Source organism: Primulina tabacum, chromosome 16 (genome assembly GCF_025594145.1).
Source record: "Primulina tabacum isolate GXHZ01 chromosome 16, ASM2559414v2, whole genome shotgun sequence".
NCBI lineage: Eukaryota > Viridiplantae > Streptophyta > Magnoliopsida > Lamiales > Gesneriaceae > Primulina > Primulina tabacum.
In genome coordinates, this window is record NC_134565.1 from 32309569 (window position 1) to 32367949 (window position 58381).

At 33.3% G+C, this 58381-nt stretch overlaps 3 protein-coding genes and 2 long non-coding RNA genes across 7 annotated transcripts; 3 read left to right on the forward strand and 2 right to left on the reverse strand.

Annotated features, from left to right (window-relative positions):
* Window positions 1-1900: 1900 nt before the first annotated feature.
* Window positions 1901-6317, reverse strand: LOC142529250 (protein CHLOROPLAST IMPORT APPARATUS 2-like). Of its 2 annotated transcripts, XM_075634723.1 has the most exons (3): window positions 4489-6313; window positions 2876-3031; window positions 1901-2612 (listed from the first exon to the last, which is right to left on the reverse strand). In XM_075634723.1, exons 1-3 carry the CDS (start codon window positions 5491-5493, stop codon window positions 2553-2555), a joined length of 1221 nt encoding a protein of 406 aa, XP_075490838.1. In that variant the 5' UTR covers window positions 5494-6313; the 3' UTR covers window positions 1901-2552. The 2 variants fall into 2 exon arrangements, 1 of the variants encoding a protein (XP_075490838.1); XR_012815863.1 differs by lacking the exon at window positions 1901-2612 and having other exon boundaries at window positions 2900-3031; window positions 4418-6317.
* Window positions 6318-16036: 9719 nt separating this feature from the next.
* LOC142530205 (uncharacterized) lies at window positions 16037-17263 on the reverse strand. The gene is made up of 3 exons (XR_012816062.1): window positions 16952-17263; window positions 16345-16414; window positions 16037-16216 (listed from the first exon to the last, which is right to left on the reverse strand). It is a non-coding gene; the product is annotated as an uncharacterized LOC142530205 (long non-coding RNA).
* Window positions 17264-32398: 15135 nt separating this feature from the next.
* Window positions 32399-36548, forward strand: LOC142529102 (protein SMAX1-LIKE 4-like). Its single transcript, XM_075634495.1, has 3 exons — window positions 32399-33900; window positions 34628-34847; window positions 34935-36548. Exons 1-3 carry the CDS (start codon window positions 32621-32623, stop codon window positions 36462-36464), a joined length of 3030 nt encoding a protein of 1009 aa, XP_075490610.1. The 5' UTR covers window positions 32399-32620; the 3' UTR covers window positions 36465-36548.
* Window positions 36549-39665: 3117 nt separating this feature from the next.
* On the forward strand, window positions 39666-41762 carry LOC142529251 (uncharacterized). Of its 2 annotated transcripts, XR_012815865.1 has the most exons (5): window positions 39666-40180; window positions 40274-40377; window positions 40515-40538; window positions 40738-40785; window positions 41498-41762. It is a non-coding gene; the product is annotated as an uncharacterized LOC142529251 (long non-coding RNA). The 2 variants fall into 2 exon arrangements; XR_012815864.1 differs by having other exon boundaries at window positions 39666-40377.
* Window positions 41763-48038: 6276 nt separating this feature from the next.
* On the forward strand, window positions 48039-48533 carry LOC142530226 (uncharacterized). The gene has a single exon (XM_075636030.1). It carries the CDS (start codon window positions 48132-48134, stop codon window positions 48333-48335), a length of 204 nt encoding a protein of 67 aa, XP_075492145.1. The 5' UTR covers window positions 48039-48131; the 3' UTR covers window positions 48336-48533.
* The last annotated feature ends 9848 nt before the right edge of the window (window positions 48534-58381 follow it).

Below are 58381 nucleotides of genomic sequence, written 5' to 3' on the forward strand. Positions count from 1 at the left end.
GTCATAGGTGCCGAATCTGAAACTGTAACAGAATTCGTTTTTCTAGATTTCTGGTTGTGGGTGTTTATCTGTGTCAAGATGATTGAATTTCTTGTTGACATCTTCTGATGAAAAATGGGTTTTTGAGTTAGGATTCCAACCATGTATGATAAATATATTTTGGTTAAGTTTTGATCTTAAAACTTAGCATATGTACAAGCTGAAATTTGGAAATATTGTTTGAATTAATGTTGTAAGCCGCATCAACATCCAGACGCAAGTGATCAACTGGTGGTACCGTCCAAAACTTTGGTGATTGTTGATGTGTAAGCAAATTGGCAGATGATATCACTGAAGCTCTTGCTGTATGATATGCACATAGCAAGCTATCACACCAATCAACATTAACCACCCTTGTCCTAGCGTCAGAACTATGAATAATACGATTTCTTTCCATCCAAATAGCATAAGTTCGTATGGTAAAGAATTCAAAGTCCTCTCGATTGAACTTATCCCTCATACAAAGAGCAATATCAAAAACATCCAACTTACATACTCATTTTAGCAGATGACAAAACTTAGTTCCCTTCCAGCAGTGTCTGATAGCCTGGCACGAGAATAAAGCTTGGCTCGTTGACTCACTCGAAGCTCCACAAAGTGCGCATACTTCAATTGTAGGAACATGGTGATCCTGCAGGTTCCTTGTAGTAGGGATAATATGATGTAAGGCACGCCACCATAATATGCGGACTTTCGGTGGGATTGAAAGAGACCACAAAAACTTCCACCAATTCTTTAATCGAATTTCCGAACAAGTAGCAGCAGGAGGGTCATAGAGCCCAATAGCCAATTTATAGCCATCCCTTACAGAGAATTGGTCTATTGGATCGAAAAACCAGTACCTAACATCTCCTGCCAAGCCATTAAGAGGGATTGATAAGATTTCTGCCACAACATGAGGAGAGAACTGTTCCTTCACCACTTGTTCGTTCCATTTCCCTTGTCTGAGAAGAGTACTCACCGTAGGGAAGATAAGATTGGTTTGTGTGGTGTTTTTCTGTAGACCTACCCGGAATCCATTTATCTGCAAATGTAGCGATCTTCTGGCCATTTCCCACACGCCAATGCAGCCCCTTCTCTAACAAAGGTCGGCTCCACAATAATGATCTCCATATATAAGATGGATTACTTCCGAGATGGGCATCCATGATATCTCGATGGCGGAAATATCTTGCTTTAAGGACTTTAGCAACCAACGAATGGGGGTTAGCAATAATACGCCAAATTTGTTTAGCCAACAGAGCCTTGTTAAAAGTCTCGAGGTGGCGAAAACCCATTCTACCCAAGCACTTTGGCCGGCAAAGCATCTTCCAAGATTTCCAGTGCATTCTCCTCGAGGCTTCATCCCCACCCCACCAAAAATTAGAGCATTCCCGTTCTATATCTTTGCAAATTGATGTTGGGATACGGAAGCAAGACATAGCATAGATTGGGATAGATTGGATCACCGATTTTATCAACGTTTCTTTCCCTCCAATGGAGAACATTTTCCTTTTCCATCCCTGCATACGTTTAGTCACCCTCTCCACAAGATATCGAAACTGAAGTCTCTTCTTACGGGCTGAAAATACTGGTAAGCCCAGATATACCTCCTGATTCTGCACCACCGGAATAGCAAGCATAGTTTTAATAGAATCCACTACACCGTCACTAGTGTTCGAGCTAAAGGATAGCGATGACTTTTCAAAGTTAATTAATTGACCCGACGCTTTCTTATAGAAACAAACATTGTTGAAGACCAGCACAGTTTTCCATGGTTGCTTGAAAAAATAATAGACTATCATCAGCAAAGAATAAATGAGTAATCGAAGGGCACGTAGGGGCAATACGCACCCCTTTGATCAACTTTCGGGCTTCAATATACTCTGGGTAATAGTTAAATAATTTTCACACCCAGAGTACTCAAGTATATCAATAAAATGAAAAAAGAACAGCATCGAGGTACGGTTCTACCCAAGAGCTAAGCATCCGTGATCGAGCGGCATTAGTATCGACTCATCCATTGATCTTTGGTTTCACTTAATTCACGTATTTTAGCTAACATAAGTGTGTGTCAATCTCACAAAGACTTCTACTCAGACCAAAAAAATCATAACTTTAAATGACCATATTGCGTCGACCGCAGTAAAAAAGCCTTCAGATAACTTAACACCTGCCTGTTGTAGAGCAAGCTTCATAAACATAACATCATCAGGCTGCTTCCTCCAATGAAGACGCCATCTGTATTTGCTAAAGAAACAAGAAAGACACAAGTAGAGACATCATAAGCTTACACTCCAGAGTTTGAATCTTGTTTTCAAATTGACCTTTTCATAGGCATTTCCACACACACACACACACAAAAACACCCCTATTAATACGTGTCTTTGTTTACATATGATATTTTTCGGATGCTCTCCTGTTTCTCAGCTTGTTTACAACTCTTCGTAATCTGTGACTTCAAATCTAGAGTAACTACAGAATGAAAATGAACCTAAAATAAATCAAATTTCGACTACAAAACAAATTTAGAATCACCATTTTATCATCCCTTCTCGTTGTCCTGGTGAATTCGGCGTCCTAACAAATCGTCCCTGCTCCATTATTATAAACAAACACTAATTAGTATATAGATAATCCTTTTTATGATAAATTTCTAAGTAATCTTTGCTTAGAGTGTGCAAACGAATTGAGTAGCTCGATCAATACTAGACTCGGTCTTTATTTTCGCCGATTATCAATCACGCTTGAGTACAATAGTTTGAAATTGGTTTTTTTAGTAATCGAATTTGAGCTTTAAATTTTAATAATACTTTTGTATCATATTTAAATACCCGAAGTTTCATCAAACAAATACCTTAATTCTGGGCCGTTTATCTGCGTTGACTTTTCTGACCTGGTACGTAATTTTCTTAGAGAAAAAGCGGGACCGCCGCTTTTCTTTGTAGCGTAGTACACTCGCATCTCTGATTCCTACGTTCTCGGAGAACAAGTCTATCTGTGCCAACCTCACCTGCACCCAACTAATCGCCATTTATTTAATGATAAAAACTTGTGTGAAACATTCTCACGGATCGTATTTTATGAGACAGATAAAAATAAAGATTCGTGAGATCGTCTTACAACATACCTACTCTTAGTTTAATAATAGTAATAGGAATTCAAGGAAAGTTTGAAATTCAAGATTAATGAAATAATACGTAAATATATGTCCAGACAAAAAATATAGGCATTTTCATGAATAATAACATATTTAAGACTTTAAAACCGGCTTATTTTTTGATTATCTAATATTCGTTATGGAATAATATAATATTCCACCAGTGCTACGGTATAATTCCAGTATCTTAATCTAATGGTGTTATGTGTCCAAAAATGACAGATCATCTCAAGTTCGACCTACCAATGTTGACATGTAATCTAAAAGAAAAGAACTTTCATAGTTTTTTTTTAAGAAAAAAATAACTTACTAATCTATGTACCTATAAAAGTGTAGATAAAAGACATTGTTTTTCAATTGTGCAATGACAAAATTAACCTTCTATACACATTTCAAGAATAGAACGTGAACTCATATATTAATTTTATCAAATAACTCATCTTTATAATACATTTAAATGTTTTATCCTTTTAATTTTCTCTCTACATTTTTTTTTCCAATGATTTTATTGTAATTTTGTAATTATATTTTTAGTGCAATTTCTAATTAAATAATAAATTATAGTATCACAAAAAGATATATGAAAAATTTATAACTAAGAATGTGCATTTCTTCACGTATGTTGATTTATTTATTATTTTAAAACTTATTTAACAAGAAATTAATAGTCATCAATGTTAGTCTACAAAAGATCGATATATAATTTTTATCCATGACATAGAATTATAAAAATAAAAAGTAAAAAAATTCTTTAGGAGGTTAAATTAAATATTATGAATTATATTTTACTATCAATAATATTATTTCATTTGTTTTAATATTGTTTTTATGAGTTAGTCACAGTGATTTTAAATTGATAATTATTTGTCTTTAGTGTGCTTCGCTTATGTAGATTATGATTTATACATTGATAAAATCCATAATTTGGTTGATTTTTAGGTTATTATGATTTATACGTGGTGTTTGAATATATAAATTTTTTTAAAAATTTGTTTTAGTTCATTTTGTTATATTTATTATGTTCGTTACAATTTATTATATAACATAAAATCAACTGCTTGAATTTTAATTTGGGAAACAATTTTGAAAGTAAGTTATATAAGTTCTTATAAATCGTCTAATGTGATAAGAAATTAAGCCCAAATAAATAACAAAATGATTCAAATTATTTTTTAGAAAATAAATTTTTTTAATTTTTATAATATAATTCATATTACGTGCAACGCACGTGCATCATACTAGTATTAACTAAAATAACAGAAGCCAAATTCAACTAACTTTGAAGCAAAAGGCTAAATGAACTTGCGTACTTGGACATTGTTTCCGGCAGTATTGGAGACCGGGGAATCGCCGGAAAATGGCGTATCCTTATCGGACCAAGCGTCCAATATGTTGTCGTAGTTCAGTTTCAAGAATAGCCGTGCATTTGGCTGAGGAATGGACTCCCCCTGAGCTGTTTCACAAATGGAATTTTCTTGGTTTGGTAAAATATTTGAGGGTGCGTTCTCCTTGGATGATTCTAGATTCTTGATTTCCACCTTTTTCTTCTTTTCTACCCGATTTTTTGCCATCTTGATATCAATAACACTAGGAAATCTCCAGCAATCATCCTCTTCATCAACATTTCTCGTTGCTCTCGATTCCCTTCTCACCCCAAATCCATAATCAAATCCTAGACCGAGTGGACAACCATAGCAAAATGTCTTGATTGGCATAGTTTTATCATGACTTGCATTGGTAGCTGATTCCTTTTTCATGTTGAAGTTTTCCATTATACTATCAATCCCTTCTTCGATATCCTCATCCAAAATTGCTACTGCATCAAAATCTTGGTGAGAATCGTCATAGATTTCGAGATAACTCCTCTCAGAATCACTCTCTCCCGGGCTTTGGCATGACTTTTCAGCACTTTTAGGCCGAGTAAGGAACCGAGGTTTTTCAAAAATTGGCAACAAGAATCCGGAGCTATCAATAACTTGGAAAGGCCGTATAAGAAGCTCCGATGGCTCTAACAAGAAATTATTCTTTATCTCAAACGATGACTTTGTGAGTTTGCAAGGATTTTTTAGGTGTTTGCATGGGAAAATCTTTGGATGAGCTGTGGAAAGAATGGATGCTGCTTCATTATAAGTTTGGTTAGGCCTTTTCCTTGGGGTTCTTGGCTTTCTTGTTGAGATTGAAAGCGCGGAGTTGGTGGATTCTGAGTGACTTGAAGATGGAGAAGATGAATTTGAAATCCAAGAAGTGGTGGGGGATTTTATTATTTCAAGGTCTAATCTGTAGGCTCTGCCACCTCCACTTAAACAAGAAGACATTTCTTTTGAACTAAGACAAAGATGAAACAAAAAGCAGAACAAAGTAGTGAATAATTCGATGAAATTTCAATCCAAGAACCAGAATTTTTGTGATTTATGGATTGAGGCCTGCTAAAACAAGGATTTCAGATACGGGATTTTCAAATTTTGGTCAGAAATTTTGAGCCTATTAGAATTGATATAATAAATCCTTGTGAGGGGTAAATTCCAAGAACCAACCCTGGAGTACTTTTATTCAGTATATGAAGCATGAAACCAGAAAGGGAAAATTTTTTTTTGACAAAAAGAAGAAGTGGAAAAGGCCAAAAACTTTAGCAATATATTATGCTATGAGAAACAATCAAGAACCCTTCAAAAACCCAGAACGGAGGGTAAAAAAATAAGTAAAAATAATCGCCGTTCAGTCACCAGAAAGCTCAAAAAAGCACTTTTGAAATCATCGAAACATCAAAGATAGCGTCATTCTCGTGTAAAAATCGTCCAAACAAACATCCCACAAAAGATATGATATCTCTCAGCACAACTCAGTGACAAGAATTCAAGAATCAAGTACATTCAATATATATTGGAAATACCAACGACTCAAAAACATCCCAGATCTGAAAGTTATAGTCTAAATATATATATCTAACATAAAAAGAGAAAGAATGGAGAGTCACGGGAGAGAAGGAATGAAGGGCTAGGATACGCAGCCGATTACTGATACACACACTACACACACTGTTTGAGTCTTTTTCTCACTAGATTTCCTCGCTCTAAAAATGGGATGGACGGTGGAGATGGAAATTAGAACAGAGGAGAAAGGACACCTCTTGGGTTGTAATGTAATGCATGGGGACAGATTTCCTCTCTTTCTACCTGTCTTTACACAATCGCAACATTGATGGATTTGGTCATTTTTTTATGTTACATTTAAGTATTTTTTATTTATAATATGGTCAAATGTTAATCTTCGAATCATTTACATATATATCAATTTCTATAAAAATGTGATGATCTATATAGTCTAATAATATTAGAATAAGAAGATAAACACTCCTGATATAACGACTTGTTAGATGATGCTCAAATGAGCAACATAATACATGTGTTGAGTGATGAATCATGTCGATATATTCATACATCTAGATTGAATAAATGGTCACGATTTATTCACTCAACACGTGACAAAACTCGATATAACATATATTAACCCTGAATTTGTTGATAAAATTTGTACCTTTCTATCTTAAGCATGCTGCCCCGTTGTTGTTGTTGTTGTTGTTGTTATTATTATTATTATTATTATTAAAAGTGTTTCTTATCTGCTGACATGTCACGAGATAGTTGGTCGGGGAGATTCTGGTTCTGACACGGGCTGCTTCTATTGGTGGCTAAATTTTCTCTTCGTTTTGGATGTAATAAGACGAGGAAAGTTTTGGTGTGTTATGGGCATTATGTGTGACCTTCGGCGACCCATACGTTATGCTATTTGAGTTCAATGAAATGGTAATAAAATTAGCACCGAGAAGAAAAGCCATGTTTTATTCGACTACTGGTTCAAATTTCATTTCAATTTATTTAGTTGGACTTTATTACAGATTTTTATTCGCAGAAGATCAAATTATATGACCAAAGTTTATGAAAACATCTGCTCTAAAATACATTTATAACATAGTCTCTGTGTCACAAATAGATATACTTGTTTGTTTTTTTCACAAAAGTTAAAAAATTATCAAAACAAAACTTTTTTCAGAATTTAGTTAGTAGATATATATACTACTAAATATAGAAATTAGAGTATATTTTTGTGACAATTGAAAAAAACGAAACGTATACGATTAAAACATGTGGAGTAATTTAGTTACATAAGCTTGTGGGCTATTATCGATTCTGACTTGAGGGAATCCATTGATCGACTCGATTTATCTGTACGTAAATTCAGGTTAAAATAATCTGTTTATGATATCATTTGATTCGGTTGATAAGACGATGAGGGATTATTTATTGAACAATAGATCAATTGATTTTAACTAAAATTTAACTAATTAATGTAAATATTAACAACAACAAAAACATGAGAATTGACCATCCTAAAAAAGGTGAAACACTTTTTCTCCTGCTAATATAGCTGGAAAAACATTATATAAGTTTCAAAAACAGTCTTTCCAACAACCAAACTTTAAATAATATATAGAATGTATGCGCGATCACTAGTTCTTCTTTAATCACAATCATATCTATCGAACCAAACGGTTTCATATCAATATTTACTTCCTCAGCGAATAAATTTTATATTTGTGAGATGGGTCAACCTCATCCATACCAAGAACGGATCAATTCATCTCACAAATATAATAAACCAATGAGACCGTATCCTTAGATATTGCTTTTGGCTCATTCCGGTACAGTGAATCTAAACCAAAGATTTGGGACCATTTCATATTTAACCTATTACGGTATTGATGGGCATGATGATAAGGACCATATTCGGGATTTTAATCGTTAGGGCATCTTAGTTTGAATTTCAAGATATTTACTGCTCGACCCCTCCAAGATATTTAATTATTATAATATACACAAGTTTTTCTGTGTATAATAATTTTTAGTATTAATAATTTGTGCAAAAATTTTAGATATTATATTATTATTAATAAATTTAAAGAATATTTTTTTTAAAAAAATTAAAATTAATTATTTTAAGCAGGACGATTTTTTTTAATATTTTTAAATTATGTTTTATGATATTTTTTTATTTTTTAGATTAGGAAAGACAATCGTTTTGAGAATATATCGTAACACCAAAATTTACTTGCGTCTTATACTTATGGTACCATTTGGTTTGAGGACGATATAAGTTAAAATGTATAATTAGTAAGATAATAAAACATAAGGATAAATTATATGGTTAATTTTATAATGTTTTGTAAATATTTAGGGCAAAAGCTTGTGTGAGACGGTCTCACGGATCGTATTTTGTGAGACGGATCTTTATTCGGGTCATCCATGAAAAAGTATTACTTTTTATGCTATGAGTATTAATTTTTATTGTGAATATCGGTAGGATTGACCCGTCTCACAGATAAAGATTCGTGAGACCAGTCTCACAAGAGACCTATTCAATACCTAAATACCCTTTCATGGTTTAATTACTATATATTCTAAAACTTATTGGAAAAATTATTAAATATTTATTAAATAACTTTTAATTTTAATGTGTTAAATAAACATGTTTTAAAAAATTATATTAATCATTTGTTAGGATTGAGAAAGAGTTTAGAGGGGTGAATAAACTCTTTAAAAAAAAAATTTTCGATCATTTTTAGACGGTTTAAAATTTTTCTTGAACGGTTAGAAATATGAACTACTTGAAAAGTGTGAAAAATAGTTAACAATTTCTAATGATAGCTTCAACTGGTTGGCTGGCTTATTAACAAGAAACACTTAGAAATGTAGGTGCTCGCGAAAAGTAAAGACAAAGATTTTATGGATGTTCGGAGATAAAACTCCTACATCACCCTTTCTTCCTCTTTAGGAAGGATCTTACAAAAAAACTTTGGTTTTACAAACTTATTGCAACAATTCACTCCAATGAGAACTTATCACACTGTCTGTTTTGGAACTCTTGTTGATCACTTTACATTTCTGGATTTTAAAAACCCTTGATTCAGCAGACAACACAATCGATCAAATAACCAAAAGGTTACTAATAAAAGATGTTGGGTGCAATAATTGTCCCTACTTGGTAGAGCAATCGAACCGTGGTGCTTAAGCTGTTATGGGGTTTAAAAAGATTTGAGTTGCAACATTACAACTAGCTATAGATTTTGGTAAAGCGGCAAACACTCGGTCCTACAATTGGTATCAGAGCCAAGGTCACGGGTTCGATTCCCATTGATTGCAATGAATGCAATTATTGGGAGGGAGATTGTTGGGTGCAATAATTGTCCCTGCTTGGTAGAGCGATCGAACCGTGGTGCTTAAGCTGTTGTGCGATTTAAAAAGATTTGAGTTGCATCATTACTACTAGCTATAGCTTTTGGTAAAGCGGCAAGCACTCGGTCCTACAAAAGAAAACTGTATTTTTTTAAGTAGCACGAAATTGACCCTTGAATGATCAGATATCTTTATGCTGAGTGCGTGCTTGATGAGCGATGAAGTATATGAACTTTAAGTGCGTTCAAATATTTGAGTATGCAAGCTTTAGTAGTGTGTTAATCGCGTGGTTGAAAAGCTTAAAATGATCGAACAATATTCTGCATTCTTCAACTCTTCTTTTATAAGCTATCATCCCAACGGTCGAAAAAGATATATAACGGAAACATGTATCGCTGGAATGATGTTTCACTATCAGCCGCAACTATATTAAATGTTCTTCAGCAAACATTTAATGTTCTATTTACTTGTGTAGGGTTGAATCTCATTCCTTGAAGAGTTGATGCGGAGCATTCTTTGTTAGTAACAGTTAGCTCACTCAGAATTTATAGGATGTTTAAACACTCTTTTTATTCTGGGATAGTGGCATAAATACAGATCTTTATCGGGACTAGTGCATAACGTGGTTGACTTGTAGCGATGCAAAACTTTTGAATGTCCTGAATCAATCAGAGAATGTCTTTCATTAAGTGAGCAATGAATGTCTTTTAAATGAAGCGTTTGAAAACTTTGAACAGCCGGTTGAAAGTCTTCTAACTGTTGAAACTTCTTCAAGCTATAGGTGGTTGAGCTTCAAGCCGTTTTGAAGTATTCCTGTTAATATAAAATAAATTGCGATTTTTTCTTAAACAGTAAGGTGTTGTTTTGATTTTGTCAATCACCAAAATTTTGGGATAATAATAATTTCTTAACACCATTACATAAAAATAAAATAAAACTTATAAATAATATTGTTGTCATTGAATTTAATTAATAAAAACACAAATTTATGAAAATAAAATAAAATTAGTTTCATAATACTAACTTTATACTATTTTGTGGAGTTATCACGCCCAAGAGGAGGTAGGACTTTTAGTGGAGGAACAGTACTTTTAACCTATTTCTAAACAATTCCTAGGTTTAGTGTCCTTTTGTTATCATTGTACCAAACATGAGATGATAGGAGACTTAATTGGTCTATGATCGATTAGAGATTATTTATATCAACGGCTATAAATTAATCGAGGTGTAAAAAGAAAATGCATCGGGGTGGGATTGTTTATGAAGAATTTGGCATTTCCACTGACATATCCAGTCTCCATGTCTGGTGATTCTGGTAAAGATGTTTTATTAATAAGAAAAAGGTTGTAGATCTAATTGTTATAATTGATTCAAATTTACGATGTACACATATCAGCCGACTTGAAAAAAAATTTAGAAATTTATAGCAGTGAGATCTACTCGGAGTAATGCTCGGTAACAAAAGCTCAACCAGATCATATATATTCCTCGTGTTTTACGTGGATTCATAGTATTTTTTAGAGAAATGATATTGGAATGTAATTCTGAAAAATTAATTGGGGTGAGTTTCACACCATATATAGCATAGAGTCTGTTCTCTCTGAATTAGGGATGACAACTTTCCCCACGAATTTGGAGCCCTGCAGGGAAAACGCGAAACAGGGATGGAGGATCCCCAATTTTTTCGGGTTCGGGTTCGGGTTTAGGATTTTTTTAAATCCCCGATATAGTTCGGGGAGAGTATATGATTATTATCCTCATCCCCGAACTCGCCTCGAAAATAATATCAATAATAAAATAATAGTATTATTAGTATTAATAATATAATAATAATGTTATTTTTAAAAATATTTATAATATATTATTATTATTATTAATGATATTAATATTAATATTATCATTAATAATAATAGATAATAATAAGTTTTAATTTGAGAAAATTTCTGAATCCCGTCATCGTCTACCATATTAATATTTTTGAAACGGGGATGGAAGTTGATCCCGAAGTTTCGGGTTTGGGGATTCACCGAACCCGAAAAAAGGTGGATCGGGGCGAGTATGGGGGTGAGAATGGAATTCGGGGACGAAGATGGAGATGACAAACATGTCCCCGTCCCATCTCATTGTCATCCCTACTCCAAGTGTGTTACCAATTGTCTTTTAGACAAATTGAAGTTTCATTCAGATGGCATTTATTTTATTTTGTTTTTCTTTCTCTTCCCTTTTTCAAAAAAAAAATGGTTTTATTATTATTTTTTCGCTTAAAATCCAAAATTGCAAACTTTACAAGTCAAATATAAACTACGATTTCAAAGACGAATTACAACCTCTTATTATTCTCTTCGTCTTGGCTAATCAATTGTCACATAGACATAGCAATGGTCATTTTATTGGGTAAAATATATCTGGAAACCATATGGCACAAGGGCAATGTCTATTGTCAGGAAATACTTTTGTTTTCCAGAAGAAAATATTATTTATATTTCTATCCATATTCATAAACTCCTTTTTAATTATTGTTTCCAATATAAAATTATTTTTCCCCTATCATTTATTACACAATACAAAAAATTACTCCTAGCTAAATACACAATGAGTCCTTTGACAGTACAATATTCGTACTATTTATTCCATTATATTTTGAGTAGGTCTCTTGTGAGACAGTCTCACGAAGTTTTATATGTGAGACGGGTCAACCTTACTTATTTTCACAATAAAAAGTAATATTTTTTTCATGGATGACCCAAATAAGAGATCCGTCTCACAAAATACGACTCGTGAAACCGTCTCAAACAATGTTTTGTCTTATATTTTATGATGAAATTATGATCAGTTGTGTATTATTATTTTTATTTCAGAGGTGATCGTTGGGCTATTTTTAATAATAAAATACATTGACTATAATTTGGTCGTAAAATGTAATTATAATAGATATCATGAACAAAATGGACCGCAAGTAGCAATTCAATCTTGTCGAAAAATAACTTACCAAAATCTCTCTAATATGTCGTGGGCTTTTTGTTGGCTGAATAGGATACCAACCCATTGTTTTTTTCTTTCAGGCCTCATGCGATTCGGGTGTATCGGGCTGACCCGACAACAAAATTAGCGGTCTGCCCAAACAATAATAATAACTGCTCCTAAATAAAGGTCAACTCGATCGGTTCCATGTGTGTTTATTTATTAATTAAGATTATATATATAATTTGATTTGATCATCATTAGGTGTATGAATTCCATCATGTTTTACCTGAATCTGCTATAAAAAATGCAAAAACTTGTGTGAAACGATCTCACGATCGTATTTTGTGAGACATATCTCTTATTTGGGTCATTCATTAAAAAATATTAATTTTTATGCTAAAAATATTACTTTATATCGTGAATATCGGTAGGATTGACCCATCTCACAGATAAAGATTCGTGAAACTGTCTCACAAAAGACATACTCCATAAAAAATAATGATATGTAATGAAAAGGTTTTGCATCCTATATTAGATCATAATACTAATTTAACTGAGGATATATCTTGTAAGACAATTTCACATATCTTTATTCGTGAGATACATCAATCATATCTATATTTACAATAAAAAATAATATTTTTCATTGATAACCTAATTAGAGTACTGATCTCACAAAATTTATCTGTGAGACCGTCTTATATGAGTTTATTTTTAATTAATTTGTTTCTGAATTGTGTATTTATTGTTAAAAAATATCCCGACCAATTTTCTAAAGTATTTATTTATAAAATTAGGGCAAAATATAGGATTCATAATCAAAAAACACGGGACCATTATCTATGATTTTATATAACTCGTAAGTCCTGGATAATTAATATATACACGGAAGCCAATAAAAATTCTTCATCCCTACCAAGAATAATTAACATATTATTAAATATAATAAGCTAAAACCTAATCCTACATGAATATACATATATATAATCCGCGCCTAAATCTCCAGCAATGATGATACTTTAAGCATCGTGATTATAGATTATCAGCTTTCAAATTAACGTTTAGATAAAACTACACATTCAAATATCACGACTCCCGTGCAAATAATGTTGTCTACTAATAATGTCCACTTCTATTTATGTGACACTAATATATTAATCAGACGTACAATTTTAATATATTTTTTATCACATCTGATAGATGAATATCATCTTATTTATGAATACGAAAAAAAATATTCTAAATGAACAACGTATCAAAATTATTCGGATCACTGGGATCTCGTCGGGGTTATTGGATTAGCAACAAAGAGCTTGAAAAGGCGAGCCAAGTGAAAAATGGATGTCAGCATGCATGTAGGCACGCGTTATTCTTCAATCTTACATAGTATATTTAGACTGTATGAGGTATGCTTTTGTTATATTATTTCGTCAGAATTTCTCAGAGTCCAAGAGATTTTTTGGTAATTGGATTCTTTTACCTTTTGGCATTTTCCCACATTTCCATTGTTTTCTATTTTTATTTTGAAAAAGTAATAATTGTCCTTTTCTTCCTTTTCTATGATGTGTTATTTGTCCGATATGTATATATATAATATTTTATTTACTTTTAATTTTTAATATTTAGGTAGTTTAGTTCTATTTTGGAATTTCTCCAATGCAGCATCAAATGGAACGCTATTTTGAAGCCAGCTGTAGAAACTCTGTCTTCTTTTTTAGTTTGTTTATTTTATTTTTAAATAACAGTAGATTTCTTGTGAGACAATCTCACGAATCTTTATCTGTGAGACATGTCAATCATACCGATATTCACAATAAAAAGAAATACTCGTAGTATAAAAAAGTAATATTTTTTCATGGATGATCCAAATAAGATATATGTCTCATAATATACGACTCGCGAGATCGTCTCACACAAGTTTTTGCATTTAAATAATTGTTAATATATGATAAAATATAGTAGTGATTAATCACAAAACTAGATAAATATATTCAGTTATAATGTATATAAGTATTTAGATGATAATAACTAATGGATTAAACGATGATATTTATTAAACCTTTTTTTGTGAAATTATTTAATAAAAAAATATTTAATCAACAAGAAAATATTAAAAATTAAATAACGGGAAATTAATTTTAATAATCAATAAATTAAACTTTATATATTATACAAATGTTTAATTATGTTTCAATTGTATTCATAGACTTACAGAGGTAAATATTATAAAAAATAGAATGAACATAAAAAATACAATAATAAAGAATATTATCATAATATATATTCTATTCGAAGGAAAATTCGAAATAGATTAGTTGAATAAGTATTTTATTTTTAGTGCATAAATTACAATATTCTGATGTCAGAGTTACATTGTTTTTAGTATGACTTTCCTGCATTAGTATGTTTTAGATGCTAGATCTTTCTGATTCCCAATAATTACATTTGAAAAAAACGTAGTTACGAAATGTTTTACACGAAAATTTAAGTATTTAAATTTTTTTTTAAAAAAAATTTAATCATTTAAAGGAAATGGAAAACAAATTTTAGTGATTATGCTTTTAAATAATATCACTAGTAGAAAAATTGCTTTTTACTTCGCGTATTCAATGAAGTAATAAGGTAGTTAATTGCCGAAGTATATGGACGTGAAGTAATAGATGTATCTTTTACTTCGCATAATAACCGAAGTTGTATGTTTGAAAATACTGAAGTCTTTGGCCGATTTTCGAAGGAAAACCGGTCCAGAATTGGACCGGTAGCGAAGTAAGAAATGTGTTTTACACTTCCATACAGACGAATCAAAATTAGCTTAACTCAATCAATTCAACAACAAGACACAAGCAAAAGAAGATTTTCACAAAATGGGAAATGCCTGATTAATCAAAAATGCACCGAGGAGAAACTCGATCAAAATAATTATTAACAGAGTAGTAATCAGGTACCGTAACAAAAGAACCCTAGCTTTTGTGCTAAAATAAACAGATACAGCAAATACTAACTAAATCCCGCAATTTATGCGGTCGAGAATGAGCTAACAAATCCAAAACCCAAAACCAACAAAAAGGCAAAAAACTCACATTTTAAGGTGAATCTTCAAAATTAAAACACATGGATACCTCAAACTATACAAGTATTTTCTATGTAGGGTTTCATTTTTCCAATCCCACATTCAGGAATTAAGTTTCTAACAAAATGTAAGCTTTTAAAATTTTATCACAAACAAAGAATGTGATAAGAAAATTAGTCTCAACCATCAATTGACATTTTTTGTGCATATATGCTACTACAAATGCTTTTGAGAATTTATTCAGCATCAAAATTTCAGAATTGTAGGATTACACCCTCCCCCACCTCGAGTATTCGCTGGTAGATTAAGATTCATATTTTCAGTGAAAAGTTAAGTCTTCTTCAGTAAAAGAAGCTGATGTCGAAATTATAGTACTCAGTAAAACTTAAGTATCTATTTGCACAAACATGAAAATTTGAACAGAAGTTAAAAGGTGAGGAACCAGAAAGACAAATTCATTCTCACTTGCATCTTATTTTCATCTTTAGACTCCACAGTTATCTCAGCATTTTTTCACGTCGTTGTTGGAAGGATCTGTAATTGTTGCCTCTAATCCTGCAGAAAATCTGTAATTGTTGTTCTTTGGGTCCTTGTGTAATCTGATGATTTTGAGTTGTTTCTTGCTTGCTTATTTGATCTGGCCCGAGAAGATAGAGGTCAATTTGATGTGGAAGCACCAACTGCGATGGACTTCTTTGCATTGTCTCTATGAAATCGAGTAGTCATTGTCTCGACAACAGGGAAGTCACCATCATCTTTTTCAGCTTCTATCAGCTGAAAATCTAGTGTCAATTTCAAGATTGGAGTGAGGAAAGTGCAACTTAATTGGAGGTAACAAACTCGGTGACGCTGAAAGAAAGGGAAACACCACTGAGATAAACGGAGATGATTCCTGAGTGTACCTTCTCAAGTCGAACTTTGTCAGTAGAGCATGGCATACGCGAGTGATGAGTTCGCGTCACAGCGACAAATCTGAGCGACAAAAGAACAAGTTCATTTAAAATTCAGAACAATACCGTCAATAATTTGCAGAATAGCCACACTATAAGATCAATCAACTTATGGGTAATTGTATTATTATGCATATCCCTACCACGGATCGTTTTCATAACAAATATAGAATTTCTACTAGGTTAATGCAGCGAAGTGTCAAATTACAAGACTAAATTGAAATAAGTGCACTCCATGGATGCAGCTAAACGATTACCAACATTGTGAGTTTATAATCACCCACTGATCACTACGACTTCATCCAACTGAAACAAACTTAGAGAATAGATAATAATCTACCTGATGAAGAAATAAACAATCACTTGCTCTGCATAAGCCTGCACCACATTGTGGAACATTTTTTTTTGCCCACAATTCATACGAGATAAAATAATCTTTGGTGGCAAATGCTCAGAAGTTATTGATGAGATTCGATTTCTTCCTCTTTGATTGAGCTCAACGTTAAATGGAGTGATAACTTTTTACACCCATGAAAAAACATGAAGTTTAATATTTTACCTCTTCTTGCCAGATTCACTGCACAAACTTCCCAATCGGTATATTGAAGCTAGTCTTCGAACCTGTACAACTCAAAATCATCAGATAACACAAGGACCCAAAGAACAATAAAACAAGAAAATCTGTAATTGTTGCCTCATATATCTCACACCTGACTTTGTGGACCTGCAGAAAATTAGTGACCTTAAACTTGATAGTGCAGAATCAGTAAAGCATAGGTACATCCTCTTGGTGTTGGTGGTTCGAAGCGAACGGCGGTGGTGTTGGTGGTTCGAAACGAACGGCGGTGAGTGGAACGGCGTGGTGTTAGGGTTAATTTTGAAGGAAAATGTGGATCGATCTAATGAGCTCGTCTCTGAAGGATATGTGAAATAATCGATATTAATCAGCGACGGTTTCTAAAAAACCGTCGCTAATAGCGACGGTTTTTGAAAATTCGTCGCTAATAGCGACTGTTTTTTAACAAACCGTCGCTAATTAAATCGGCGACGGTTTTCCGACGGTTTTTGTTAAAAACCGTCGCTGATGAAATCGACGATTAAACACCGTCGCTAAATGTTCCGTATAGTTTAGTTCCCTTTGTTAATCTGCGCGGTTTATCTTATTACTTCAGCATGAACTTATTTTTCTAATTTTTTACTTCATCAACATTGATATACCGAAGTAAAATATAATAAAAAAATATAGTGAAGCCCGTGTTTTTAAACATCCGAAGTAAAATATATTATTTTACTTCGCTTGTGTTATTACTGAAGTTATTGATAATGTATTACTTCGTAATTTATTATTGGCGAAGTAAAGCCTGCCGAAGTAAAATTCGATTTTTCTACTAGTGTGTACTGAAATTCAATTCATTGAGATTTGCGCTTGGATTGGTAAATTTGGAATCAATAGATTTTAATTATAATTTTATTGTTTAGAATGAAAATAGATCAAATCTTAAATCAACACCTTACTTATTTACACATTAGTATACAAAGCAGAATGAATTTTAAATAAACTCATGATTAGGTGAACTTGAAATCAATCTCAATTGACACGAATTAGTATATAAACAGGTAATGAGTGAATTTGAAGTTTATGATCTTAATTATCTAAACAACAGAAATACTATTTGAATATGTATCAAATAGATGGATTTGAAATCCATCAATTCAAACACAACCCGAATGTCATATTTTTGTATTTGAGTAATAAGGAAGAATAAACTCTGAAATCAATAATAATGTAACAACAATATTTTTTTTCTTATATTGTTAGATACTTAGATTGTGCTTTTGGTTGGCTGAGCGTGTAAATGAATAATAAGAAAAAATAAACAATTAAATGGTTTTTCTTTTCTTTTCTTTTCTTTTTTTATCGAGCAAGCATAAAATTATGAATCGGATTGATCAGTTGTATTTTTATTTGAATTCCAATTTTTTAGACTAATCGAGTCGAATCAGATTCGAGCTCTATTCTTTTTATTTGATTTTAATTATTTAGTTTTATTAAGTAGAGTACTCTCAAGCGCAAGAATGTACTGGGATTATATGTATATATATATTTTTTAGTATGTACAAACTGAAAAATACCCCCCAAAAAAAAGGTAAAATGGATAAAAACTTTTGACTGCAATAGTTGTTCTGTACACATTTTAAGGGACTTTTCACTCTTATTGGAATGAGCCTTCCAAAGCTTTTTGCCTGCATCAAAGTTACTGACTCTCCATTCTCAATGGTATAAGTCACTATATATATTGGGTTCTTTAATCCATTTTTTTAAAATAAAATATTATTGTCTACAAAAAAATTAAATGTTTTTTAATTGAGTTTGATGTAAATGAAATTAATTAGTGAACCACGTAAGTAAAGAATACAATTAAAACAAATTATACATATAAATATAGATCATATTTTTAGCTGTGGAAATTAGTTTTTCCTAGACCGTTTATGCATCCATATGTTCGAGTGTGTGGGGGGGGGGGGGGGGGGGGGGGGGGGGGGTTAATATATATTGCGAGTAAATGTTGTATTATATTTGATAAATATGAACATGTCAGATTGCTTGTTTTTTTGTTCCTCAATTTGCTTGTAGTACACGTTTTTTTTGTACCGTCCAGATGAGAAAATAGTAAATTCATTCCTCTAAGTTGGTTTTTTTTCGTCTTCTAATTTGTCAAAGTTGTGTTTCAGTCCCGTAATTAATGTTTTGCTTGTTTTTTTGTCATATATCACCCGAGCGTTTACGTGACGTAAAAAAATTTATGTATGAAACTAGAAAATGTTGACGTGACATCGAAAAATTGATTATATATTTGAATCCATCTCAGTGCTAAAAGATAAACTTATGGGACTAAAACATAACTTTGATAAGTTGAAGGACCAGAAAAGTGAACATGATAAAAAAGTTATTTATTTTTCAGATTAGTCCATTTACAAAAAATGAAAGTTGGAGCTCAAATTTATTAATTTATTTTTTAAAAAATAAATGGATAGACACACATACATTTTTTTTTTTTGAAAACTAAATCAATGTATGTTTAAAAAAATAAAAGATTTTGTTTTAAAAAATAACAAGAACACAAATTCAAAAAAGTTACGTACGAAATTTCAAGAATTTTCATATTACAACTATTATTATTATTATTATTATTATTTACTAATCATATTATTAGCAATAATAAAATATAAAATAAGTTGATGAATACAAATATACATTTTTTTCGAAAACTAAACCAATAAATATTTTTAAAACCCAAAAATAAATTTTTTAAAATGATAAATTAATTAATATTTTACAAATAAATTTTTTTTATAAAAAATTGGTTGACTAACTCACCATTTAAAATGATCTAGTTTTCAAATTATTGAACTTGAGTTTCAACTCTCATTTTTTAAATGTACGTAGCTTTCCTATTTTATTAATAAGATGCGTGTCCAACTTCAATTAAACATAAATTTCTGCTATTCTAAAAAAATTAATTTCTAAAAAACCCTTAAATTTCTGCTATTCTAACAAGTAACATGCATGTCTGAGCGCATAGAATGGATTCTTAAAATAGTGTACTACTTTTTCAGTAGTATACAATTTTGTATGTTATGAGGTCCAATTAGATTGTTCGATCGAGCAAATCGACCAACGACAGAACTGTGAATGTTTTTGTCCATATTATTTTTGCTTTTTTGTGCAATTATTATTATTATTATTTTGTATTCATCACAGAATATTCAGGAATTACGACACACGTCTATTCCAATCCCAACATATCGATTATATTCAGACACATTATTACACACGGAATACAGGGTACGTACGTATCATTTTAATTCATTTTGCTAGTTTTTGTACGAATAGTTTATTTATTTAAAGTATAGTATTTTAAAAATATTTGAAATAGAAAAAAATTCATAAAAGTAATTAAGGAACTGCATGCGGATGGTACCGGAGTAATTAGTTAAGGAATGAATTTTTTTTAAAAAAATAAACTTTTTTCCATATATTCTTGAAAAATGTGAGCAATATTAGATTGGGCTTTGATTACTATATAGTTTTTGGGAAAAAAATAAAATAAAATAATGTTTGATAAAGAGTTTAAAATCTGATACAATGTAATGAAGTCTTATGTATGTCTAATGGTTTGACCAAAAAATCTTGACTGAATAGTGTATATGTTGGAATTTAGAACTTTTAACTGTCAAAATTTTCAGCTTCGAAGACCGACACAAATAAGACCAATTCACTACCTTTCACAACATTTAACAGTTAAGCCATTCACTAGCAACCAACTTGGTCAAGTTTGATTTTAGTTCAAATCTATAGCTCTCCATAGACCGGTCAAACGACGATGCTGGACTCACGTTTGGCTCTGATCGAGCTTGATCATATTTATCGAGAGTATATCATTTTTATTCATGTTATTAGTCAATTTACAATCTTAATCCACTAATTCATAATCATGTTCGTCGTCGCATCAATCTTTTCTGGTGTCACATTATGATTTCTTTTGTGTCATATCAACACATTGATAAAAAAAATTATTAAAATCGAAAAAAAATATAAATTAATTGACTAAGATCGATCGTATATATGTTGACCAATTACATTACAGCAAACAAGAAGTATACAAGTTAAATTACAAAACTATAATATATTTATCCTATAGCTGAATTTCATTATTCATATGTCCCTATTATAAAATTCAATTTATACATTTAGTAATTTTTTCCTATTTTTTTACTAATATACAACTATTTAGAATAATTTATTTGTAAAATATTTTTTAAATGAAAATAAAATGGTAAACTATTTTATGAAATTTTTATTATTCCAAATAATTTTTTATTTTATCTGAAAATACACATATATATCGAAGGACATGCAAGGACATGCATGTCCACTATTTTATTTGGTCATGTATATGTATCTATATGTCCTCTCCAATAAATTTAAAAAGCTCAATCTTCGAGATTCGAATTTGTAATTCCCACAGTGTATGGGGTCCAAAAGATGGGAATTAAATTCAAAAGGCTGTATTGTGTGGTTGTAGAGAGTGATCGAAAAAGAGAGAATGAAATGAAAAGATCGGGGGAGAATGATTTCATGTATATTTTATTGGGATCCGAGCCCTCCAAAAAAATAAAGATAGCAGGGGGCAGGCAATGATGATGGGAGGTCATCGATTTGCATGCAAAATGTATACAATGTGAATCGGAGAAATAAAACAAAGGATAGATTGTAAATAACTCTCTAAACCTAAAACTCATTTTATGTTTAAATTTTTGTTTTTTAAAAGTTTGTATGAACTTCTTAATTATTTAAAATTTTCAAAAATATTCTTGTGTTTTTGGTGTGTGTCATTTTATATTTATCGAATTTGTTCATTAAAGACGTAGATTCACAAGATTTATGTCATAGATACCAAATTATTATTTTTTATTAGATCATCATGCTTCCGTAAAATAAATTAAATATTTTACCTCTTTAACCAGAATGTCATCGGGTTATACAGACTGCTCCTCACAGCCTTACCACACAGTCGCAACAGATGATTCATAACATAGATTCAGTTAACAGCACTTAGCACAACTTTGTATCGTTTTCCGCCTCATGATGTATAGTAAAGTAGTCTAATTTTGAAAATAATACATGAGAGGGTAATAAACTTTAGGTTCTTTTATTCAAACATATGATACATTATCACATAATAACCTCCTTTAGAGGAGAGAAACTTGTTTAACTAGCAGGAATGACAACAAACATAAACTGAAAATACTACAAAATTTATTTTGAAAGAAAAACGAAGAGGTTGAATGGTATCTTCATATTTATTATGTCCAGATATATATGTATATGTATGTCTTGGTGGATTTGAAATCCAAACTTCAAACTTGTGAATTGCTTTTCTAGTTGTGGCCGAAAACATTTTTTAGTTGGTGTACCATTAGTTAGCGGTCGATCATATTGTGGTAGTTGAATGGTTAATCATCCACTAATAGAATGGTTAGATCACAAGTCTTTTTTATTTTTATCGAAAAAACTTTTGCTTTTTTATATGGTCCCCAAAGAAAAATGTGACTTGTGTGGACCTTTCCCACTTGGATCTGTCTTTACATTATGTTTTTGTCAGATTGAGGCCGAAAAACTAACTCGGATTTTGGCTCTTTCTGGTTTGGACATTCTAGGCAGATTTCATCTGACCATCTTCCCACACATACTATATTGTAAAATTTCCAGCGATTTTCTTTAGTCCCTTGCAGTTTACTGTTTCACAATATATTTAATTTTTTTTTCAAATATTTATTCTGCAAAGCTAGTAGTTTTTCATATAATAATATTTAACATAAAATATCCATTTACATAATTTTAATAAAACTTAAATAAAAACTTGATTTTATCCATCTCTATAAGATAGACCTATAATCTCATGCTCCTCTTGTGTAGATGATGTCTACATTAGATGATACTTTCTGTTTCTTATGTCGAGATTTCCTAAAAAAATTTCTTCTTGCTCTGCCGAAAATCTTTGATATCTCTATAGGCTATGGTTTTCCCTCGTTGTCTAGCTAAAGAAACTAGACAAGTCTTCAAGTGTTTCATGTCAAAACTTTTCGTTTTCAGTCAGATTTTGATTATATTCCACCATATTATTCATGGCTCAAGATTCCTTCTTCTTCTTTATATACGCTGTAGTTTAATGGAATATCTTCAAAGTTGTATACTTGATCTAAATCTTGGTAGTAAATTTATTCAATATCCAGAGTTGGTTCGAAACGTTCTATTATTTTTCTATCATTTTCTGAACAGTTTCTCAAATATGACATCTTGCTCTACATGTCCAATAATTATAATTTTTAAAATTTTCACTAGTTCAGGTTTGAGTTCTTCTAAAAGTTTTTCTTTGTTTGCGTACATCTCGTGCTTTGAAATGAGTTCGATGCTTAAGATGTCATCCTGCTTTTCAATGGTCCACTTTTTTGCCAAGATTAGTAAGATCTAAATTTTTGTCTATGCCATATTTTTCTTGGTTTTCAATAACAACTTCCACTTCTTCCCTTTCAGGTATAAGGATGAGATCTAAAGCTCTTCATTTTCTATCTTTGCGCCTTACTTCCAATGATTGTTGGAAGATTATTTTCTTTACAGTACAAAAGTGTACGCTTATTAATACTCTTTAATCGTTTGCAATCCTTTTGAAATGTTGTCACGTGACACCATTTTTTCCAATTTTCTTTTGAGAAAAGAAATCATTCGTGTCAAAATATCTGGATCGTCATGGACATTATTCCCTATTTAGCATTTCTCTCTAGGGAGAACATTTTGGCGAATAAAAGTTGCATTGCTATATTTTCTTCGACCCCTAAATTTAATATATATTTACTGAATAACATAATATATTCATCCATCAAACTTATATAATGTAATTCAAACTATATATAGCTTGAGTGTATTTCTTTTTCTTCTTCGTAGTCTACCCCTATAAATTGTTTTTTAAATAGGGTAGCCATTCTCCCAGATATCTTGCTAAGAGATTCTCCGACTAGGATTGAATATTTTTTTATGTCGAAGTAATGTTTCAAGATATTTCAACAGATCCCATCAGAGTCATTTCTAGAAGTTTAATGAATCATTATTTGTCAAGATCGAGTGTTCCTGCTGTGATTCTCATAGCTGACGTTCAGTCATCTATGATATCTTCTTTGTTTTTGAAATCCAGTACATCAAGGTTAAGATAACCACATAATGATGTATTGGTTCTAAAATAGACTTCTCATAGGGTGTTTGGTTCAAGAGAAATTGATTTCTCCTTGACCTTATACCACTCATATTTATATTATGAGATCTTACAATTTCCCTTGGTGGTTGGTAGTAAGATACCAAGTTATTGAGGGAGGTCCACTTCATGTCGTATTCTTCTTCGGATTTAAATTCGCGAAAGACTCTGCAAGATCTTGAAGATCTTTTAGACTAATCTTTTCTATAGTTGTCATCAACTTAATTTATTTTTTGAGACAATTTTAATTAGATTGATAACCTTTTTCTTCGCCGGTTAAATGTTTTGACATTACACATGCCTTCCATCTTTGTTGTAATAAGAGTTCAATATCAAATAATGATGGTAACCTTCATTTCGAGATCTTTTTACTAGAACTTTGTTGTTATATAATTTGGATTCTTATTTGAATATCATTTAATGTTCCAAGAAATTTTTATTTTTTTTTCCGAAGATTTCCTCAATTTTATGCGGTTCATAGTATAGCTCTGTATCGTCTTTTAGATTTATCTAAGATCTCCAGAGAGTTTAGAGGAATCCGGGACTATTTCTAAGAGGCTATTATTTTGAATCATAAGTTTACTTTGGATTCTGATGTGTTCCTATTTGATTCTTATGTCTAACCTTGGTTAGCTCGTTTTGTAAATACTCCAAAATATTGAAATAAGTTATGTAAATATTTAATATCGAACATATGTTCGGATCCATAATTTTTGAGAAAATATCCTCCTAAAATATTTAATTATACAATTATAATAATAATGTATATTTGAAAATAATTTCACCTCAGTTCTGATATCATTTTTGACCCATAAAACAAATAATAATTGTAAAGGTATTATTGACACGATTTGAGAGTTTAAACAAATTTTTTAAGATATAACAACTTGTGTTTTGATTTGAAAATTTATCTCCAATTTATCATAATATAAATTAAACAATATAGAATAAAGTAATAAAAGAACACACTTTATTTCCTTTTTTTCCCCTAATTATCTCTCACTTTGTTTGCTTTACGTGTCACCCCCGACCTTTAATCACTACCCTCTTAGATTTCAGTGGCAAAAAGAGCATCCCACGTATCTTTTCTTTTAAATTCTTCTTCTTCTTTTTTTCTTTTTTTTTTCTCCTTTAATAATTACCCATTCATTAACCTCCAGTAGAATTATGATTTTAATCATGAGATAATTGCATCGTATATATGAAATTTGTTTAATAAAAAAGATTAAAAAAAGCAATTGCTCCAATTTCATTGGTGCTTGATAAGAACAAGGCTATCCATATATTCGAATTGTTAAAAGACTAATGCGATACTGCACACATCAGCGTCATGACTAATTTCATTTGTCTTACGTCGAAAAAAGACTATATGTTTTTTTAAAAAATAACACTTCATATTTGACAATTAATATAAAACATGCATGTGTATATTAAAATGTGTCATGTTTACTTGATATTTTTAGATTCAGTTGCTGAACTTTAATATTTTATTATATATAGCTGGGCAACAAAAATAAAATAAAGCATGGAATAATGGAGTCAAGGACTTTGAATGAAAATTATCCCGAAAGCCGAGAAATGGAGAGTGGAATGTTTGAGATTTACTTGGAAGATAAAGCGAGCGACGAAAGAAAGAAAGCAAAAGCAAAAGATGATTGCAGGGAAACAAACACATTCATTTTTATAAGATTTTGAGTTGGGCAAAGCACGCTTGTTCTACAACTTGGAATTTTCGTTCAAATTTTGTACAATATTTATCGAATTTTTACGTCACTATTATATGTAATTAAATATAAATTGGCCTCTATTTTGGAAAAAAAATGCTTTGCAAATGTTGTAATCACATTTTAAGCATCAACCAATTGTTTTATAACCTAATTTCTTTATGGTAAGAATCGTTGCTCGAATTCGATTGAATATGAATTAAGTAGCATAATACTATATATATCAAATAATTCAATTTTAATTTGGTTATATATGGTTCGGTGGCAAAAATTTAATATCGGGTGACCTAACTATGGACATTCCAACACGAACCTGAGCTCTGATATCATGTTAAGATTGAAACTTGAACCTAACATAACCTCAAAAGTTAGCTCAATGTAGGAGGATTGTTCAATTCTATATATACAACTATCAAAGATTTCATTCAACTGATGTTCGACAACTAACATATTTTAAACTAAATTTTTTTACTGCTAATGATTCGGCTATCTGAAACTCGTGATGATTAAGTTGATAAATGTAAATCTTTGTCCTAAATTAATATGTACGGACTAATTTTCATAAAATAAGATACCAGTTTTCTATACATGAATCAGTGAATGAAGATTGCCAGATTTGGGAGACGGCAGGACCAATGTATAGAATTGGATTTATATATATATTTAAAAATATTGTATTTGATTCGAGTTACTTGAAAAATAATCAGGTCGAATACCTGATGTTTACTATTTATGACATGCATATATAAATTTTTAGATTTGAATACTCGTCGTTCCACCAAAAATCATTGTATTGATAAATGTATAAATCAAATATTTTAAATAACTTATCAGTTCAGCAAATTCATACATTTTGATCGCTCCCACTCAATAATCAAATTCCAATAGTTATTTTCTCAAACCTGTAACTCATGATAATCAAATATAGGGATTTTACTTTTTATGTAAAATTATACGAATTAATAAAATTATATTTGATTTGAGTCACTTAAAAAAATAATCGAGTCGAGATCGAACTTCAAAATAATTTAATTAATCAAGTTCACATATTAAATATTTTTTGTCTAAGTTGAACTCAAACTCAACTAGTTGTTTAAGTACATCCTCGTTGCTATATTTGTAAAATGTTTAATTTTTCCTAATTTAGCTCAGCACTGATTTTTTTTTTTATTAATGTTTGATTTAATATTACTGCTCCTGCTGGAAAGCTTAGGTTGTCTCATTTAAATGCTTAATTAAGTTCAGTTAAGATTTTCAAGAATAACAGCTGTAAATATGTTATCTCAAAGAAACTACCGGCCCCTATCTAAAAAGCACTCGGAAAAATTATTACAATGAAACCCAGAGTCGGCCTCCCGGATTTATATCCGCGAGATGTATCGAAGCGGTTCATATCTAAAGTGAAAAGTAATTAATACTTTTGACATAAAAAATAATATTTTTTTATAGATCGGATCAGATACGAGATAATTATCACAAAATTGATCTATGAGACAATCTCATAATTTTTTTGGTGAAACTCAGATTTCATCAATTTCATAACCTCTTTTGAACCTCTAATATTATACATATATATATAAATCATTTACCCACAAAACACACACTTTCTATTAGGTAGTATTTTACATAGAAATTAAAGGAACGATATTGCCGATACAACAACGATTATTTTCTTGTTTGTTTTGTTTTTGTTACTTATTTGGGGACGGCCCGAAATGTTTAATTTCTCATGGTTTGTGATTTTTTACAAATGAAGCTTTGTTGAATATTTGTCAGGAAACAAATCATTTGACTCCTAAAAAAAATGGTAAAAACTTGTGTGAAACGGTCTTACGGGTCATATTTTGTGAGACGATTTCATGGGTCATATTTTGTGAGACTGATCTTTTATCTGGGTCATCCATGAAAAAGTATTACTTTTTATGCTAAGAGTATTTCTTTTTATTGTGAATATCGATAGGAGTTGACCCGTCTCACAGTTAAAGATTTGTGAGATCGTCTCACAAGATACATACTCAAAAAAAAATTAAATCGAGATAGAGTGCTTTTCTTGTAATAAGGGCAACCAATTATTCGTTTTGTCATCTTTATATGAACTTTTTTGTAACCCCAATCGAGAAAATGAAAATTTAGATGCTGCTTAAATAGAAGTGCAAAATTCGACATGATATTTGGTCCAATATTAAATAAAATACTATGAGTAGGTAGCAAATATAATTTGGCCCAAATTTTTATTATTACATATATTTTTTGAGTTCGTGTGAAATAAAAAATTTGGCTCAATATCATATTAAATAAAATGAAGACTAATTTGGATATTTTTTGTTTATAATTTATCAAACTAGATCTTCTCTTCAAGTTCATATTCGAACAATTTAAATAATATCGAGAGGCTTTTGGCTATTATTGAGTTTGGAGAAGTTAAAGAGTTAATCTTTAACTAGATTGATGAAGTATTGTATGAAGCTTCGATCATTATTGAATATGCTACAATGTTTGACGAAACTGAATAATTTGTTCTAAAATATTTATATCGACTATAATATTTTGTTAACTATATCAGTAAGAATTACATCAGCAAAAAAGAAGCTTATCGAATTTCAAGTTAATAAAGACTTATTTTCGATCAAAGATGTCACAAGATAAACTAAATTAGCTAGTTATGTTGTTGATTGATTAAAAAAATGGTCCGACAATTGAATTATATAGATTTGATAAATGTTGTTGCCTCTTAAACAACTAGATGAAATTTACGTAATTATTTGAAATATTTATTGGCTTTTTATCTAATATATTATTTTTTGGTGTATTTATGTAATGCTTATTATATTTATTGTTTACTAATTGGATTTTACTATCATTTATTGCAACAAAAGGGTCTATTTTCAAATTTTCGTTCTAGGTCGTATTGAATACATAACGACCCTGCTCTGTGAACAGTCTTTTGGGATGTATATATATTAATAACAAAAACTTGTGTGAGACGATCTCACGGCTCATATTTTGTGAGACGGATATCTTATTTGGGTCATCCATGAAAAAATATTATTTTTTATGTTAAGAGTATTACTTTTTATTGTGAATATCGGTGGAGTTGACCCGTTTCACAAATAAAGATTTGTGGGACCGTCTACCAGGGAGAATTTATTCAATCGTAAAAACCATCGCTTGATATAACCTAAATGATAACTTTGACTTTGACTTGACTACTATTTTTTTGCTGCACATAAATTGGATTATTCTTAAAGGGCCGTGTCTTGTATATTTGGCATTTGCAATAAATTCTACGAGTCAAATTTTATTGAGATTTAAATATATATTTGAACCAAAAAAAAATATTTAATAAACAATTTATGAGACAAAATGTAAATATCAATTACTAAAATATGAAAATAACAACAAATAATAGGTTACTTTGCATATATACGAGCATCCTGCTTAAAATCTGTTTTTATTAAACATCATTTTAAGTATTTCTAAAAAAATTTATTATATATTTCGTAAAGTAATTGAAAAAAATAACCTTTTTTTTCCTTTTTTTAAATCTAATTCAGACTTTAAGAGAGAAATTCAAATGAAGTATAAAAATCACATGTTCGTAGTTATATGCAACAAAGATAAATACGAACTTCTCCTTGAAATTTTTTATTTTTTAATTTTAAAGATTAAGACCCTTCATTTCAAATTTGATGCTATCCATGCAAGATCTTGATTCCATTCATGCAAGATTTGATTGCTAATAAATTATCTTACTTAAATATTGTGTTGTTTAATGATAATAAATAAGTGGTAATTTAACTTGGAGAGTTAAAAAGGTAACTAATAAATGAAATTAATTTAAGAGCAAGAAAAGTTGGCATGCAATATTTCACTGTTCTAGAGATCGTATCTATCTTTTCTTGATTTACCAAAAAGTTAATATATATTTACCAGTTGTTTTTCTATCTTACATTTTTATAATTGTAGGATAGGTCATCGGTCCATATTTATCATGAAAAATAATATATTTTGACATAAAAATAATATATTTTTGTTAATCGTGTCGAGTCGGAGCTCTATTTTATAAAATTGACTCATGAAACGGTCTAACAATAATGTATTAGGATAGGAAAGACAGAGAGTTGCTTTTTGGCTTTGGGTACTTGGGGGAAGAATAAAACATTGTCTTTCTACGGCGATTATCGTGACACAATCCGATTATCTTTTTATATATCTTCCAATAAATAGCTAAATAGGTAATAAAAATAGCTAAAATAGTTAATATTATTTACACTGCTCATTTTCAATTAATTATTGTTTTGGAGGATTGTTTTGGTTAATTGAAAATTAGAAATGTAATTAAAATTAAATGTTTTTGTTGTTTTTGAAGATGAGCTATTTATATATAATATTTTAAAAACATTATAGATTAAATTTAAGGAAAGTTTGTTTTATATAATTTTTTTTTAAAAATACTGTTAAATGGTGAGTACAAATTAAATGATTAAAACATGAAAAGGCAGACATGTCGCTTTTTCTCCTTTTTATCTCTCTTCACGAACTCTTTGTCTCCTTTCCACCTTTTTCTTTTTGCCACTTTATTTGAATTTCTGTTGGTTCACTCTTTTATTCAAAGAGGTGATTTGGAAAACAAAAGTTTTTTTTAAAAAATAAAAAAAATACTTAATTGAATAATTAAAAGTGGGGTCAAACTTTATTAGTTTTTGACAAAAACTCGCGTGAGACGGTCTCACCGATCGTATTTTGTGAGACAAATATCTTATTTGGTCATCCATGAAAAATGATTATTTTTTATGCTAAAAGTATTACTTTTTATTGTGAATATCAATATGGTTGACCCGTTTCACAGATAAAGTTTCATGACATCGTTTCACAAGATACCTACTTTTAGTTTTTAAGTTTTTAGGAGATGTAGTCCTTTTTTCTTTAAAGAATATAGATTTGCAAGAAATACCAAAAACACTAGTGAAGGAAGGTATTTACAAAAAAAATTCTAAAGAAAAGCTAGCTAAATATATGTTTAGCTATGTTATAAAGAGTTTTTTAATTTAAATATTATTATCTTATGTTTAATTTTTTTCCAGAAATAATTTCACTTCATTTTTACGCCTATAATAGTATATTATTTTTACATAAAACAAAATACGATAACAAATTTAATTGATAAAATTAAACATGAATTATATTTCCAATATAGTTTTAAATCGCATTAACAGAAAACACATCTAATATATTTTAACAAAATCAAGCATTACCAATAATTCTCAGATAATTTTTCTTGTCATTATCTTGGGTTTGAAAGGTCGAACTCAACCCAAATTTATCCGTAAAATCTTTACTATTATTACATACAAAAGAAAATTTTGCAATATAAAAGTTTATTTAATATATAAATTATTCAGAATATAATTTACTAAGTTTGGTTTTTCAATTTTTTGACAAAAAAAATAGAATCAAATATTTTTTTTTAAAAAATTCAGAACCAGTAATAAACCACATTTTTAGCTTCTGGATTTTTAATTTTCTGGTTAAAAAAAACTAAATCAAAATTTTCTTTATAAATTATATTTTAGAAACAAATATGCATTATTATTTTTAAATAAAAAATTAAAAATGTTTTATTGATTCTAGTCAAAATAAAAGTAAAAGAACCAACTATATGGAATTTGAATTCTTTCTTCTTCTTTTCTGAGTAATAATTTGAATTTTTTTGTTCTATCTTGTTGGATTTGTTGATAAAAAGTACAACTATATGTCCAATAATTTCAATATACATGTATATATTTCCATAATTTGTGTCTAAAACTTTGTGTCTCCATCAGACCATCTCCAAAAATAAAATCTATTTCAGTGCAAATTTTACACTAAAATAGTGCAATTTCTACACCAAAATACAACATGTATCTCCAATTCATTTACTTCAAATCTTACACAAAAAAATATATTCTGAAAAATTCCTTTTATTTTACATACATTAATTATTATATTTTATTTAATATATTTTTAATTATGACTAATGTTTTATTATCAACAAATTTAAATAATAATATTTAAATTTATAATTTAATAATATAATATAAATTAAATTATATATAATATGAATTAATATCCGAAAATTATTTAAATTGAAAAATATGAATACGAATTCAAACATAATACAGATACAACTTCAAATATATTGCATTTGTATTTGAATTATGTGTTTCAAGTTTCATTTGTATTTCAATTATCCTTTTCAATTTATTTATGAATTGTATTGTTATTAATTTTTTTATTTGTATTAAATTATATTAATTAAATAATATTTATAATTTTTAATACAAATATTTATAATAAATACAAATAATTTTTTTTTAAAAAAATCTCCGCCGAAAAAATATTTTTTTTTTCAAATTATCCCTAAGCCTAATTATGACCTTTTCAAATAGACCTATTCTATTTGCACCCTAAACTATTATTCTCAACACATCACCTATTTATTCCCTCTGCAGGAAATATTACCATACCATTTCAAACACAACGTCCCATTTTTTCTCATACACAGAAGAAGCGGAGACACACACACACACACTAAGTGTTTCGGGGAGGGAATAGTTTGACAAGAAACGAGAACCAAGAAGCAGGCTTCCGGCGAGAAGAGAGATTTCGCTTTTTTTCCGGGGGGGTGTTTGGGGGTGGGGTGTGTTCTAAGTTATGCGTGCAGGAGTTTGCGCAGCTCAACAGACCCTCTCCGTAGAGGCTGCTTCCGTGTTGAAGCATTCTCTTAGCCTGGCACGGCGGCGCGGCCACGCTCAGGTCACACCACTGCATGTCGCCGCCACTTTGCTGAGCTCTAGAGCCAGTCCTCTCAGAAGGGCTTGCCTTAAATCTCAGCCTAACCAACCATCACATCCGCTTCAATGCAGAGCTCTAGAGCTGTGCTTCAATGTCGCACTTAATCGTCTTCCTGCCACCCCTGCTCCTCTTCTTCACGCGCAGCCTTCCTTGTCTAATGCCATTGTTGCTGCTCTTAAAAGGGCTCAAGCTCACCAGAGGAGAGGCTGTATTGAGCAGCAGCAGCAGTCACCGCCGCCGTTGATTGGTGTTAAAGTTGAGCTGGAACAACTTATTTTGTCAATCTTGGATGACCCTAGTGTGAGTAGGGTTATGAGGGAGGCTGGTTTCTCAAGTACTGCAGTGAAAAACAACATGGAGGAGTCTACTAATTCCGTTTCTTCTGTTTTTCAATGCTACAACAATTCTGGTGGGATTTACTCAACTCCAAGTTCACCTCCAAATTATGATCAAAACCCTAATAGTTTCTGGCATTCCAATGTGATGTCTTACGTTTCTGAGAAAAACCCATTGATCTTTTCACCTGATCAGAAGGGTATTTTAAGCAAGCCCGACGCAAATACTTCCTCTCTGAAGGAAGATATCAAGTTGGTTTTCGAGGTTTTGCTCAGAAAGAAGAGACGAAACACTGTAATAGTTGGAGACTCTTTCTCCATGAATGAAGCTCTTGTTGCAGAGCTAATGAATAAAGTAAAGAGAGGAGATGTACCTGAGGAGTTAAAATTCGTGTACTTTGTTAAGTTCCAGTTCTCATCAGTGCCACTCCAGCTCATGAAAAGAGAAGAAGTGGACATGCATATTGATGATTTGAAAAGAAAGGTCGAATCTTCTGCGTCAAATGGTAGAGTTATAATCTACACTGGTGACTTGAAATGGACAGTTGAAGAACTGTTTTGTGGTGGTAAGGAAGCCACGGTTTATAGGCCTGTTGATCACTTAGTTTCTGAGATAGCAAAGTTGCTTTCTTGGTATAATAATGACAGTTTAAACACAAGAGTTTGGTTAATGGCTACTGCAAGTTACCAGACTTATACGAAGTGTCAAATGAAGCAGCCTCCTTTGGATGTTCAATGGAGTTTGCAAGCTGTTTCTGTTCCTTCTGGTGGACTGGGGTTGAGTCTCAATGCTACTGCTTCGATGTGAGTGCTCAAATTTCTTGATTTTCTAGAATTAGAAGGCAATGTTTTGATTCTCTTTCATGATATTTATTTCCAGTTTAAAGATTTTATCTGGTAATTGGTGATTGATTTTTCACTAATTTGTGTGTTTTGAATTAAGTATTATACTATAGTAAATGGGTTCTTTTAACCAAAGATGAAAATATAAATTATGAGAATGAGTTTCTGTTTTTGTTTACTTTGAGTAATTTTGCTTAAAACCAACACAAATAATAGCAAAATATTCTTGAATTATGCTTTTTATTAGAGTCAATTGACTATTTTTGGGTGGCTTTAAAGAGCTTTTTGTTTTATGTATTTGACTTTTTCTTGTAAAATATTTATTCATGGTCTGAAGATAATGAAATGCTGGCACATAGCAGTGTGAAAAAGTTCTGTTATAAAGATGTACTATTTACTTTCAACTTTGTTCGTCTCCTTGTGTTGATAAATTTGAATGCAAGGTAATGAAATTTAATGATTTTTTGGGTATGTTTCAAAAGTACTTTGAAGTTGTCAAAGTGTTGTCTGTTTGAATAAGATTACACATTTTTACCTTGCTATATGGTCTGCTAGATTTTAGTCAACTTTTAAAATAATATTTAGATCTTCATGACAGAGAAAAACAAATATACATCGAAGTATTTTCTTTTTCAAACTTATCTTAATCACGTCCCTAATTTACATAATTCTGTGGGTTGGATTCAAGAATCGCCTTTAATGAAAATCCATCAAATGTGATGCACAAAAGCCCATTTTTTGGCAAGGAAGAAGATCAAGATGTCCTCAATTGCTGTCCAGAATGCACATCCAACTTTGAAAAAGAAGCCAGCCAGCACGATTCTTTTTCATTAAACAAAAAAACAGAGAACGGTTCTGTCCAATTACCATATTGGCTCAAGCCACAAGGCATTGAAACATATGAGAAGGTACCAATTACATATATTTCTTCTAGCAAATGCTAAATTTTTAATTTTTTAATTTATCATGGTTCATTTTCTCTTAATTTTCATCAGGAAGGTTTGCTTCAGCTCAGGAGAAAATATAACAGACACTGCCAGAATGAGCACGGCGGAAGCCAAAATCCAAATAATTCGAGTGCAAATTTTACAAACCAGAGCTTTCTTGGAAGAAATTACTTCAATACTTCATCACATCCTTTTTGGCCAACTATGAACATCTTTGGTGATTCAGACACAATTTCATTTGGTTATTCTTCTGTCAAGGCTAATCAAATCGCCACCGCTCTGCCTCGATTCAGGAGGCAGCAGTCCTGCCATATTGAGTTTAGTTTTGAGAATGGGAATTCTAAATACCAATCCACCAAACCGAACTTGGATTCACTTAAGAGCATGGATGATAAGGAAGTAAAGATCACTCTCGCTCTTGGAAATTCCATGTTTGCTGCTGCACCAAATTCAGAGACAACTAAATTGAATGCTGAAATGTGTAAAACATTACAAGAAAATTTTCCATGGCAAAAGGAAATGATTCCTTCGATTCTACAGGCACTGATGGATCCTAAAGGAATGGACCATGATAAATGGTTGCTAATTCAAGGAGACGATTTTATTGGAAAGAGACGACTGGCAATTAGCATAGCAAAATCCATGCTGGGTTCTTCAGATTTGGTCTTCTGCATGAATATGAGGGAAAATACAAGAACATTGACTCAGAACTGTGAAATGCTCCAGAAGGCACTGAAAGATCATGAAAAGATGGTAGTTCTTGTTGAAGATGTAGATTGTGCTGATCCTGAGTTTGTTAAGTTTCTTGATGATGGATTTGAGAGTGGAGACATGGGAAAATTGATGAAAAGAGAAGGAGATCCGGGAAGAAATATAATGGTTTTAACAACTAACGATTCCTTGAGTTTTAACAAGAAAAGGGATATCACAGATTCTGTCATTCAGATGAAAATAGTTGTCAGCGGATCCAAAATGGATTCAGGGGTGGTATCTGTTCTTGATCATAAGCGTAAATCGGATTGGGATTCTCCGATCAAGATCAAGAGCCGAAGGAACAGTGAAATTGAAGATGTCTTCTCAAACGAGCTCGACCTCAATGTAAAAGTTGATGAGGATGAACAAGGAGAAGACAAGGATGGAGACTTAAGCCCGGTTTCAAGTGATTTGACTCGTGAAATCACAACAGATCAACGGAATTCACCAAAGTTTCTTGGAAAGATAAACAACCGCTTCGTTTTCAATCGAAACACGGATCAAGAAAACCAAGCAAAGGATATGTTCTTGTCCATGTTCAAGAGATCTTTTCATGAGGCATGTGGGGGTAGAAACATAAGCAGTTTCAACGTCGATGAGATGGTCTTGGAAGATGTTTTTCAAGGGTCTGGTTTTTATCTTAACAACTTGTTCGAACAATGGTTAAACAATGTTTTTCAAAGAAGTTTACACATGGTTGATACTTGGGAGAGGGGAAACATTAGAGTTAGGCTGTGTTTAGGAGGAGAGGGGGAATATTGTTCAAACGATGGATTCATGGGCACAAGTCTTCCCAACGGAATCCAAGTTTCTTTTATTGTTTAAAATAGCATGTGAGATGTTCATGTTCTTAGGTTTGTAATTATTGATCTTTTAATACAATGCATGGTTTGTTTTAATAGCACAGTTTCTATATCTTTGATTGATATTGCCTTCTCAAAACAAGGATTTGTGGCTTTATTGTTCCAATTTTAATTGAAACAAGCAAAATGCCAAGGTCTATATCATGAATGGCTACTGTTGATACTGTATTTTAAAGTTCCTTGAAACTGTAAACATATTTAATCTCAATGGAAAAGGCAAAATATAGTGCTACTTGATCTTACCAAGAACAACACTACAACATGCGATTGGTGCCTTGAAACTGGGACCTAAGCAGGTTTCTCATGATCAGATACAGTGCATTAGAAAGCAGATTGGAGATTAAGGAGGATGTGGAAGTCACTAGCCACAAAGTTTTCTTGAAGTCCCCTTTTGTAAACAATATTATCCGCACCACAATTGTAATATTCCAAAGACAGAGATAAACAAATCATCCAAAACGTGTGCACTTTTGACTTCCGCAAGTCACCATTCATATCTTGCAAATCATAAAGAATTCATGATTATACACTTCATAACTACAAGACAAAGGGACTTTCTACTTGAAATTATTGCATCTATTAATTTATGGGGTCATCAAGAATATAGGACATGATTACACCAAGCGGCGGGACGTGGGGTGTGTCTCAATTTGATGGAGAGATGTCATGATTGTAAAACTTGACAATAATACCTGGATTTCTGTGGGTTCTCACTGCTTTTCATACTTTGAAGAAAAAAATTAGAATGATAAGGAATGATTGTCACGCTGGTTTCCCCTCCTTCCTATTTGCAAAATCAGACCAGTTGCACGTGGGCATTAGACCAAGAGGCACCTAAACTCTGATTCAGTCTCCGGCTCCATAAAAACTGAGTCTTGATTTCTCCCGATATCGTACCCGGAAAGTGTTGGGAGACGGATGTTCGAGCTTCTGCACATTCGAGATCAAGTCGGATGGAGAAAAGATATCGTGATAAATATTTTTTTAATCCATTGATTCTCAATTTTTAAGTTCTGACGAACACGAGCACATAAAAAATATACATAACTATTAAAAATTAAATCATCTTCCTAATACATCATAAATAAACTGAAACAACTTCTTGATTAATGCAAGCAAATCCAAAACAAAAAATAGCACACCGAATCATTCTCTCATCAAACCACCACACAACCTTCTCAAGCTCTATTTAACATCAATTAGTATTTAAACCACCACACAACAATGTGTTCACTTCACTCTTCTATGTTGAAGCCGAATGAGAGAAAAGATTATAAACTCTCTTCTATTTTGTTTGAGAGTAGTTCTCTGATAAGACGAACTCACGAATCTTTATCTGTAAGACGGTCAATCCTACGAATATTTACAATAAAAAGTAATACTCTTATAATAAAAAAGTAATATTTTTTCATGAATGACCCAAATAAGAGATCCGTCTCACAAAATACGACCGTGAGACCGTCTCACGCAAGTTTTTGCCTTTGTTTAAATCATCTCTATTCTATTTTGTTTAAGTTTATTTGAATCAGTTGTTAGCCTATTTCTGTATGAGCTTCGGCCAAATAATATTCTATTTAAAATTTAAATCTTCGAGCTCAATGTGTTAATAATATTATCATATTTTTTTAAAATTTATTGTTAATATAATCGGATCGAGGCAAGAATCTCATCGAGAATATATTATGTACCTGATATCCTTCTCCTGACATTGATCGGGATGAGAAAAATCCTGACAATTCAGGTTTGGGAAAACGACATGTCGAGATATTTTCGGGACAAGAATGAGATGAGATTTGGGATGGATATGGATTCGTAGAGATTTTGCCATCCCTAATGGCACCATGGATTTCATTTGTTCTCGTCGATATAAATATATACAGCACAATTCATATTACTTGAAATTATATAGTAGGAATATGATCAGAAGTTGCAACATCAAAATTGTGCCACCATTTCTGAAAAATGGAACGAAGCCTAAACTAAAACTGCGTTTTAGTTCACTCACTCATTTCTATATTATTACAGGCAGCAAAGCAGAAATGGAGGAGGAGCAAGCCCAGCCGAAACAACAAAGTTCGAGGCCCAACCTAAAGCCCAATTGAAGAGGTTATGGCCTATATTTAAAACTAAATTTTAAAATAAAATCACCAACTAACGAACGTATTGTTATTTTTTTACAAATGCCAGTTCTCAACTTGTCTTCTTCCAAGATATTATGCAAGTCTGGTAGAGGGATCTTATAAGTTTTGTATCCTATAACATATTTAAGTGGTTAAGACGTTGAAAAATCAGTAGCATTGTTTGGTTTTATTTAGATTTGCTAACCCGACTCGCCTATTTGGTTGGACGGGCTATCATGTCAATTTTTAGTTATATTTGACGGCGTGGAGTGACTAACCCAACTGACCGAACCCACTTCTCATTTTCGGAATTCACTTTTGAATCCAAGGCATTGATATCAAGTTTCAACATTTAACACCGAAAAGGGCTGCGAGAAGGCATATAACGTCAAACTTTTCCACTCCAAAAACATGTCCAAATTCATGGGAATGATGAGAAATAATTCTATGGCCAAAATAAATGAGTTTATATATATAAACTTTTATATAAAACCAAACTGAGTTTATACTTTATATTTAAGTTTTTGATGCATAAATTTTTTCCAATAATATAATTAACTATTCTCATTAAAATTATGAGTCTATAATATTTTTATGTTAACAAATATACTCATATGATATGAACGAAGGTGAAAATAAATCGAGACTTTCAAATACAAATTTAGATTATTCAAGTAATCGAATAATAATATGAAATTTGCGCTCAAATTATTTTGTTTCGGCTTTATATGTGTGAATTTCATTATTTTACTGGTATGTGTAAAATTGTTTAATAAAACATGTATCTTAAATTTAAACAGAACGATATGAGTTTGGATTCAAACTCTAAGGATTAAATTGGAGATAGAAATGCTAGAGTAGATATCATGTAAGTCAAAAGTACGTTGGTTAAGAAATTTATGAACTCGGTTGTAATTAACACTTTTTATTTTAATATAATTTACATTTTATGGTTTCGTTTTACTTTATCTTTATACATAGCAATCGACATAGATAAAAACCTTGATTGTACTTTAATATTGTAAGGCCCTGTAATTATTATCTGGTAATTTGGCATAATTAGAATAATTATTGAATTGTAAATTAAAATAATTATTTATGCCAAATAAATTCAAGAAGTGTGTTAAAAATATGTATTTGAGAATATCGGAGAATTTAACGATATAAAATACATATAGAGTTTAAATAACACATGAGAGCAAAATAAATGCAAAACCGGATTATTGGGCATGTGTTACTATTTTTTTTAGTAACTAAATACACATATACATACACACAATTTGTCTTTTGGAGAGAGAAAGGAAATAATCAGAAACCCAATCCCCAATCCCGTAACTTTCCTTCACATTTCTCCATTTTCGTCACTTTCTACACCTTCATTTTGGAGAAGCCATAACTTTTCCGTCCGACGTCGAAATCACGAACGGTTTGAGGGGTTGTCTTCCTTACTTCAGTAGCTTCGTTTTGAACCATGAATCGCCACTTTTGATGCTCGTTTCAGCCCCAATCGAACCCTGTTTCGGGACTGCTCCTTTGCAATTTTCTTGTTCGATTTTAGGTGAGCTATTGCTTGGTTTTTCTTGGTTTTTTGGAATATATTGAGCAAGGATTTGAAGCTTAAATCTTACCTTGTTGTTCCTGCATTTTCCAGCTAGTTTTCAGTTCGGTTTTTGGTCGTGAATAGTGTTTTTCAGGCGTCTTTTCCGGCGAGTAGCAACATTGGACCGCTAGCGACTAGTTTATACTTCGATCTTGGTAATTTTGGATCCAATTCCAGATTTTTCGGTGCATAAGTAGGCTGCCCCGAAGTGTAATTTTACTCGTTTCGATTTAATTTCGCTTTGTCGATTTTAATGCATTATATTGACGTATATATTGGGTTTATATTGTAGGTTCGATCGTTGGAGAGCTTTGAGGTATAAATCGAGGATTTTGTGAATTAGTATCGAGTTAATCGTTTGATTATTTTGGAGAATTACGGTTATTTAGTTGAAATTTCAGAATTGTTGAAATGGATTTGGGAATTAAGTTTTGATAATTAAAAATAAATAAGTTGGATTAATTTAGTGTTATTGACGAATTGTGAATTATTCGACCTATTTTTATCATTTTTAGGTCGAGGAGATTAAAGTTGAGCTTGTTGTGATTTTAGAGTCAGTTTAGGTATGTTACAGTTCAGTAGCATACGACGGTAAAGTATAAATTATGTTTAATTGTCATTATGTGTTGCACTGATCGTGTTTATGATTGTTGACTGTTGTAATATGTTAAATGTCTTCGTTGTGATATATGTTTATTATTTTGACATATTATTTGGCATTTAGCATCGGGCATAACATTCATGTTGAGCCTATCGTTCTTGTTAGCCCATTATTGATATCCGTTGTTATCTGGCACTGTTGTTTATCTCGGGATCATGGTGTGGCCTTAGGCCTATACACATGAGACTGTAGATGTGATTGAACAATCCCGTGGTTAGTGCAGCCTTTTGAGGTGAGCGCTGGGATTGTGTCATCTAGTTTGTTCTGTTGTGCCATCCTGTTATATCGTATCAGCTGTATGGAGGTCGAGTTAGAGGTGTTATTCAGCACAGCTTGGCATACCTCGCATACTTGACAGGGCGGTTTAGCTGCATGACGATGTAGCTCCCCTATGTTGTTGCTCGAGCATTATTCCAGTTGTTATCGTACCGTTTGTTGGTTCCTGTTATCCCGGTTATTCGTTGAGTCTTTCATGCATTTCATATCACATTTTATTATATGATTATGCATGATTTATATTTATTGTTGTTATTGTTGAACTGTTTCATACCAGAATTCTAACATCAGTTGTTTACTGGGGGGGCTGCTGTGGTTGCTATTGGGCACCATGGTAGATCTCCCGAGTCGTTTTGCAGCATCAGGCCGAGGTTCCGGCAGTGGAGCTCGGGATTGAGGTTGGATTGCTTGGTTCTGTTCAGTGGAGTCTCCCAGTCAGTCTATATGTATGTCTTGAGTTGTTTCAGTCTTGTATTGTATCTTATTTGCCGGGGAGATGCCCCGTGTATCTGTAGTGATATTTGGTTGTTCTTGTTATGTTCTGAGGCGACTCTGTGATTTTAATGATCTGGTGAGTATGTGGTAAGTTTTAAATTCTGTTTAGTCCTGGCCAATGCGGCTATAGGTTGTTGACTTTGGTTTTATTTTATTGACTCTAGTTGGAGTATATTTTGATATAAAATGCTGCTTGAGTTTTTGGGATATCCTACTTACGGGGAGGTCATGCCGAAATTTTTCTAGGCCCTGAGGTCCGTTTTAAAGAATTTTAAACCTTTTTCCGCTGCAGTTTTAAATCAAACCATTATTGTTTGATCATTAATTGTCGTTAGAGTAAATGAGCCTCACAAATATAAATGAATCGTATTTCGATATTGAAACTCATTTGTAAACATTGTATATACTAAATTTGTTCCTAGTCAATTCAGCCACCTAGGAACAAAGATAAATGCCACTTGAGCTCGAGACTAGCATCTGTGATGTTGTATAGCGTGCTTCAGGGTAAGGGCACATAGATGTCCAATCATGCAGATAGATAATCATATGATGATTGTATCAAGATACCCTTGCTCGAACTTTCCAATTGATTATCATTCATCGAGAGAAAAAGTCAGTAGTTATGAATGTACATCATTAGTCCTTATGACTCGGGACGACACTGAGGCTCTACATAATAGGATTATGCTGTGACTCGTTGACCGACTCCGCGATGGTCAAAAGGTGAGGAGGTTGGGTGTAATTGCGATATGTGTAGGAGCTAGTGCATTATAGTCAGGAATTCAACGCTCACCTACGAGTGTTGATATCCTATGTGATTTAACGAAATAATAATGCATGATTGGTCAGAGTGTATGATGTATTTTAGGGACAATGGGTCTCTAGTTGTACATGCAATGCCACTATGAATATTTCATGAGTGTATCACATAGCTATCGAATCCAATATGCAACCCTCGATGAACGAATGATTGCAAATTTGATCTGGATATATGAGATGAAGGGACAATACTTTATGTTAATCATAACCGATTAGTTCTTGCATGCACTATATTGATACCTAGGGAATCATGGGGCGATGCTACTAGATACTATTACCATGATTCGATGTCTTTAATCAGAAAAATATTTCTGACATTTTCATGATCAAATGTTGATGCATGGAATGAAGCAAATTAGAGAAAACCCGATTAAAGAAAAATGTCTTGAATCACATAGAGTTGTGAACCCACGGCTAGCTGTATTCCTAAACTATTATGGTCACACAAACATTGGATCATTTGTTCTCAATAAATTGAAGGAGTTGAATTTATATAAAATTATGAGATAGTAAATTCAAGAGATTGAATATGATAATTAAAATTTGGAGAAAATAAATTCAAGGAGTTTATTTATGAAAATTGAGATTTTAAAATATTAAACTCAAAGGTTGAGTTTATAAAAGATTAAATTAAATGGAGTGAGAAGTATGTATAATGGGCTTGTAGAAAAGAGTTTAAAATATTAAACTCAAATGTTGAGTTTATAAAAGATTAAATTAAATGGAGTGAGAAATATGTATAATGAGCTTGTAGGAGTAGAAGTTCAACATATTAAATAATTAAAGTTCTCAGTGGACTTTAATATAATAATTAATTAAACTAGTTGGACTAGTCAAATTAAATCTCCAAAATTTCGGCCACCTCCAACAAGTTTTGGGTTTGAACTGTTAAATGATTTTTGATCTCAAACGACTAAAAACTCCTCTAAATTACAAATTTTCTAGTGTAATTTAGAGGAGGAACAAATATTTCAGTCGTATAACTTGATTGAAAAAAGAAGATTTCAAGAAGATCGTTCGTAGGGAATACTACAAAAGTTATTTACGTTAATTCCGGAATAGTTGGTACCATGTGATTTATTCACTAAAGTAAATTCATAAACACCCTATGAATATTTTGTTATTGATTAAACTATACGAGTGTTCAAAAACGTTATTTGAACGTCAAAATAAAAAATTTCAAATCCCTACTATGTTTTGAACACGAGAAAATAGATTTCCCAACAAGATATGTTTTTGAGCACTCGTATAAAATTCAGAACGAAATATTAAACAAATAATCAAATATATCATGTCACAAAGTTATATCAGAAATGATGATTTATATTTCATCCTATGTCAATTTCTAAAATTTGAAATAACGTCTCAAATCTAGATCCAAATATAAATACACACCACTTCAAGATTTTTTTCTTTAAAAAAGAAACAATTGGACCTCGGGTGTTTAAATTGATAGAATAAGTGAAATATAAGCGTTTAATCAATGATCAAAAATTCGATTTCTTCGAACGAGTTATCCATGTCACAAGACGTAACCTTTAAACAGTGTCCCTTACATGCACGTTAGCCCCACCCCCCATTCAAATACACAAAGGCAATGCACAGAGTTTCCTTAGAGATCCCTCTCTTCCTTATATATCCTGTAATGACCATGGACAGTAGAGATCCTCTTCTCCTTATATACATTAATGACCGTGGATCGTAGGTATCCGTCTTCTCCTTGTATATACTTTAATGACCGTGGATCGTAAACTGACTCAACATAAATCTTAACTCGTACTCATGTATTATTACTAGTCATGAAAGTTAGTCCAACGTGATCTGTAACCCATGCCTTAGTCTATAAACCTACGACTCATACCAATAGTGATGTATGGACATAAATTGAGGCTCGTGTTAGTCAACCTACTACCCACGATCTTTACATATACATACACCATTATTTGCACAGAAAAACTAGCATTCAGTGGAAAGAAATCAAAACCCTTTTCGTAAAAAAAATAGCAAACCACAATTCAATCCCCCCACCTGAAAATCGAAGAGATTGTGAGTATGTGTTTTCTGGGCTGCGACGAGGAGGAGGTGGAGGTGGAGCGGCAGCAGGCGCCGAGATCGTGCCCCTACTGCGACGTGAAAGGTTCATGCAATCAACGTCCGGGCCAATTCCGAATCTGTTTTATCCCCATTTGCTTTAGATTCAAACTCAAGTAATAATATAAATGAACCAAATCGTTTTTGGGCTATTCGAATCTCAATTTGAAAAACTCATCAAGATCATCTCTTATATAAAAATAACAGATATGATATTTGATTTATTAATTTTACATATTATTTATTAAATATATAGAAAAATCTATTAGTTTATTTATTATAATAAATTTAAAAATTTAATAAAATGCTATATTTTTCTTTAAATATATAATTTACTTTTTAATGAATTTAATGAAAATTTAAATGTATAATTCATATTTATTAGAATCATTTAGGCTCGATAAAAGTTTGAGTAAGTTCGTGAGCCATGAATATATACATTAAAAAAAGCTCAAGCTCGGCTCGATTGTAAATGAGTCAAACTCAAATATTCAAGAGTTCAGCTCGACTCGACTCGATTACATCCTTAACGCAATTATTCTTGTACTCTCTGTTCCAAGCGCTTGGTTTTGTACGATTATTAAGCACATTTCGGTGGATTATTATTTAATTTATAAACACTATAAGGTGTTATTTAATTAAGTTTTTTAGAGTTGTCTACATAGATTTGGATAATTATAATTCTTATTCTTTGAACTTGTTTTGGAATGGGGTTATGATTAATTCATAATCTTACTGGATATTAGAGTTCATAACTATCGTTATGTGTTAAACTTGCTTCTATGAATCATCTTTTAAATGTCTTGTACATTTTACAATACGTATTTTGATTTAATTAATTTTTTATCGTGTTGTAAATTTTATGGTTTCCATTTCTTTTAATTAATCATACTTAACTATGAATTATATTAAATTTTCCATCGCTATGGAGTAAAATATTTGCAGGTTTGATGAAATGTTATGGACTTTATTTTTTGACATTACCCTATTAAGATTTTAGTAACAATAATGCAAAGAAACACAAAAACCCATTTATAGACATCATGAATCAATTTTAACTTTATATGTATATAATATTACTTTTATGTAGGAGCAAATTTTTTTTATTTAAAAAAATATTATTATTTATTGTATATATTAATCAGTCAAAATATAAATTCATGAGATCACATACGGAAATCACATGATTTACTCGTTTATAATTTAATTAATAATAATTCATAATATATATACACGATTAAATTACAGTTGGAACCCTAAAAAATAAAGTCGAAAAGGAGTTGTCGATATTGAATTTTAGCAAACAAAGCCAAGTTTTGCAATTGCAGATCAATCATTTATCTTTCGGGTCAAGATTTACTTCTATCATGCAAAATTTCTATTTATTTATTTATCCTTTCCTTTTCACGTCCATATCCATATAAATTCCATACAAAATCAAATTACTTCTATTATGCAAATTTATTTAATTATGTATTTATTTATTTATATTTTAAAACATTTTCAATCATATGATATTATTATTTCTTTTATTTGCTGATTTGAACGCGAAACTGTGTAAATATTTTATCAATAAATGAATTATCTAAAAAAATAAATACGGACATTTATGTGACAAACTGAGGGATCAGTTAGGCTACGATCATTTAAAATAATATGCATATATAGCAGAGTAGGTCTCTTGTGAGACGGTCTCACGAATCTTTATCTGTTAGACAAGTCAGTCCTACCGATATTAACAATAAAAAGTAATACTCTTACCATAAAAAGTAATATTTTTTCATGGATGACCCAAATAAGAGATCTGTCTCACAAAATACGATCGTGAGACCGTCTCACACAAGTTTTTGCCTATATAGTATAGGGCACGTACGTATCATTTACGTATATAAATACAAATTTGTACACTTTTTCGTCGGACTTTAAAAAAAAAATACTTTCAGTTCTAAATTTAAAGCAGTAAGCGTTACAGAACTCCAAGGGACAATCTTAGATTTTCCATGAATTATTATTGATAATGCATGCTTGAAATATATAATGATTTTTAAAATTATGTAATTGGATAATTAGTATCTTATCATCTCATAAAATGTAAAACACAGTTAAATATACTGTAAAAAAAATTATTTAGAACACTTATTGTGAAAAAAATGCTTTTGAAAAAGAATATAAAACAAGATATAATTGAAATTTTTATTTTGGGAACTAAAAAACATATTGTTAAAATAAAACAAAAAATTGCCCAAAAAACTTAGAAAAGCCAAATGTCATAGTTTATACTAAATCCAAAACTTATAGAATATGCCAATTTTTTTTCAAAAAATTTGTAGAATACGCTTTCATAAATAAATTGTGGAAATAATTTTCAAATTCCAGACACAGAGTCAAGTTTCATCACTAAACACTAACTCGAAAGGGATGCGAAAGGCGTAGTCAAACGATCAACAAAGTACAAACTCCAAAACAAGTCCAAATTCAATGTTATTTAAAAATTCAAGTTGAAACTGCATGTAGTATCAAAATATAAGTAAATAATTCTCTCAAAAAATATAAATAAGCAATTAATATTAATTTGACCATATGTTACATTGGAAAATAAAAAACGATGGTGATGAATTTTTATTTTTTTTGATCATTTAGCTTGCATGTATTTTCATTTTCTTCAATTTTCGATCAATTTATAGTCACGCGTTCCATTAATTTGCATTTTTTCCCTTAATTTTATTTATTTTCCAACATATATAGTTATGACGTGACATGTCTAACGTCATTTCAACATTTTTCGATGACACATTATCATATTCAATACTCTTTTTTGGAAAAAAAAATGTAATTTAGTGGATTAAAATCATAACTAATTTGTTGGGAATAATAATTGTTCCTGCTTGATAGAGCGATCAAACCGTGGCGCTTGAGCTGCTGTGCGGTTTAAAATATTTGAGTTGCACCATTACCACCAGCTATAGCTTTACGTAAAATGGTAAACACTCGGTCCTACAATTGGTATCAGATCCAAGGTCATGGGTTCGATTCCCATTGATTGCAAGGAGTGTAATTATTGGCAGGGAGATTGTTGGGTACAATAATTGTTCCTGCTTGGTAGAGCAATCGAACCGTGGTGCTTGAGCTGTTGTGCAGTTTAAAAGATTTGAGTTACATCATTACCACTAGCTATAATCTTTGGTAAAATGATAAGCACTCGATCATAGATCATTAACCGATCACAAGTTCAATAATAAAATACATTTATCGGGAAAGAGTTTCCTCCTGAGAGACCCACCATGCACCGTCCGCGGGTAAGTTCAGTGTGAGACGGTGACCCCGGAAGCTGACATGTATCACCCTTGAACCAGTACCTTTCGGGCACGTTGGCCACGCCCACGTGCATAAAAATCAAGACCCGACACTGCACCGAACCTTCCAGCTCCCGATCGACCCACCCTCCCCCATATATATCCATACAGCACATAACTAATTAATTACACAGTCGACTGAAATAATTAATATATATCAAAATCGATCCCCAGCTGAGCTAGAGCTAGCCAAAGAGAGACTGCTCCCGCGCTCATGTGTTTTCTGGGTTGTGACGAGGAGGAGACGGAGGTGGGGCGGCAGCAGGCGCCGGGATCGTGCCCCTACTGCGGCGGAAAGGTGCATGCAGTGGACGTCGGCAGCCGATTCAGATTCTGTTTTCTCCCCGTTTGCTTCAGATTCAAACGCAAGTATTCTTGTACTCTCTGTTCCAAGCGCTTGGTTTCGTATGATTATTAATATTAGAAATAGAAGGGACTATGGATATTTCGTTTCCTTCGCCTGATCAAACAGTTTTCCCGTTAATCGGATCCGATGGAATCTGTAACTGGATTTTAATTTCGCTTCTTCTTTTTTTGTTGCAAATTTAAATTTTCGATATATTTCTCTTGTAATTAAACATGCATACATATATACTTGACCACGGATTTGGAAGAAGATTTTTGTATTTAATTTCTGATAATATTATAAAGCCAAAGTTCTAGAAAAGAAATCACAAAGGAAAGTTTGCTACGAAGAGCAAACCCCCAAGTTTTAGCATTTGCATGTCAAGAATTATTTTATTATTCATTATGATTCGAACCAACTATTTTTATCCTTTCCTTTTCACGTATATATTATATAAATTCAAATAAAAAACCAAATCTTTTGATTAGAAATCCGACCTAAAAACCCTGTTTAATACTTTAAAAAGCTGCAGGCTACAGAATTTTATTTATTATTATTATTATTTTTTTGTTTCTGATGTTTTGAACTTCAAAGTTTTCGTAGGTAGATAGGTTTCATACGTATCCAATAATTTATTCAATTTTAATTTGGAGGGGGGAATTAATTAATTTTAGATGAGTAGGAAGGAATTCTAGTATATGTTATTACTTGAAGAAAAAGACTAAAAAATATATCTATTCCCATAATTTATAAACTCTTTGACCTATATTGATATTTTAGAATTAATTTGCGAGAATGCTCTTCCAGCTTTTACATGTCACTCACGATGTACCAACTTTACCATAAATTTGTGGTGTTGAACATTATATTATTTTTGTTTGATAAATTTTCTGAGTCAATACTCCTTTTATTTTTAATGCTTTATTATTTTCCAAAATCTTCATTAAAACTCCATGTAATATTTTATTTATATTTGACTTTTGGATTATCTTTTAATGTCATGAGATGATAGTAATAATTATTGCTAATATGACAGTGATAGAAATACGACTATCATTGTTGCTGTGCGCTTTAAAATATTGGAATCATGTTATTATTACTAACTATAAATTTGATAAAACGACAGTCATATTAATCATTATCAGAGTTAAAATTATATGTAAATGATTGCATCTAATTATTAGGAGGGAGAAGGGGAGATTGTTGGGGGCATAAAACTTCGACTGATGCAGTATTGTTTAAAATCTGAAGTTGTACCATTATCATAAGTTTATGGATTTTTATAAAAAAACAAGCAATTGATTTATAAAAAAAATTTCTCTTAATAGTTATACTATACATTAAGGAAGATATCTTTATTCTTTAGTAGTAAAGGATTTTCTGTATTTTCTATAGTAACCACATCGTTTTAAACTTCCAAAGCTGTTTTTATTTTGTTAAAAAGGATTAGTAAATGCTTTTTTTAATTATTTAAAATAATATATAATTTTAATTTTATATTTTTTTAGATATTTTTTTTAAAAAATATTCATTACTAATTTTCCTTCACTACTTTATTCTAGGTTGAAAAGAACTATGTTAATTATGATATATATATAAATTATTAACACTTTAATCATTACTTAGCGTGCGCACACAAATTATTAACACTTCACCACTCTCTTCTCCATCTTTTATCTGTTGTTGGATGCAATTTAAATAGAAAATCTAGTGTTCCTTCTTTGATTTCTAATTTTAATTCAATTTTTTAGAGTTATGATACCCCATAGATGGGCCCATTACCCCTGGCACATATCTAGCCCAAATGGAAGACATGCCCATTAAGGGGCCCAGGTATTCTCCTATAAATACCAAGTTTGAGCGTATGATAATTAATTCAATATATTGTTTTCAGTAGCGCCCTTAGCTGCTCCTCCCATATATCCTCAGTCTCTGACTTGAGCGTCGGAAGGGCTACGCCAGGACACCCTCCTGACCCCCTCCTAACGGTCTTATTTGTGATTTCAGGCCCAGGGTAATTTTGAAGCCCGTGTCTGGATTAGGTGACGCTTGCGTGGATCGGACCCTAAATTTCCCGTGAGTATCACTTGGCGCCGTCTGTGGGAACATTTGAGTTGAGACGTAGAGATGGTAGGGAGGAGAGGGAGTAGAAGAGTTAACTCAGCGTCATCGCGTCCTCATAGGGGACCCGAACAGTCTCATGCTGAGGCGAGGCAGGAACAACCCCATCAGAAGACGAGAACTGAACAACCTCGTCAAGAAACCAGGGTCGAGCAACCTCATCCTAATGAAAATGTGGGGAACTTGACCCTGGAGCAGTTGGGTCAATTTATCACTCGGACAGTGGATGAGGCTATGAAGAGGAACCAAGAATCTGTGTTCATTGAAGAGCAGGCCACTCGCCAGGAGCGAGAGGAAAATGTTGAGGGCGAGCAGAGCAGAATTGAAGAGACTCAGCCCCTCCCAAACGAAGGGAATGCAGAGATAGGGGAGATGTAGAAGGAGATACGGATGTTGAGGCAGCAGGTAGGAAGCCGAGCGCCGGTACCCAAAAGAGGAAGTCCTTTTTCATTGGCCATCTTGGTAGAAGGACTTCCTCTAAATTTCCGACAGTCAAACGTGGGAGAATATGACGGACATACTGACCCTGAAAAACACTTGGGGAGATTTGAGAATGCGGCTCTGTTGCACCAATATTCGGATGAGTCAGGTGCAGGGTGTTTCTGGGCACGTTGGTGAGGTCAGCCCAGCAATGGTTTAACACCTTGCAGCCCAACTCTATACGTTCTTTTGAGGATTTCTCAGCTTCCTTCTTGCACCGATTTGCTAGCAGCAAGAGGCACCAGAGAAATTATTTGAGCATGTTCGTGATGAAACAACAAAAGAATGAAACTTTGCGAGAATTTGTCCAGCGTTTCAACAGTGCAGCACTGGAAATACCAGCGGCTACCTCTGATATCATGATAAGTGCCTTCACACAAGGACTGAGAGGAGGAGAGTTTTTCAAGTCGCTGGTCAAGAAGCCTCCGTCGAGCTATGATGATCTGTTGGCTCGGGATGAGAAATATATAAACTTGGAAGATGTCCAACGGTACAGAAGGATGGAGAACCGGCCCGGAGGAAGTAGAGTTGAGGGAGCGGAGAAAGGAGGAAGGAAGAGGGGTGTGGGGGAAAGAGAGGAGGATAGAACTAGAAGTACATGACAATTCTCATCACATGTTCCCCTGGATAGGAGTCGTGACGAGGTGATGTAGCCCACGGGGAGGTGGGAGAAGTCACGAAGGGTTGAATGCAGTACTAGATTGTCTTCGCGGGACAGACGAGAAGGATCCGCATCCGGAAGTTGACCGAGGTCTTGCCCGTCCCCTAGACGTGGTCAAGGCCCTCCATGGATAAATCAAGGGGTTGGGAAGCAGAGAGTGGAAGGTTGAGGTCAAGATTTCCTTCAGGAGCCCGTCGAACCGAGGAGGGGAACGAATGAGGATAACCACCCTACGAGAGGAATGACTCGTATGATCTCGGGCGGTGCTACTGATGGAGACTCTGGGCGAGCTCGGAAAGCACATGGGAGAAGGTTGGAGAACTTTGAGATATCTAGGGGTGCAGACTTACCACAAGACCACATCATCAGCTTTGGGCCGGATGACCTCCGAGGCGTTGTAACTCTACATAACGATGCCTTGGTGGTGATGACCACCATTGCCAATTATGATGTGGCAAGGATATTTATTGATAATGGAAGCTCCGTGAACGTCTTGTTCAAGAGCACGTTGGATCAAATGAAGGTAGAAGGATTTGAGTTTGAGCCGGTCTCCACCCCGCTGTATGGGTTTGCAGGACACGCCATCCCGCCTTTGGGTCAGATTGTGCTTCCCCTATCCTTGGGGACTGATCCTCGGCGGGTAACAAAAATGATAGCGTTCACCGTGGTGGATACCCTTTCAGCATATAATGAAATTCTAGGACGGCCAGCCCTGAAGGATTTCAGAGCCGTAGCTTCCACTTTATCATCAGAAGCTTAAGTTTCTTGTGGGAAAAGGAGTTGGAGTCTTGTGCGGGGACCAAAAAATTGCTGCATCGGTGTTATGAAGTGGTAGAGAGGGAGGAGAGAAAAAGAGCGCATGTGGAGCTTAACATGATTAGGAAAGGAAGAAGTGGGTAACTTTGTCCTGTGGAGGTACAAGAGAAGCAGAGATGAAAATTGGAGAATGCGCCGGGCAAGGCTCTAAAGAGGCTGGGGAACGCTTACCACCTTAAAAAATATTAATCTTGACTTGAATTTTACTGTATTTCGTTTCTGAATTTGACTTATGTTATCCGTTGAAATTTAATAAAGCCAAGTTCTTATATTAAGTTTGTGGATGTTGTTGTAGAGTGGAGGAGAAGAATTTTATTTTCTTGCTAAGGCATCGTCTAGCAGAGGAGCAGAGTTGGGGTGGAGAAAAATAAATTTTTCCTGCTAAGACATCGCCTAGTAGAGGAGCAGAGTGGAGGAGGATAATTTTATTTTCCTGCTAAGGCATCGCCTAGCAGAGAAGCAGAGTTGGGGTGGAGAAAAATAAATTTTTCCTGCTAAGGCATCGCCTAGCAAAGGAGCAGAGTGGAGGAGAAGAATTTTATTCTCCTACTAAGGCATCGCCTAGCAGAGGAACAGAGTTCGGGTGGAGAAAAATAAATTTTTCCTGCTAAGGCATCGCCTAGCAGAGGAGCAGAGTGGAGGATAAATAAATTTTCCTGCTAAGGCATCGCCTAGAAGAGGAGCAGAGTTGAGGTGGAGAAAAGTTAAAGTTTTCCTGCTAAGGCATCGCCTAGCAGAGGAGCAGAGTGGAGGAGAAGAATTTTATTTTCCTACTAAAGCATCGCCTAGCAGAGGAACATAGTTGGGGTGGAGAAAAATAAATTTTTCCTGCTAAGGCATCGCCTAGTAGAGGAGGAGAGTGGAGGAGGAGAATTTTATTTTCCTGCTAAGGCATCGCCTAGCAGAGGAGCAAAGTTGGGGTGGAGTAAAATAAACTTTTTCCTGCTAAGGCATTGCCTAACAGAGGAGCAGAGTGAAAGAGAAGAATTTTATTTTCCTACTAAGGCATCGCCTAGCAGAGGAGTAGAGTTGGGGTGGAGTAAAGTTAAAATTTTTCTGCTAAGGCATCGCCTAGCAGAGGAGAAGATTTTTATTTTCCTGCTAAGGCATCGCCTAGCAGAGGAGCAGAGTTGGGGTGGAGAAAAATAAATTTTTCCTGCTAAGGCGTCGCCTAGCAGAGGAGCAGAGTGGAGGAGAAAAATTTTATTTTCCTGCTAAAGCATCGCCTAGTAGAGGAGCAGAGTGGAGGAGGAAAAATAAATTTTCGTGTCGCCTAGTAGAGGAGCAGAGTGGAGGAGGAAAAATAAATTTTCGTGCTAAGACATCGCCTAGTAGAGGAGCATTGTTGGGGAGGAAAAAAATAAATTTTTCCTGCTAAATCGTCGCCTAGCAGAGGAGCAGAGTGGAGGAGAAGAATTTTATTTTCCTGCTAAGGCATCGCCTAGCAGAGGAGCAGAGTTGGGGTAGAGAAAAATAAATTTTTACTGCTAAGGCGTCGCCTAGCAGAGGAGCAGAGTGGAGGAAAAGAATTTTATTTTCCTGCTAAGGCATCGCCTAGTAGAGGAGCACAGTGGAGGAGGAGAAATAAATTTTCCTACTAAGGCATCGCCTAGCAGAGGAAGCAGAGTTGGGGAGGAAAAAATAAATTTTTCCTGTTAAGGCGTCGCCTAGCAGAGTGGAGGAGAAGAATTTTATTTTCTTGCTAAGGCATCGCCTAGCAGAGGAGCAGAGTTGGGGAGGAAAAAAATAAATTTTTCCTGCTAAGAAGTCGCCTAACAGAGGAGCAGAGTAGAGTGGAGGAGAATAATTTTATTTTCTTGCTAAGGAATCGCCTAGCAGAGGAGCAGAGTTGGGGTGGAGAAAAATATATTTTACCTGCTAAGACGTCGCCTAACAGAGGAGCAGAGTGGAGGAGAAGAAGTATATTTTCTTGCTAAGGTATCGCCTAGTAGAGGAGCAGAGTGGAGGAGGAGAAATAAATTTTCCTGCTAAGGCATCGTCTAGCAGAGGAGCAGAGTTGGGGAAGAAAAAATAATTTTTCCTGCTAAAGCGTCGCCTAGTAAAGGAGCAGAGTGGAGGAGAAGAATTTTATTTTCTTTGCTAAGGCATCGCCTAGAAGAGGAGCAGAGTTAGGGTGAAGAAAAATAAATTTTTCCTGTTAAGGCGTCGCCTAGCAGCGGAGCATAGTGGAGGAGAAGAATTTTATTTTCCTGCTAAGGCATCGCCTAGTAGAGGAGCAGAGTTGGGGAGGAAAAAAATAAATTTTTCCTGCTAAGGCGTCGGCTAGCAGAGGAGCAGAGTGGAGGAGAAGAATTAAATTTTACTGCTAGGCATCGCCTAGCAGAGGAGCATAGTGGATGAGGAAAAATAAATTTTCCTGCTAAGGCGTCGCCTAGCAGAGGAGCAGAGTTTGGGATGAGAAAAATTAAATTTTTCCTGCTAAGGCGTCGCCAAAGCAAAGGAGCAGAGTTTGGGATGAGAAAAATTAAATTTTTCCTGCTAAGGCGTCGCAAAGCAAAGGAGCAGAGTGGAGGAGAAGAATTTTATTTTCCTGTTAAGTCATCGCCTAACAGAGAAGCAAAGTGGATGAGGAGAAATAAATTTTCCTGCTAAGGCATCACCTACCAGAGGAGCAGAGTTGGGGAGGAGAAAAAATTTATTTTCCTGCTAAGACCCGGCTTAGCAAAGGAGTTATGAGATGATAAGGTAAGAGTTTGATTTTTCTGCTAAGTTCGGCTTAGCAAAGGAGTTACGAGATGATGAGATGGAAGTTTTATTTTCCTTCTAAAGCATCGCCTAGCAGAGGAGTCAGGGGTGAGGAGGTGAAACATTTATTTTACTGCTGAGATATTGCCTAACAGAGGAGTCAGAGGGTGATGAGTAAAAAGGTGAGGAGGTTGAAGTTTTATTTTTCCTGCTAAGGCTTGGCTTAGTAGAAGAGTCAAGGGCGCGGGGAAGTGGAAATTATTCTTCTTCAAAAGCTTAGTAGATAACCTTGAGGATGGGAGCGACAAGGGCTTACCATGTTAGGAAATTTATTTGGTTTGTCGATAACGAACGATGTTTGCCGCTGCGAAAATTACGGGGATCGACAGAAACAATCATTCGCAAGGGTGAGGACGTGCTTCGACGAGAAGGGGCGAGGCGGTTGGCGTATGGGCGAGGGGCGAGACGAGGGTGATGGCAGTAGGGCGAGGCGAGGAGGGGTTGTGGGCGAGGCTGGAACGTGGGGCGAGCATGCAGGTGGTTGGGGCGAGGCTTGGACGCGTCGATGGTGGGTGAAGGGCGAGCAAGCGGGGACGAGCGTGCGAAGGGGGTGGGGCAAGGCTTGGGCGTGGAGATGGCGGGCGAAGGGGGAGCAGGAGAGGGAGAGCGTGCGCGGCGAAGGGCGAGCAGGCGGGGACGAGTGTGCGCGAGGCGATGGGCGAGCTTACGGCAGGGGCGCTGGGCGAGCTCGTGGCAGCGGGCGAGCGTAGCGCTTGGTGGGCAGAGCGATGGGTGAGCGACTGTGCGAGCGCTCGAGCGAGCGTGCGGTTGGGGCCGGGCGAGCTGGTGGCAAGGGCGAGGCGCTGTCGAGGCGTGGCATCGGGCGAGCGTAGTGCTTGTCTGCGCGAGGCGATGGGCGAGCTTACGGCAGGGGCGCTGGGCTTTCTTACGACAGGGGCGAGGCACTGGGCGAGCGTGGCTCGAGCGTTGGGTGAGCGGCTGTGCGAGCGTGCGGCTGGGGCCGAGCGAGCTTGTGGCAGGGGCGAGACGTGCTTGGGCGGGCCTGCGGCAGGGACGCTGGGCGCGCGCTGTACGAGTTCACGAGAGTAGGTGTAGAGTGAGAAGGTGGGCTGCGATGGTGGAGCGTACGTGAAGTGCAGAGGAAATTCTGTATGGGAGAAGTGAGAATGAAGTAAGGAGGTGACCGGAGTAGGGAGGAAACCCAGATCAAATCTTTCCCCGCACCCGGTAACCCGAGGACAGCACAGCTAATCGAACTTCGAACTTGCGATTCAGTTCTACTCGGGAAGGAGAGACTGGTGATACCTCATAGATGGGCCCATTACCCCTGGCCCATATCTAGCCCAAATGGAAGACATGCCCATTAAGGGGCCCAGGTATTCTCCTATAAATACCAAGTTTTAGCGTATGATAATTAATTCAATATATTGTTTTCAGCAGCGCCCTTAGCTGCTCCTCCCATATATCCTCAGTCTCTGACTTGAGCGTCAGGATGAGCTATGCCAGGACACCTCCTGGCCCCTCTCCTAACGGTCTTATTTGTGATTTCAGGCCCAGGGTAATTTTGAAGCCCGTGTCTGGATTAGTGACGCTTGCGTGGATCGGACCCTAAATTTCCCGTGAGTATCAAGTTATAAAAATGATATGAAAAATTATGTTACATGATGTAGGATCGAACACATGTCGTTTTACCAAAATTTATAATTGATAATAATGTAACTCAAATTTTTAAATTGTACAGCAACTCAAACATCACGTTTCGGTTGTTATATGACAATTATTACACTCTTGACGCGCTATTTCAGTCTTGCTACAATGAAAAAAATAAGCAAATAATTAACATGTCGATTTTCTAGGGAAATATTCTCTCACGAGATATGAATGTTGTTTCTTATTGTTTAAATATGACACGGGGTTTCCTAAGGTTAGATATGTATTGAATTATTATAAGTTTTGTTTTAAAATCCTGAAATCATGTCCTATGTTTCTAAATTATAACACAATTATTTATAATGTATGGTCATTTCACTGCGAACCATCAATATAAAATAAAATAAACCATCAATGTAACAAACAAACTTCATTTGATTTCCATTTCAGAGGCTAATCCAAAATGTCAAGAAACACTAAAAAACTTTCAATTAACGACGAAATTCATAAAACTGTCAGCTAATTTTAGCGACGGTTTATTCAAATTCCGTCGTTAACTTGAAAGTAGCGATGATTTATAAAATCGCCGTTGTTCAAGGCTAATGACTACCGATTTAATGATGGAATTCAAACTCATAGCTAATTAAAATAGCGATAGTTTTAACGACGGTTATGACCGTCACTAGCTAGTGGCTTTTTTTTTTAAGTGAAATGGTAGAGTAATAATACATGATATGAAAATTCATGTTTAGAATTTCAAATATTCGTGTGGGCAAGACTATCTAAATAAATAATTAAATCATAAAATGTGATGATTTTGTTTCTCAACTACAAGTCAAAATCATGTGCTTCCTCCTCTCTTTCTTTCAGCAATATAATTATTTTTTAAAACACTTTTTTTTTTTTTTTTTGCTGATCCAAGCTACAATTGAGTCATGGGGATAAGTAAAAACTTCATCGGATTATTTTGCTTATAATCTCTTCTTTTTTTTTACTTGGGATGAAACTTCGATAAGGGAATATAATTTAATTTTTTTATAGGTAATATGTATTGTACGTTTTCTAAAGGGAAGTAATTGGATGAGATATTATCTTCCACATTGACAGTCGACCATCGGGGTGGAGCCACCATCAACTTTATTGTTTTTGGGAGATCAAATAAATTTTTTTTGATACAATCCCTCTTGCATTTGAAGCTTTAGCTACCCAACAATTTTAACCAATATATTATTTTTCAACGTCAATTTAGCTTTTGCACCACTTTCATAATTGGCCGAAACATTACGAACTCGATGATGCTCAAGCACCCGAGGATGACATGGTCAGGGCCGATTCTAATAATATTTGGGCCTGAGTCTAACTTTTAAAAACAGGCTTCTGAATCATAATGTGTGTTCATGTTTTTTTTAATTACATAGCAATTTTTCAAATTAAATCAATACGTCAAAGACAATATAAAAAACTATAAATAAATAAAAATATCAAACATTTCCAAAATGATCGCTAAAAAACAACATGCCTCATAGTTTTAGAGCTAAAAATAATAATCAAGTCTGTATAATTAAGTTGTTCAGTAATTTCTTTCTCAAACGATAACATAGCCAATCCATTCAATCTTTCTTGTGACATGGTTGATCGGAGAAAAGTTTTGATGAGCTTTAAT

Bases quoted from the DNA above. Each gene is read 5' to 3' on its own strand.
- LOC142529102 (XM_075634495.1), top strand. From the start codon at position 32,621: ATGCGTGCAGGAGTTTGCGCAGCTCAACAGACCCTCTCCGTAGAGGCT. The intron at 33,901-34,627 runs GTGAGTGCTCAA...GTTGGATTCAAG, and splicing joins CTCAATGCTACTGCTTCGAT to AATCGCCTTTAATGAAAATC. The intron at 34,848-34,934 runs GTACCAATTACA...AATTTTCATCAG, and splicing joins GCATTGAAACATATGAGAAG to GAAGGTTTGCTTCAGCTCAG.
- LOC142530226 (XM_075636030.1), top strand. From the start codon at position 48,132: ATGTGTTTTCTGGGTTGTGACGAGGAGGAGACGGAGGTGGGGCGGCAG.
- LOC142529250 (XM_075634723.1), bottom strand. From the start codon at position 5,493: ATGTCTTCTTGTTTAAGTGGAGGTGGCAGAGCCTACAGATTAGACCTT. The intron at 3,032-4,488 runs GTACGCAAGTTC...AGTTGGGTGCAG, and splicing joins CTGCCGGAAACAATGTCCAA to GTGAGGTTGGCACAGATAGA. The intron at 2,613-2,875 runs GTATTTGTTTGA...ATAATGGAGCAG, and splicing joins ATAAACGGCCCAGAATTAAG to GGACGATTTGTTAGGACGCC.